The sequence below is a fragment of the Aythya ferina genome (assembly GCF_964211825.1).
Source record: "Aythya ferina genome assembly, chromosome: 1".
NCBI classification, from domain to species: domain Eukaryota; kingdom Metazoa; phylum Chordata; class Aves; order Anseriformes; family Anatidae; genus Aythya; species Aythya ferina.
The window spans coordinates 125,310,826-125,382,662 of NC_140296.1; the positions used below are offsets into that span (position 1 = coordinate 125,310,826).

Below are 71,837 nucleotides of genomic sequence, written 5' to 3' on the forward strand. Positions count from 1 at the left end.
AGAGGGAAAGGAATATATCTAAGTGATGTGAGGAGGAACAAGGTTTCAGAAATAGAGGTATAAGGGGATAAAAAGGGATAGTTGTGTATAAACAGGACTCGGCTACCAGAAGAACCAGGATAATTGGCTACTGGAATGACTTTATGTACTCTTGTGATAGTAGGTATAACCAGGGAGAAAGTAAACAGGTCCTTGTTTACTTGTGTACTTGGAGCTACATGTCCAGGTGGTTACATTCCCTTAGGAATTTTAACAAAAGGCTTAATCTTTGCCAAATTTGCCTTTCCTTTTTGGTTTCCTCTTCATTCCTTCCAGTCTAGCTCAGAAAGGATAAAGCTATGCAGATAGAAATATCCTAAATATTACTTAATAGTAGCAATACAGATTAACAGAACACTGTGCTCTCATGATATTCTATAGTGAAGCTCTACTTGGTGCTGAGAGGCAGACGTCCAGAGAAGCATAGATTTGCCAGGATCCTCAGTGAGTACAAAGAAATATTAAGTTAATTTCAGTGCAACTTCTTCTGCCTCAGTCCTTGGCACAAGGTTATAAGGTGTCCTGATGGTGAGCTAACAAGGTTAGTGAGATTGTTTGGGCAAGGATCTACTTGTCTGTTTGTCTTCCCTGCTGTTTTGGACAAACTCACACTTCGTTATGTACCATGCTAGCTAGAACAACTGTTGTTTTTATATATAAATGAGACTCTCATCTTCATTATGGCGACTCTTATGGATATATCATCTAGACACATCTTTACAGTGGCATCCTCTATGCAAATACAGCTTTGTTGGGTGGCATGGGAGTGGCTATTGGAAAGGTGGGGCTCAGATTTTCATAGAATCATTAAGGTTGGAAAAGACCTCCAAGATCATCTGGTCCAACCATCACTCTACCACCAGTATCACCGACTAAACCGTGTCCCTAAGCACGGGCAGTAACCGTGTCCCTAAGCATGGGCAGATGTTCAGCCATTTCCAGGAAAGCAAGGCCCATCACACATAATTGTTACTTGGAAAGACAAACACCATACCTCTGAACATTCCCTCTTCTTCCTTCTTTCCCCCCAGTTTTATTGCTGAGCATAACATCATACAGTATAAAAAGTCCCTTTGGTCAGTTTGAATCAGTTCTGGTTGTGTCCTCTCTCAGCTTCTTGTGCGTTCCCAGCCTCCTTGCTGGCAGGGCAGCATGAGATGCAAAGACATTAATGCTGTGTAAGCACTGCTCAGCAACAACTAAAACATCAGTGTGTTAGCAATACTGCTTTTCATGACAAATCCAAAACACCTCACCATGTTTGCTACAATGATGAAAACTAACTCTAGTCCAGCCAAAACCACTACACTGATATAGATAGATTTCAAGGGAAGCTTTTTCTTTCAAAACCTGAAAGAAATTTTATTATTTTTTTATTTTATTATTTTTAATTTAATTTTATTATTTTTATTGTTATTTTATTTATTATTAGGAGCCAAGACAACAGTACTTCTACTCCATCAACTTGTGGACTTTTGCAGTCTGCATTCACATGATGAAAATAAATGACATGATGGAAACCTATAGATATGACCACTATTTGTCCTACGTTGAAAGAAATTAAACTTTCTATTACTGTATAATTGATATGATTTTGGGAGACAATAATTCATCATGGTGTAGAGGGAGAAAAGAGGAGTTTTTCCGCCCAGTCCAAATTGTAATTCATTTGCATGTAGTTCAAATGACAGCCCTGCATTTAAAGTGAGGACAAGAATAACCTCTCGTTTAGTTTGTTATCTCATGTAGTGCTACCTAGCATTAATTCTGGCTCTCACATTCTATGTGACAAATAAGAATATCCAAAAGTTTAAACACTGCTTTGATGATCTTCTTGCAGTTCAGTCTCAATTCCTAATAATCAAAATTCGTCATACAGTGAAATGTATCCACGAGGAGTAACATACATTTGAGAAAAGATCTTTAAACAGTTTTAATAAGAAAATATCATGGTTGAAAAATTACCTCAGTTTAAAAAAAATAAAAATGAAAAAGAAGCAATGAAACTATTTAGAAATAATAATAATAAAAAAAAGCCTGGGTAGTTAGGAGAAGCTTGAAAAACTGTCTAAACAAGATAATGCTTGTATTTCTTCTAAATATGTAATCACTTCTCTGCAAATAAACCAAACTTATGAAAACTAATTCTAAATGCAGGTTGTTCTGGTTCTGATAGTACATGATTAGCATTTTATGAACAGGGGAGAATGTCCGAAAGTATTCAGTACTGCTCAGCGATCTTGATTAGGGTCCTGTCTCTTCAATGTCATCATAAACTGTGTCTTCAAGACCCGGGAATGAATCTCTTTGAGTCTCAGATGTCCTGTTTCTTGACACATTAGAGTCTGAAAACATGAAGGGAAGAACTCAGTCAAATGTACATTCTGTATGTTTTACCTTTACACAGTTGTGCAGCTGAAAGTGTGGGCTGGCGGTTGTCTCCTTCAGAAAAACTTGAGAACAGTTTTTACATTCTGCCTCCTGCTACATGTACACATATCCAAGGATCAAGCATACTTTTCTCAGATCTGATTTAATAATAAACATTTTTAATAAAGGCAATCTGTATTCAATAACACAAAATAACCCGATTCAGTGCTTTACCACCTCAAGGGTTAAAAAGCTTTTTTGCTATCTTTATCTGACACATAGCAAATTTTGAAGATTTACTCTTCCCATGAATATGCCCTGATTTGGATCCTCCCAAGGAAAACAAGGTATGGATATAGATTACCTGCAAGGGTTGTGAGAATATTGTTACTGAAAGACCAGATAAACATCTAATTGGAAGAGTGTAGGAAGGTAGTGTTCCTTCCTTACAGTGGTTAGATAAATCTAGGTGATCTCTTGTGGTATGCTCCACACTGATTTCCCCTGAGTTCAGTACAATAACTATAGATTATGAAAATTAGCAGCACTGCTCTTCTGGACTCACCTGTCCATGAATACCTGTTTCCGTCACTTTTGTCCAGAACTCCAATGATTTCTTGCTCATTCTTCCCTGGAAGGGAAGCATCTTTAGATCTAGGATCTTCTGTCACATCATCATAACCGTCTTCCAGGGTATTTCCAGGCAGTAGTGGGACCTCTGGAATGATACTGGTATTAACTGTAAAAGGGAGAGAACTTCCACTGGAGAGAACAGTAGCTGACAATCCAAAGATAAGGGTTTGCAATACTGATAGTACCGTGATGAAAAGGAATGATAAGAAATTAAGAATCCTCCTGAGAGCTCTAAAGTATTCCAGATGACAGTGATATAGCTCCAATAATTGTTATACATTGTTGTAACAAGTACAAAACAGAAGCTAATATGGAGGATGAACGTGAAAGGGGGAAAGGTCTGGAAGAATGCAGCTAGTGATAAGGTAAGCTTCCCTATTACATTTAATAATTAAAAAATAATAAGTTTTCCTTGTTTATCTCTATGTATCACTAGTTCTGTGAGTAGTGAGCGCTCTGATTTCTCAGGGGTAGGTAGCTCTGTGATCTGGACATACCTGGAAGTCATCCCTCAAAGAATCTTAGTTTTCACTGTCTTATGGTATATACATACACAAACACACATACATATAAAACATATATGAAATGAAAGCAAATCAAAGTGCTCGCATTTCTTTTTTTCTTTCTTTCTTTCTTTTTTTCTTTTTTTTTTTTTTTTTTTTTTACAATATTCAACATTCAATGTGAATTAGAAAAAAAGAGATCTTTTTTGGAATAATTATCTTCTTGGTGAAAACTTCAAAACAAGTAAGAAAAATAAAGGCTTTTAGTTTAAATAATTAAAACCCTAAATATAGCAAACACAATAAAATATAAAAAACCATAGCACAGCAGAGGGTTAGGGATGTGGGCAGCTGAAGTCCACAACTGGTTGGGCCTTTGACAATTGATATCTCTGAGGGCAATATTAAAATGAGGTTTTTGATCTGCACTAGGAAAATGTAGTAGTTCTCCAGATACTTCCTCTCGCTTTCAGGGAGCATTTTCCATTTTCCATTGTCAAATAGAAACAAGCAAACAAAGAAAAATACCACCAGCAAAACCATACCTGGAAGACTGCATTTTTCATTGGGTCACTGGGCTGAACATTTCCTGTTCAACTCCAGCAGTATGCCACCCACAGCATGTTTTTTCTCTGTCTTAATTCCCCACATTTATCTCAGAAATGAAACAATAGTTTGCAACTTATTACAGTTACCATTCCTGGGAGAAGCAGTTGCCAGATTAGAGGCAGACTGGGCTGCAGTAACCATGCTCTGGTTAAGTTTGTGATTTTGAGGAACACAGGTCTGGCAAAGAGCAAAGTCAGGATCTGAACTTCTGAAGAGTGAACTTCAAGCTATTTAAAGACCTAGTAGATGAGAACACCATTCCCCTGGAACACCATCCTTAGGGACAAAGGAGCTGAGCAGATCTGGCAACTCTTTAAGATGTTTTCCTTAGTGTGCAAGAACTCTCCATCCCCCTGCATAAAAAAGTGGGCAGGGAGGGAAGACAGCCCTCAGAAGTAGAAAAAAAAGAGAAGACTGGCACTTTTATACAAGATTGTATGACACATTTCCACCACAAAAATCAAAGAGAATTTTTTCACTTACTGTCTAACATTATTATTGAACATGAAGTTCAGGAAAAAAAAATTGTTTTAATAATCGATAATGCTTTGGAAATTAAAAGCTAGAAGTGTCTCTTTCATTGTAGGATCTCCATTACATTACCTTGAGTTGCTACAGGACCAATGAGAAAGTGTGCTATCAGAGTAAACTCTCCTGAGCTGCTAAACTGCATCATGAGGAAAACAGATCCAGGATCAATAAGGCTGCAGATCTAAGTCAAGTAACTTGAGGTTGAGTATGGCTGATTGTATGGATTATACATACATTCAGTTTATTGCTCTCCAATGTAGCTGTTTGCTAAGGCAGCTATGGTAATGTATAGGGATAGCAGGGGAGGTATCTAAATAGTTCTGAAGGATAGGCATGAAGTAACAAATTATATTACTTGTGATTGGAGGCTGAATGCATGCAGATAAAGTATAGCCAATGACAAAACAAAACAAAACAAAACAGCCAAATAACCCCAAATGTGCCAGTTCATAGAATGTATGAATCAGCCAGAAAAAACAAACAAACAAACAAACAAAACCAACCAACCAAAAACAAAAACAAAACAAAACAAAAAACACACACACAAACAAACAAACAAACAAAAAACAAACAAAAACAACTAAACAATGCATGATACAATGTACAGGAAAGTAACCAAACACATATAAGAGGACAGGTAGCCTGGGTCTGTAAATTCAGGAAGCCAGTCAAACCTGACTGCATTCTTTCCAATTGTAGCACATAGTCTATACTGCCATTTGGAAGAGTGCCTGCAGTCTTCAATAAAACCTGTAGCAAACATAACCAAGTGAGCTAAGGTGCTTCTTTGGAGGAGAAGCAGATTCTTGGGCGGTCAGTATTATTAGTCCTTAAGGGCTTACACTGAAATAGATAACAATTCTTCTGGAACTCATAGGGAAGGCAAGCCATAAAAGCAGAAAGCAATCAACAGAAGGAAGCCTATAGACACATGTGGCTACCAGAAGGGGGATACAGATTATTGGTTTATTTGTTCCTACTTTAAACAATTGCAACAAAAGCTTTTTTTCTTTTTCTTTTCTTTCTTTCTTTTTTTTTTTTTTGGGGGGGGTGGTGGGTGGGAGGAGGGCGTCGACTGGACAGACAGGAGGTGGAGGCATATTGTTCTGTGCTTTATAGCTGCAGTGGGGACAGCACAAAATGAATTGTCCCTTGAAGAGGAATTATTGCAGTCCACTGGTCAGAAAATACTTCTCTTCAATTCAAGGAACTGTTCAGTTTTCTGGTAGATTTGGGAACTGCAAAGTTTCAGACTGGGATTTGGGCCTCCAGAAGGAATTATCCTCAATTTATTTTCTCTTGATAAGAACAAGACACACAGACCTGAGAGGTGAGTCATCCCCTGCTTTTCTCTCATCAGATTATAGTCAATGTCCTCATAGACAGCCTCAGAGAAGGGGTCATATGATACTCTGGAGCCTGAAAGTAAAACACAAGATCACTCACACAGTCTCTGTTCACACTTGGGCTGGTGTCATGAAAATGAATGACATACATGTAAATGGGTCTACACAGCCTATTTACTACCCAGAAAGTCACAGGAAGGTGCTGTCTGAGAATAAACTTGGAGAAAAAGTTTATCTTGACAAAGGAACAGTAGATACTGGATGGGGAAGCAGGTGTGTTAACAAATCCATTCGATTTATTCTGTCTGTGCAGATCTGAGTTTCTTGGTTTAAATGTATGTTTTGATTTGTGTTCTAACAATTCCTCACTCAGGGTACTGAAAACTCTTCTGATGTTTTTGGCACTTTAGGGAAAGGTCTCGGTCAGAACTGGAGAACATAACTTCAACTTCCTGGAGATATGCTGGAAATTTAATATAGACCTGAGGAAGCATTCTAAGAGGTTTCTGGAATGTGTGGAAGACAGCTTCCTGACACAGCTGGTTAGTGAGCCTACCAGGGTGGTGCCCTGCTAGACCTGCCGTTCACAAACAGAGAAGGACTGGTAGGAGATGTGGTGGTCAGGAGTTGTCTTGGTCAGAGTTACCGCGACACGGTAGAATTCTCTATTCTTGGTGAAGTCAGGAGAGGGGTCAGTAAAACTGCTACGTTGGACTTTCAGAGGGCAGACTTTGAATTGTTCAGGACACTGGTAGGGAGGGTCCCTTTGGAGTCAGTCCTGAAGGGCAGAGGGGTCCAGGAACGTTAGACGCTTTTCAAGAAGGAAGCCTTAAGGGTGCAGGAGCAGGCTGTCCCTGTGTGCCATAAGATGAACTGGTGGGGGAGAAGACCGGTGTGGCTGAAGAGGGAACTTTTGCTGAGTCTCACAGAATCACAGAATGGCCAAGGTTGGAAGGGACCTCTGAAGGTCATCTGGCTCAAGCCTCTGCCAAGTAGGGTCACCTAGACCATGGATGCCCAGGATGGCATCCAGGTGGGTTTTGAATGTCTCCAGCAGAGAAGAAGGCTCCGCAACTTCTCTGGAAAACCCGTTCCAGTGCTCTGTCACCCTCACAGTAAAGAAGTGCCCCCTCATATTCAGCTGGAACTTCCCGTGCTTCAGTTTGTGCCCATTGCCTCTCATCCTGTTGCTGGGTACAACTGAAAAGAGACTGCCTCCATCCTCTCAACACCCTCCCCTCAGATATGTATACACATTGATGAGGTCTCCCCTCAGTCTTCTCTTTTCCAGGCTAAACAGGCCCAGTTCTTTCAGTGTCCTCGTATGACAGGTGCTCCAGTTCTCTAAGCATCTTTGTAGCTCTCCTCTGAACTCACTCCAGTAGTTCTATGTCCCTCTTGTTCTGGGGAGTGCAAAACTGGACTCAGTACTCCAGGTGTGGCCTCACCAGCACTGAGTAGAGGGGTTAGGATCACCTCCCTTGACCTGCTGGCAACACTCTTCTGAATGCACCCCAGGATTCTATTGGCCTTTTTTGCCATCAGGGGACATTGCTGGCTCATGGTCAGCCTGCTGTCCACCAGGACTCCCAGGTCCCTCTCTGCAGATCTGCACTCCAGCAGGTCACCCGCCAGCCTGTACTGGTGGTTGGGGTGATTCCTTCCTAGGTGCAGGACCCTGTGCTTGCCCTTGTTGAATTTCATGAGATTCCCCACTGCCCAACTCTCTAGCCTGTCCATGTCTGTCTGAATGGCAGCACAGCCCTCTGAGGTATCAGCCACTCCTCTGAGCTTTGTGTCATCAGTAAACTTGCTAAGAGTGCACTCTGTTCCATTGTCCAGGTCATTGATGAATAAGTTGGGCAACACTGGACCCAGCACAGACCCTTGGGGGACACCACTAGCTACAGGCCTTTAACTAGAACCTGCACCGCTAAGGACAACCCTCTGAGTTCTGCCATTAATTGTCGATTCACCTCACTGTCCACTTACCTAGGCCACACTTCCTGAGTATGTCTATGAGGATGTTATGCAGACAGTGTCAAAAGCCTTGCTGAGGTCAAGGTAGACCACATCCACCGCTCTTCCCTCATCTACCCAGCTAGTCATCTCATCATAGAAGGCTATCTAATTGGTTAAGCATGATTTCCCCTTTGTGAACCTATGCGGACTACTCCTGATCACCTTCTTTTTCTCCGTGTGCTTGGAGATGAGAGATTCCATCACTTTTCCAGGAACAGGTGAGGCTGACTGGTCTGTAGTTGCCTGAGTCCTCCTTCTTGCCCTTTTTGAAGTCTGGGGTGACATGGGCGTTCTTCCAGTCCTCAGGTACCACTCCTTTTCTCCATGACCTTTCAAAGATGATGGAGAGTGGCCTAGCAAACTGGTCTCTGGGAGAAAAAGGGAGTTTAGGTCCAGTGGAAGAAGGAACAGGCAACTTGGGGAGAGTACAGGGAAGTTGCTAGCATATGCAGGGAAAAAATCATAAAGGCTAAAGCCCAACATGAGCTCAACCTGGCCACTGTGGTAAAAGATACAAAAAATGTTTTTAAAAATGTATAAATGGTAAGACCAAGGAGAATCTCCATCCTTTACTGGACACAGTGGGAAACATGACTACTGAGGATAAAGAAAAGGCTGAGATTCTCAATGCCTTCTTTACATCTGTCTTTAATAGTCAGAGCAGTTATCCTTGGGGTACTCAGACTTCTGACCTGGAAGTCAGATGGGGAGCAGAATAACCCCCCCCAAGATTCAGGTGGAAACAGTTAGAGACCTGTTACCCTACCTGGACTGTCCCAAATCCATGGGACCAGATGGGATCCACCTGAGGGTGCTGAAGGAGCTGGAAGATGTGATTGTCAAGCCATTTTGCATCATCTATCAGTGGTCATGGTCAACTGGAAAAGTCCCAGATGACTGGAAACTTGCTAATATGATGCCCATCTATAAGAAGGGTCGTAAGGAAGACCCAGGGAACTACAGACCTGTCAGTCTGATCTTGGTATCAGGGAAGGTTGTGGAACAGATAATCTTGAGTGCAATCACACAACATGTACAAGACAAGTAGAGGGCCAGGCCCAGTGAACATGGGTTCATGAAAGGCAAGTCCTACCTGACCAACCTCATCTCCTCCTATGACCAGGTAACCCACCTGGAGTATGAGGGAAAGGCTGTTGACGTAGCCTTTCAGCAAGGCCTTTGATATGGTCTCCCATAGTATTCTTCTGGAGAACCTGGCAGCACATGGTTTGGACAGATATACCCTTTGCTGGGTTAAAAACCAGCTGGATGGCCAGGCCCAGAGAGTGGTGGTGAATGGAATGAAATCCAGCTGGTGACCGGTAACAACTGGTGTTCCCTAGGGGTCGATGTTGTGGCCCATGCTCTTTAATATCTTCGTTGATGATTTGGATGAGGAAATTTAGTGGTAGGGGGATGCTTGGACCAGATGATCTTGGAGGTCTTTTCCAACCTTAACGATTCTATGATTCTACGATTCTGTGATGCTATGGTTCTATGGTTCTATGATTCTATTTGTCTGAGATCTAATGTGTTGGCTGTAAATTTTCCAGTTGCTGCAGTCATCAAAATCTCCTGTCCTCTTGTCTCTATTTCTCTCTGCACAAACAGGTCACTGCAAGACCTGTACAGAACAAGACAGGGTCCAAGTGTCTTAGTGGCTGTTCTGGCTGCTGCCAGTTCCCAGTTGCACTGGTGGACTATTTCACTGCCAGAGGGTAAGTGAAAATTTCAGTGTGGCAGCAGGGATCAGTCACCTCAGCCACCCATCCTCCCAGCTGCCCCAGCCAATTAGCACTTGCCAGCTTCTTCAAGGAGGCATTTCATAACAGTACTGAGGGACACACCTCTCTTCTGTGCCCTGGCACTTCGGATCTGTCCAGCGAGAATGGCAAGGACCAGGCAGAGAAGAGCCCCCAGAATAACACAAACGATGACAGGTGCTGAAATTCTCACATTTTGTGTCTCTGGTTGGCGGGGAAGATCTGAATGGAAACAGAGAAGCAACAGGTGGAGAATCAGGTGATCCAGAAGCTGCTCCTCTGGAGCCTCCTGCTGTGCCCATGGTAGCAGGGTGAAGCAGGTCACCTGCTGCCTAGTTGTGGGTCCTGCTCAAGCAAAGAGCATTCAGCAGCTGGGGATGGTGCCATTCAACCATCCTTTACAAAAGACTAAGTGAGATGCTTTCTCATGAGCTGGAATATATTGCGGTTTTACCCACTATGCAGTATCAAGCACATTAAATTCTCATTTGTTGGGAGAAAGAAAGGGGGGAAGAGGAAATATTTTACCTGCTCTAGTGGATGATGTTGTTCCTGTCACACCTATGAAAGGAATACAAGTCTAGGTTAAGGAATAGGTAAGTGTGAAAAATAGGAAGAACATCTTCACATCATTTGTGAGGTTCCTGCAGTCAGAAGTATGAAGGGGCTAGTAACTTGGATGTACATCTACCTCCTCTCCTAGTCTGTGTAATGAACCAAAGGACCATTTACTAACCTGAGCAATCCACAGCAGCGTCCTCCTTATGATCACAGTTTTTGCCAAACAAGAGCTTGGAAGGACAGTCCCAGAGAGACAGTTCTGTTCCTTTACAGTGGATCTTCTCCAACCAGATGGGACCAGTCCCTTCTCCAAAGGCAGCTTCACTCAGAGCGGACACAGCAGACCCACAACCCAGTTGCCTGCATACCACATTAGCATCTGCTATATCCCAGGAATCATCACAGATCGTTCCCCAAGAACCCTGGTTCCAAATCTCCACTCTTCCTGAGCACACATCCTCTCCTCCTACAACACGTAACTTCTCCCTGTCTGCAAAACAAACATACTTCTGTATTGCTTGAACAGCAGGAAGGTCCACAGGGACCAATAAGGAAAAACAAAGTAGAGGTACCTGAGCAACTTGTAGAATTTGGACACTCAGCAGTAGCTGGAGTTGCTGTCCCTTTTCTTCCTGTAGAAATTAAATATTGTAAATAAATCATTAGATTATTCTAAAAAAGTGAAGTTACATAAAATGCCTGATCATTAACTCACCACTGTAAGGCTTGTGAGGCACTGGAGCAGGCTGCCCAGTGAATCTGTGGATGACCCATCCCTGAAGGTGTTCAAGGCCAGGTTGGGACCTTGGCCAACCTGGTCTAATGGGTATCATCCCTGCCTAAGGCAGGGGGCGTTGGAACTAGATGGTCTTTAAGGTCAAACCGTTCTATGTTTCTATGATTAATCATCAAGTTCATTTTTTCCTGTAATGTATGCATGGAGTATTTAATACTTGCTGGGTCACTGTTTGGCTATTGCTTTAAATAAAAAAATGTTCCTGAAACTCTCTGAGGACTTTGCTTTCTTTCCTCTTGAAGTGCCTTTCAAGAGATCTGAATGTTATCTAAAATCCGTTTATATTTCAGTGGGAACCCACAGATATGAAATACTATCATAAGAGCAGACACCAGAAATGGACCTTTAGAATTGAACTTAAGTACACTTGTACATGTTTCTGTGCATTCACGTGTCTACATGCTCTGTTATGCGTCCATACATGTATGCATACATGCCTCTAGACTTCTTGAGAAATCTGATCTTATCTCAGACCTCACAGACTAACTGCATATCACAGACTTTTAATTTACAGGTATGCAATGGCACCATGCTATCAGGGTCTTCCCTTGGATTTCAATACTCATATCATTTTAATTAACTAATTTACAACAGGAATTAGACAAAAATGTTTGTGCCATTTTCATGAAACTAAAAATTATATAAACTGGAAAACAATTGAACATGTTTTAAGTACTACAATGTCCACATATGCATGCACAGGTTTCTGTATGTTTGGGAGGTCCTGTACAGATACATTTGTAGTTACCAGTACAAGAAATATGGGTCTCTTCTGCTCGGTTATCACATGACTGAGGATCCCAGGGGTCTGACTGACAATGCCAGAGAGAGCTGTGTTGCTTATTGCAGTCAATGTGGTCCAACCACGTGGGCCCAGAACCTCTGCCGTATTTGAAATCTTTATCAATTTCCCCGCCATCTCCACAGTTCAGGTGTTTGCATGCAGTTATTGCAGTCAGTTGAGACATATGATTGGAACAAATGCTCCCCCATGTTCCATTGTAGAAAACTTCTAGCCGTCCAGCACAGTCATTGCCATTCACCAACCTCAGATCCAAGAACTCTAAAAATAAAGACATAAAATTTGAATTAGAGGGACATGATTCAGCACACATTTCATTGTTCTGTTTCCAAAGACCAAACAGTAAGTAAACCCTGCTCTTCAAACAATAAGGGCCACTTCCCTAGGGATTTTGACTGTTGTAGGCTTCGCAATCCAAGAATCCCCAGGGCTGGCTGGTACTTCATCATCCAACCGAGCTCAGCATATATGTTTTTCTTCAGTGCTCCTATGAGATAGTCCTGGTTATAAATAAGCTGGTCACACATTTTTCTGGAGGTGAGGAAGGTGAGGATGCCATAAATCCCAACAGACCCTTTTTCTGGTGTTTTTAGGACAGTTTTAAGGAAAAAGTTGAGGCAGCTAGTCAGCTTAGTTACTGTGTTCATCTTAAGTTGCCTTTGAATTTGGGATATGTATATTATTAGCCTGACATTAGGTCTTTCTTAAGTCTTTCTGCTCAAGCATCTGTTGTACTGCTTTCCATACTTCTGCTTGAAATATTTTTCCTAACTGCTGCCAATTACCACAATTTCACTTTTTAAGCCATTTCCATACAACATTACTCACTGCCCAGGATTCTGTATTTACATATACTCTAGCCCATTGATGCTCCTGAGTATATTCTAAGGCTATTTTTAAGGCCTTTCAAAGTTCTTCAAGCCTCCTCCCAGATGGCAGCTTCTCCTGTAGAAGTGTTCCAAGTATTTCCGTCTCCTGTTTCCTGCTATGCTGTTACAGAATCCATCAGTAAACAAACTTTGTTCTTTATTTTCAGTACTTATTTCATCATACACTAGAGCTTCAACAGCCAAAGGTGTTTGGCCTTCCTCACATTATTGATTTGATGGCCATTGACTTAATAAATTCAGCTAACCCTGATCTGGAGCTTGAAACAATATGTAAAGATTGGCTAAGGGCTAGGACACATTTTTGCCGTGTTATGGTGGTTGTTCTTCCCTCAGTTGTTTTGAATCCTTGAACATAAAATTCAGGATAGCTTATGGAGGGCATAATGATAGTGGCTGCTCTGCACTCCAACACTTCTGTGATGCTCACACACCCTCTACATATGCAGCTAGGAACTCTTGTTCCACTAGAGAGAATTTATTTTCTGCTCTTTTGTGGTTCAGATTCCAGGGTTCCAAGTGTCTCTCTCATCTCTTCAGAGGCTGGTTGCCACAAACTCTGTATGATATGCCTCTTTCCTGCAATTGTATTTAATTTTTCTATTTTTACATTACTACCTATGAAAATTAGTCCTAATTTGATGGCATGGGCTATCTCCTGTTGATTAGCTCCAAAGCTCACTGGTGTTCTTCTTCTTACTTTTAATATTTATTTATTTATTTTTTTTCAGATCACTTAATATGCATGTTTGGTCAATTGGCAGTAATTGGCAGCAACAACAGATGTGCATATTCCAATAGAGTAATGCCCAAGAAGGCTTGTGTTTCTTGTTTATTGTATCTGTGGTGCTTATCCAAGCAATTTGGTCAGCTGGGATGTATCTTTATTCATAGTGCATGTCTAAAACCTGCATTTTTTGAAAGTCCCTTTTTGCTTTGGAGACCCTAATGGTAAATCTAGCACCAAGAAAAGTAATGATTACCTATTGCCCTTTACTTAGTACTTCTAAAGTAGTTTATCCCATTGTCAGCAGAGAAAAAGTTCTTTGGAGATCTCTTGCTTTAAAGTCTGATGGATGATGCCATGGCATATAGTAAGGAATATTTGGACCCTTCAGACAGGTGGTTCCAGCTGTACTGCACACCATTCCAGGTGAAGGCAAACTAAGGTCTTTCTTTGATGACTGGGATTTTTTTTTTTTTTTATTTTTTTTAAAGCATTTGCAATACCAGTTATAGCATATCAGGTATATTTTAGGGTTTCTAGGTCATACAAGAGCTGCAATATGTCTGGAACTGTAACAGTTAATGATGGTGTGATCTCTTTCAAAGCTCTAAAGTCTACTGTAAACCAACATTTTCTAACAGGCCTCCATACAGGTCAAGCAGGACTGTTGTAATTTTACTGTTGTTTAAGACCATCACTTTTTCTTTTTTTTTTTTTTTTTTTTTTTTTTTGCCCAGGGAAATAATTAATTTTGGGATTTCATCAGTGGTTCCTTGGTCAGTTTGATGATCCTTTCAGCAAATTACTTGGGTTGCCAAGACACTGACACCTGAGTCTACCTACACAAATTCAGCAATACTGGGGTGAATAGAGAGTCCTGGGGAGTTTGGTAGCTAGTTCTTCCCTCTGCAAGCTACACTGCCTATTTCAAAATACCCTAGGCCTTCCTGCCCCATCCATCTAACTACAGTGGTCAAGAAAGACAATGCCAAATATGGCAGAGGCAGTAGGACCAGCTACTACAAGTAAGGTGTGCCAAATCCATTTATTCAAACTTAAGACTTCCTTCCTCTGGATATGGCCATGTCTCTCCTCCAGTCCCCTCCATGAATGACTGCTTGTTTAGCACCGCTACATCTTGACTCCAGAATGGTGTATATCACAGAATCACAGAATTGTCTAGGTTGGAAGAGACCTCAAGATCATCGAGTCCAACCTCTGACCTAACACTAACAAGTCCTCCACTAAACCATATTGCTAAGTTCAACATCTAAACATCTTTTAAAGACCTCCAGGGATGGTGACTCCACCGCTATCCTGGGCAGCCCATTCCAATGCCTCACAACCCTCTCAGTAAAGAAGTCCTTCCTAATATCCAACCTAAAACACCTGTGGCGCAACTTTAGCCCATTTCCCCTCATCCTATCACTGGGCACATGGAAGAAAAGACCAACCCCCACCTTGCTACAGCCTCATTTAATGTACTTATAAAAAGCAATAAGGTCGCCCCTGAGTCTCCTTTTCTCCAGGCTGAACAAACCAGGCTCCCTCAGCTGCTCCTCGTAGAACTTGTTCTCCAGACCCCTAACCAGCTTCGTCGCCCTTCTCTGGACTCTTTTGAGCACCTTGATGTCCTTCTTGTAGCGAGGGGCCCAAAACTGAACACAGTACTCGAGGTGTGGCCTCACCAGAGCCGAGTACAGGGGGACAATCGCTTCCCTAGACCTGCTGGTCACACTGCTTCTTATACAAGCCAGGATGCTGTTGGCCTTCTTGGCCACCTGAGCACACTGCTGGCTCATATTCAGCCAACTATCAATCAATACTCCCAGGTCCTTCTCTGCCTGGCAGCTCTCCAACCATTCCTCTCCCAGCCTGTAGCTCTGCTTGGGGTTATTGCGCCCCAGGTGCAGGACCCGGCACTTGGCCTTGTTGAACTTCATACAGTTGCCCTCAGCCCATCGGTTCAGCCTATCCAGATTCTCCTGCAGAGCCTTCCTACCTCAAGCAGATCAACACACGCACCTAACTTGGTATCATCTGCGAATTTACTGAGGGTACACTTGATCCTCTCATCCAGATCACTGATAAAGATATTAAAGAGGACTGGCCCCAGTACTGAGCCCTGGGGAACACCACTAGTGACTGGCCTCCAACTGGATTTGACTCCATTCACCACAACTCTTTGGGCCCGGCTATCCAGCCAGTTTATAACCCAATGAAGCGTACGTCAGTCCAAGCCACGAGCAGACAGTTTCTTGAGGAGAATTCTGTGGGAAACAGTGTCAGAAGTCTTACTGAAGTCAAGGTAGACCACATCCACAGCCTTTTCCTCATCCACCAAGTGCGTCACTTTGCCATAGAAGGAGATCAGGTTCGTCAAGCAGGACCTGCCTTTCATAAACCCATGCTGGCTGGGCCTGATCGCCTGCTTGCCCTGCAACTGCCACATGATGACTCTCAAGAGGATCTGCTCCATGAGCTTCCCTGGTACTGAGGTCAAACTAACAGGCCTATAGTTTTCCGGGTCTGCCCTCCAGTCCTTCTTGTAGATAGGCGTCATGTTTGCTAGCCACCAGTTGACTGGGATCTCCCCCGATAGCCAGGACTGTTGATAAATGATGGTAAGTGGCTTGGCCAGCTCCTCCGCCAGTTCTCTCAGTATCCTCGGGTGGATCCCATCTGGCCCCATTGACTTGCGTACATCCAAGTGCCGTAGCAGGTCGCCAACCATTTCCTCATGGATAGTGAGGGCCACATTCTACTCCCCATCCCCTTCCACCAGTTCAGGGTGCTGGGTATCCAGAGAGCAACCAACTGGTTTTGCCGAAAAAGACTGAGGCAAAGAAGGCATTAAGCACCTCTGCCTTTTCCTCATCTTTTGTAACTAAGTTCCCCCCCACATCCAGTAAAGGCTGGAGATTCTACTTAGTCCTCCATTTTGCACTGATGTATTTGTAAAAAAATTTTTGTTGTCTTTGACGGCAGTAGCCAGATTGAGCTCTAGATGAGCTTTGGCCTTTCTAATTTTTTCCCTGCACTGCCTCGCAACATCCTTATAGTCCTCCTCAGTGGCCCACCCTCTTTTCCAAAGATTGTAAACCCTCTCTTTCCTCCTAAGCTCAAGCCACAATTCTCTGTTCAGCCAGGCTGGTCTTCTTCCCCACCAGCTCGTCTTTGGGCACGTGGGGACAGACTGCTCCTGCGCCATTAAGATTTCCTTCTTGAAGAGCACCCAGCCTTCCTGGACTCCTCTGCCCTTCAGAACTGCCTCCCAAGGGACTCTACCAACCAGTGTCCTGAACAGTTCAAAGTCAGCCCTCCAGAAGTCCAATACTGGTCCCCTTCCTGGCTTCTCCAAAAATGGAGAACTCTACCATTTCATGGTCACTCTGCCCAGGACACTTTCCAACCACTACATCTCCCACCAGTCCTTCTCTGTTTGTGAACAGAAGGTCTAGCGGGGCATCTCCCTGGGTAGGCTCACTAACCATCTGTGTCAGGAAGCTATCTTCCATGCTCTCCAGAAACCTCCTAGTCTGCTTTCTCTGGGCTGTGTTATGCTTCCAGGATATATCTGGGAAGTTGAAGTCCCCCACGAGAACAAGCGCTGACAATTTCGCAACTTTTGTCAGCTGCCTGTAGAATTCCTCATCTGTCTCCTCTTCCTGGTTTGGCGGTCTATAACAGGCCCTTGCCAGGATGCTTGCCTTGTTGGCCTTCCCGCTGATCCTAACCCATAGGGACTCAACCTTATCATTCCCATCCTCAAGTTCCATGACATCAAAACTCTCTCTGATATAGAGAGCCACACCACCACCCCTTCTGTGCTTCCTGTCCCTTCTGAAGAGCCTATAGCCAGACATTGCAGCACTCCAGTCATGAGAGTGGTCCCACCACGTTTCTGTGATGGCAACCAAGTTGTAGCCTGCCTGCTGCATGATGGCTTCCAGCTCCTCCTGTTTGTTACCCATGCTGCGTGCATTAGTGTAGATGCACTTCAGTTGGGCCATTGCCTTCTCTCCCAGCCTTGCCATTGTTCCCTCCTGGCACAGCTCTAACAAGCCTTGTTTCATCCCCGTCCCCCTTCTTACCTAGTTTAAAGCCCTCTCAATGAGCCCTTCCAGCTCCTGGCCTAGGATCCGTTTTCCCCTTAGAGATAGGGACCCGTCTACCGCCATCAGGCTGCGTGCTGAGTAAAGCGCCCCATGGTCAAAAAAAACCCCAAAATTTCTGTGTTGGCACCAGCCTCTGAGCCATGTGTTTATCAGGTGGGCTTTCCATGTCCTCTCTGTACCCCTCCCTGCCACCGCAGGGATGGATGAAAACACCACCTGTACTCCTGCTCCATCCACTAACTGTCCCAGTCCCCTAAAGTCCTGTTTCATGGTCTTCAGGTTTCTCTCTTCAATGTCATCACTGCCAGCCTGGACTATTAAAAGAGGATAATAGTCAGAGGGGCAAACCAGGTTGGGAAAATTTCTGGCAATATCCCTTACCCTGGCCCCAGGGAGGCAGCAGACTTCCCTATGGGTAGGGTCAGGCAGACAAATAGGGCCCTCTGTTCCCCTGAGAAGGGAGTCACCCACAACAATCACCCTTCTTTCTGTCCTGGTGGAGGCAGTCCTGAGGCGTGGAGTCAACTTCCTCACCCTAGGCATCCTCCTGGGTAGACTTTCTACCTTTTTCTCAGCTACTGGTCTCTCAAGCTCCAAGGCCTCAAACCTGTTGCGTAAGGGCACCTGGGAAGGTGGGGCTGGTAGGGGGGGGCATCACCTGCGATGTTGAGCAGAGACCTGTCTCCATTCCTCCTCAACTCCTAGGTCCCCTGCCTCTGCCCGACAGCAACGGGGCAGGGGGTCCACCCCCATCTGGGGTGTCTCACCCTGGTACCTGTCCTTCAGGCTGCGCAGGGAGTTACTCCATAAGTCTATCTCCCACTCACACTCCCTGGTATCCCTCAACCTCTTGACCTCCTCGAGTTCTGCCATGAGGCGAACCAGGTCGTCCACCTGCTCGCACCTCACGCACACAGTCTCTCTGCCCCCTGCAGGTGGTAGCAACAGGCTCAGGCACTCCCTGTACCCCGAGACCTGAACTGCCACAGTTTTGAGCTGGCAGTCAGTCTGGGTAGACTTCCTAGAGAGCGCACTGTGCCTGGTGTACACCATTGCAGCTGAGCTACCGGTAGATCGCCGTTAGAAGAGGTGTTCGTATGGGTCCTGGCGGCTTCCTCGAGTGGGCTCGATGCTGGAAAAATTAGCCCTGCCTGTCCGATCCCCCACTCCCCCGGAGCCAATCGCCTCAGCAAATGGCTGAGGGGGTCACTTTTTGAACAACAGGGCATCCCAGCAGATAATATCAGCAGGGCATTACTGTGCCTTGCCTTTGGACTCTTCAAGCCATAACATCAGTGATCACAATCCTTTCAGTGTCCCTTTCCTCTTCCCTGTAAGCACATTCAAACAGCCCAAGAAACTGCAGTTGATTATCCCCTTCTTCACAGTCCCTTCTACATAATAAACAAAAGCGTGTTGTTTGTAGGACCATCAGAATTAGGCACTGCTCAACATAACTCTCCATAAACTGAGCCTAAAGTCATACTCCACTGTACAGGACAGTGTTGACAAATAGCTTAGGCCCTGAACACTCCAAATCCCTGCTCTCTTAAGCTTTCAGCTGTATCACATCAGATCTGGTTTTCCAGCAATGCTATATCCACTGCAGAGGCCTCTCCCTGGAGCAGTGTCAGTAAGTTTCCTCACATTTCTTTAATTTCACTCAAGAGTAAAGACCCACTGAGTGGTCACACTCTGGGGAGCAGCACTCCCTTTTCTGTAGATTTCCTTAGTTACTCTAACAAGAGCTACCTGAAAGAACAACTTGAGTTACTACAAGTTAGTCCAGTCCCAGGGCATGCCATTTTGTTGCTGGAGTGTCTCCTGCACTTACCATCTGCTATCACAGGCAAAACAGTTCCTACTTGGGAAATCTTACTTAATAGTATTTGTTGCCACTTACCACAATCTTAATGATTGTTTTGGGTTTTGAGGGGAAAAAAAAAAATCAATTAAACAGATACTTGGGCAGAGGCACCATGTACTCCTCTGACTGGTTGATGTTTTGGTGCACAGTGGGTTGTTTCTATCAGTTTCAGATCCAACTGTAACTGACTGTAAATGGCACATGACGTTTGATGACCTCCTTCCAAGAAGGCAGACACACATCCTATTGCTTGGGAACCCTCTCAAATTATCACAATTCCCCACCATACACTTTGGTGTGTGTGTCTGTTAATGAAAAATAAGGACTTCAGTACACCCTTTGTATTTTGATGGGATACAAGATGTGCTGTCCAGCCATGCTTGCAGTCAAGACAGAATAATAGGCTGTCCAAGAAAGACTGCCAAGTCTCGGCTTCCCTCTTCATATCCCTTCTCTTCCAACCCACATTTAAAAAAAAAAAAAAAAAAGAGTCTCTGAACACACCTGAGCACAGGACTCCAGCATCCTCCTTGTGTTGGCAGTTGTGCTGACCCCATGCCCTGGAGGGACATGCCCAGAGACCAGATTCAGCCCCAGTGCAGTTCACATCATCCAGCCAGATCTGTCCTGAGCCTTCACCATAATGAGCAGAGACAAATGCCTTGATGGCATATCCACATCCCAGCTGTTTGCAAACAACATTTGCATCTGATAGATCCCAGTTATCATCACAGATTGTGCCCCATATGCCATCATGATAGAGCTCCACTCTCCCAGCACAGCGTTGTGTCCCATTCACCAGCCTGATCTTCTTGCTCTCTGCAGGAAGAAAAACCTGATATAAACATGCAGTATAATAATAATGCACAAGTCAGTGTAATGGCGGTATATTTAAAGCACCTTTAAGGCATCATGTTCTTGTTACATTCCAGTACTTTTATTATGATTTCTTGGGCAGAACTCCTATGAAGCTAAAACCACGTGATAGAAAAGGACTAATCCTGCAAGAGGCAAATGTTTAAATAATTCCCATGGGATGCTGCAAAAGTGTAGGAGTATACCAAAGGGGTTGGAGTGTATCTCTCCAGATGTTTGTAGAGATCACCTTATCTTGTATGAGAAGCTGTTTTCTGCTTCTACACTCCTGAAGAAAGCTCATGGGCTGAGATAAGGACAGGGAGATCACTCACCAGTTACCATCATGGGCACAAGAGGTTTAACTTGGGGAAGATCAATTTAATTTATTGCCAACTAATAACAGATTAGAGCAGAGAGAAATAAAAGCAAACTAAAAATAAGAGAAACTGTTTTCTAACTAAACTCCTTTGTTTCAGGGATACTTTCTGCAACAGATAAGTTACTAAATAAGAAATGTACCAACAGTTCTATTTTAAATGCATGCTTAGAAAGGCTGCATGTGTCTATACATATAAAGAAAAGTCACAAAGCCAAACTTATTTAATTCCTGAGTGTCAGTCAGAATGCATGGTAGCCATGGACAAATTAGTATTCTTATGACTTCTGTATTATATTATTTCCTTTCAATTCTGTGCTCTAAGTTACTTAAGAAATTTGGGTGAAGAAAGCATTAGGTAAATTACACTTGGTTCCTTGACCATGTTTTGTCCCTTAGAGTATACACACAGGTGGGTCACCAGATCCATGCCTGTTTAAGATCTGGTGAGACCACAGCAAAAAGCTGGTCAGAGGTAACCCTGGAAAGCATTCTGATTCTTTTGTATTGCAGTAACTCACCTGAACAAATCACGCCGACATCTTCAGCAACTCCTGTTGGCAGTGCCTGAGAATGGGAGGTCTTGCAGAGCACCAGTTGAGTCTCATTTCCATCACACTGGACACTTCTTAAGCCCACAAGACCGATGCCTCTCTCAGACCTTGGAAGGTAATAGGCTTTCTTGGCTATTCCACACTGGAGTTGTCTGCACACCACAGTAGCATCCTTAATGTTCCAGTCATCATCCAGGACTCTACCCCACATACCATGGAGGGAGATCTCAACTCGCCCATCACAGCGGCTCTCACCATCTGAGAGTCTGAGTGAATCAGGAAGGCCTGGGCTCAAGAGATTTGGAAAATGTATTGAATAATATATACTGCTCTTACCACAGTAGACATAACATGTGAGAGAGATGGAAGTCAAATTTCTATGTCAGTAAAAAGTATTTCTCACCACTGGTTAAGGATGAAGCCTGTGTTAAGGCTTTACTTGCCTCCATGCACACAAGATTTTGCTACAGCAAGACTTGCCCAGCTCAAAGGCTAGATCCTATGAGGAATCAGGAACATCTAAATAATGTGAATCCCTCCAGAACAGAATTCTACTAAATGAAGTTCTTATGCTGAAACTGTGGGTGAGAGGGTGGTGGTTTGGTGGTGAGGGAAGGGAAAGGACATTAAACATGGTCTGAGATACTTGACTTAGCAGAGTGAGATCAAGACTGCTTTGGTCCAAAGTTACAGAACCTGTAAAAAGCCATTCCTGACTTACCTGAGCAAACAACAGTGGCTGTTTCTCTGGCTGAACAGGTTGGATTGCCCAAAGCCACTCGAGCACAGTCCCACAGGCAGGACTCCGACCCTTCACAGTGAAAAACATCTCTCCATACAAACCCATTCCCATCCACAAAAAGGTCTCCTGTCTCGATTGACTTTGCATAGCCACAGTTCAGCTGACGACAGAGAACGCTAGCATCTTGCAAATTCCATTGGGAGCGGCAGATTCTTCCCCATGTATCCCCATGACGGATCTCCACTCTGCCAGAACATGTGGTGCCATTCACTAATCTGCTCCTTGGACACCCTGAATACAAGAGAAAATCTGAATGTGACTGTGAATTGGGACTGAGTTTTTCTTAGCACTGAGGGGTAGCAAAAATATCTCCAATAGGCCACTAGAACTTTTGTACTTACAACTAGAATTCAGTCTCCCCTATGTTGCCAAGAAAAATGACTAGAAATCAGGATCTGGTCCCCTTTGCAATTTTTAGATTCGGGGCACTAGATTTCAAATCTCTAAGTGAACCTTGATTGCACTGACCATCCTCATTTCTGTCCCCCAGCTATACACCCTCAGGCCATTGTTCCAAGGGCTCATTGTTCCAAGTGCTTGCTTTAACTATGTGACTGGTGTAACTGTCTCCAGCCCTGTCTCCTGCTGCTCCTGACTCTACTCTCCAGTTAGACCTTAAAGCTGATTGATTACTTTGCCTTGTCTGGCACAGACCTTGTTTTCAGTACTTCTCTCTGTCCTCTATGTTCAGAAGCTTTGGACTGTGCCCTGGTGGAATGTGCCTGTGCTATCCACACCCTCTGCACCCAGCTGAACCACTCCTGTGGAGCACCCCTTCTCTTGCTGTTGCCTGGCACTAGGAGCATTTCACAGAGACCAGGCTCATGGTGCAAGTGAAGTGCAGCCTCAGCTTCTGGAAATGCCTGTGGCAGCAGGCAAAAGATGGAACTTGACTCTGCAGACTCTCTAGATTTTGGGTCCATATCTATCTCAAAGAAGGAGTTTTTCATTTATCCTCTTAACCTTTACTAGTGCTCACCTGAACACACCACACGAGCCTCATTTCCAGCAGGGCATTCATTCTGACTTAGCACATTCACATGACATTCTCTCAAGTGTGAGCCTTCCTTATTGCAGCTGAATGTGCCATTCCAGATAGACCCATTTCCTTTTCCAAAGGACTGTCCAGCTGGTATTGATAGGGCAATTCCACAGTCCAGATGCTGGCAGAGGGCATTGGCAGCTGGTAAATTCCACAGGTAGTCACAGAATGTTCCCCACAAGCCTCCATGAAGAAGCTCTACTCTCCCTGAACATGTGGTACTGCCATTTGCCAGCCTGTATCCACCATAGCCTGCAGGAAGAATAAAGGACCTTAGCATTTACATTTTTCTTTTCATGCTATTGCACTGAAAATTGTGAGAGATATCTACCAGAATGGAACTAGTACTTTCTGTGTCCAAGGTGACTGGGGAGAATGTTAGACCAGGATTTGCATAAGCCAGCTCTGAAACAAGTCTTTATCATCAATGTTATAGCCTGTACTACACGACTAAAAGACATGCAAATTCTTGTAGTTCAGTCTCTCTTCTTCTGATGTGTCCTCCCCCACAATGCTGCTGCTACTTTGTCAAATCTTTTCTTGCAGAGGGAGTCCCAGCATTATCTTGCTTTTGGCACATGTAAGAAACAGAGTACGAGCTACCAGTAGCACTTTCTTAGTAGGGGGTCCTCTCATGTTGCACAGTAAGCAGCAGCCGCTCTATGAAAATCTCAGCTTTCACCTGTGCCACAGCATAAGCACAAGCAACAGGCCATGCCCATCAGCACATTCACAATAATTTAAGTGTGATATGGGTAGGACTGGGGTGTCCTACTGCCAGCCCTACATTGTACCTCTATCTTCTCACACTGTTATTACTTACTGTTGCCTCCCCCTTGCATCATACACCTTCTAATGAGAAATGGATTTCCTCTCAGAGCTATAAATCTTGTAGGACAGAGACAGGAGCCAAGGTATGGAGATGTTCCTCCTCCAATTTTATAATTAACTGAAGTGCCAGGGTTTAGCACACACATTGAACAGAAAATTATTTTTTCCATGTTCCCGGCTGTCTGCTCTGGCCACCTCTCCTTTTATGCATATAAGAAAGACAAAGAAGGAAATCTTATAGAATGCACAAGCCATTCAGAAAAAGGCCTCTAGTAGTATAAGAGAAATTATAGTCCTTTTGTGACCCTCCATCCCTGGTGACAAAGTGAAATGGTTAGAAAAGGATATGTTAAAGGCAGACTCTTAGTAGGGTGAAAGAGAGACTGTGGGGATGCTCTCCTTTACTTCTGGGCCTTCCCTAAACAGCTCAGGCATGATAGAGAAGGAATCCTTAGGACCCCAGAGATATGCAGAGACTCTAAAAGTGGGTTGACAAGAAGACATATAGGATACATGTAAACTGCGTACAAAGTCTCACCTGAACATAGAACATAGGCATCATGAGAGCATGTCTTGATACGGTCCGACGTTCTGGGACAGTGTGCAAGGTGATTCTCATTCCCCACACAGTGGAACTCTTCTTGCCAGATCAACTCATGACTGTTTCCAAAGTGAAATCCTCTCATGATATCCACAGCGTGGCCACACTTTAGCTCATTACATATAACAGAGGCAGCACTGAAATCAATATGTGAATAACAGACTGTAGACCAGGTTTCTGCTTGCTTTACTTTCAGGTGTCCTGAGCAGGCAGTGTCCCCTCCATCCAGACGCAGCCTAGAGAAACCTGGGGGGGGAGGTGGGGGGGGAGAAACGGGAATAGAAAACAAACAAACAAAAACCCAAAGAAATACATCAGAGAAAACAAACAAACAAACAAACAAAGCAAAGAAATACATCCAGCATTAATTGTTCATTACACTGACCTACTTTAATCACTCTTATACATTCATAGGCAAGGCACATGGTATTCACATCTCAGAAGACCAGTGACACTTTTAAATAGCCATTGTGGCAATTCCTGTATGCTACTGACAAGAGAAAAAGTGTGTCTCAAGATCATCTTTTCCAACCTAGATGATTCTATAAATCTATACTTATGGGGATCTTTAGCCTCCATGGCACCTGACTGAAAGGCAACATGGTGGAATGGAAGCAGTCCAAGAGATTTCTGGAGGGTGTCAAGGGTGACTTCTTGATTAGGCACTGCATGGGCCAACAAAGAACCACATAGCTATTCAGTAACAGGGAAGAAATAGTTGGGGTTATAGTGATCTTTGACAGCCTTGGCTATAGGTGAAACTGAAATGTGGATTTCCAGATCCTGAAGGCAGTGAGGAAGAAGAGAAGCACAGTGCAAACAGAGCATATTTCAGCCTATACAGGAAACTGGCTAGTGAAATCCCAAGATAAACAACTCAGAAGGGCAGAAGAGCTCATGAAATCTACAAAGTCTTTAAGGACATCATTTTCCAAGTGTGAGGACAGTCTACTATGGTATGAGGAAAAAAAGTAGATGGCCTAATAGACTGACTTGGCTAAGCTGGGAGCTTAAAACAATACTCAAATGAAAAAAAAAAAAAAAAAAAAAAAAAAAAAAAGAAGGAACTGTGTAAACTGTGTAGGAGGTAGAAGCAGGCAAGACACAAAGCATGAATTCAGAAACACTGACTGGTCATGTAGCTATGACATTCAGAGAGCCAAAGCTCAAACTGAGTTGATACCACAAGAGACATCAAGGAGAAAGAAAAGAGATTCTCTTTCTGCCTTTGTAATAAAAGGCTGAAAAAGGAAAATACAGGCCTGCTACTGGATGGGGTGAGTGATTTATTGATGGAGAACATAGAAAAAAAAAGAGGTACTCTGTGCTTTCACAAGCAAGATTTCTCAGTCTATTCTGATTAGAGGCTCAGATCAATGAGGAGATGGACTACCATCAGATAACTTGAGATAATTTGACCTTCCAGATCCATGGGATGCAATGGGGTGCATTCAAGCTAGTCAGTGTTCTTGCAAGGATGCTCTCTAACATCTTGGAATGGTTGTGTGAATTATGTCTATAACAAGAGTAAAAAAGGTAAATGTTGCACTTATCTTCAGAAAGGTTGAAAAGACAATCTGGAGAACTACAGTCAGTCTCAGTTTGGTACCTTAGAAAAACATGGAGAGAGCCATCCTGGAACATATATCTGGGCACAAGAAGATGAAGCTGAAAGAGGAGAACCAGGGGATTCACCAAGATAAACCATGGATAAAACATGCCTGTATAACCTGATTATTTTGTCTGATAAAAATGATTTTGGATGACAGTGAGAGCAGTGCATGATATTTACCTGAAAATTAGAACAAGGCCTTTGACACTATCTTGAACAATATTCTTGTGTCCAAAATAGGATGTGACAGTCTTGATGGGTGGACAAATAGATTGGCAAAAAGCTGATTGGATGGTCAGGCTCAGACTGTGTGGGTTGCACTCTACCTGGAGGCTGGCAACAAGTGGAGTACAACAGAGGGTTTTTTGGGGACCTGTTCCATTCAGTATCTTTATCAACAACCTGGAGGTGAAGAAGTACACTATTACTAAGTTGAGATAACCCCAAGAGCAAAGCTGCCATTCAGAGGAACCTAGACAGATAGAGAAATGGGCTGACAAGAACCTTATAAAAATAAGAAAGGCCAAATGTGAAGTCCTGAAGTCAGTAAGGAAGAACCCTTTACAATGGTTCTTTATCCAAGGAGCAAAACCAAACATATCTTGCAGGGAAAGGCAGCCAGGAGACATTGAGTTTCTTTGCCATTGCAGAATTCCCTGACTTAGTTTACAGGAAGATCTGAAGGAGGAGAAGGAGGTTGGATGTATGGCATAACAGCATTTTATTGCTTCTCCATCTCCCTGTTTGTTAGCTTCCTTTTCCAGCCAAAGGCAAATCTAGTCCTGCTCTCAAATTGCCTGGAGGGGTGTTAAAAAGAAATAGTGTTTCTATTTCTATTCTATGTAATTTTCTGTCTATTTCTATTCTGTATCATTGTTGTGCCCAGGCAAAGCAGGCATACACTTGTGGTCAGCACAAGTCTTAATGATAGTGACTTGCTTGGGTTGAGAGACCATGGAGAAAATGTTACTTCTGTTCTGTTCACAATACTTGACTATTCAGCTAGGACTAAGGTTGACATCAGTTCCTTTGCCTCGTGGAATTTTTCTGTTATAAAAGGTTGTATAACTTCTTACCTGAGCATATCACTCCAACATCAAAATAATGAGGGCAGGTAAAGGCATCCCATCCTGTATGTGGGCAGTCCCAGAGAGCAGATTCATCACCACGGCAGTCAACTCGATACAACCATGTTTTTCCAGATCCCTCTCCAAAAGGAGCTCGATTAAGGGCCTGAACAGCAGATCCACATCCTACTTGCTTACAAACAACCTCAGCATCTTTTATGTTCCAGTCACCATCACACACAGTTCCCCACTCCTCTTTATGTTTTATTTCCACTCTCCCAGAGCAGGGGCCAGTTCCATTTGTCAGTCTCAACTCATCATCCCCTTCATACACAGAGAAAGAACAAGGTTATAGAAAGGACAGAAACTTATCACTATTATCTCTTGCAGATGGTTAATGAGATTTTTATTACTTTTAAATTACACTTAAATCAGACTTATTAGGATCACATTTCTAAATAGTCCTATTTAATTTTGTTTGTTTGTTTGTTTTTAGTGAGTTTACAAGTCTGAGCCAGCCAAACTGCTAAAATTTAAGTTATTCCTAATGACAGGCAAGATTTCTCTCCTCCTGACCTGTCAGAAATGGGAAATGCTAAGCAATGCCCTGCTGTGTGACTCCCAAAGGCTTCAGTAGCAGCTTCTAATTTCTTTTTGTTGTTCTACCATGATGATATCCAATTGAAAATGCTCACTGGGCACTGTTTTCTTTATTCCCATGTTCAATATGTTGTGAAGAAGCAATTTCTATCATCCGTCTCAACTTCTTCCTCTCAGACAAACTATTATTTGCCAATAGGTTTCACAAAACTCTTTCGTCTTCCCCTCCTCCCCTGCCATAGCCATTGGGTCCCCTACTCAAGGGTATGTGACAAGAGAAGAAGATGTCTCATAATGTCCCATGAGTATATCATCAAGGGCTGATGATCTATCTTAGGAGATGAAGCGGGATAAGCAGAGATGGATAGGTAGGTCTTCATCTTGTTCCTCATACCCCACCATCTCTTGGGGTGGGACTGATTGCCCCCCAGTCTTCTCTGTTCTGCTGTATTCCCACTGTCTGCTGCTCTATGGACCTCTGCTTCCAGGCCCATCTCTTTCCACTAATATGGTAATTCCACTAATATGCCACTGTCCTTTTAAAAGTGGAACCACAAAATAACACTACCTCTGTGATGATATTGCTGGATTCCCCCAGTTTTCTGCTTATCATTTAGATTCAGAAACACAAAAAGTTTAAGGGAGATTATTCAAGTGACTGACAAATAGTAACATCGAAGAACTATTTTTATGCTGTCATCTTTTCTCAGATTTCCTGAGTAAAATCTCTCAAATACATAACACATGCACCTAAGAACTACAAAAAACCTTTGTACTTGTGACATATTGTCTCAGAGGTAGTATTTTTTTGTAGGTAAGCTTTAAAGAGCCTCATGAAATATGTTCTGGAGATCAACTTACAATTTATTTAAAGAATATAGTCCCCCAGATGCTTTGTACACATTTTATAGAGAAGTCATTTCTAAGATAAGTTAAACTCATAATATATTATTAAAGGAACCAGATAACCTATTTCCTTTAGCCACATATGGGACTAAAACAGACAGCTCCTCACTTGACTGATCTTCTCTTGAATTTTTAAATAATCCAACATTTTGTGTTTTCAACACATGACAGAATGCAAGGCTGTATGCAGAGGAAAAGCTAGGCATAAAGTAGCCAACAGATTTTATTCTTCCCTAATTAAAACTGCCATTTACTGTAATCAATCTCATGTGATTTTCTGATACCTACAGACATACTCTTTTGTGTTTCCTCACACTCCATAGCATATCCCACAAAGATCTTCATTAAATTCAGTGGTACTAGTCACAGGATGGGGTTCTGCTTGGAAAAGAAGGCATCACATTTGTGCTTACTTCATCTGAATACCTGGGTACCTTCATCAGCCAGGGATGAGGAAGAGGCGTGTGCCCCTGTATTCAGACCCTATGTGGAGGCTGCCTTGATCTCAGGATGCCATCTCACTCCTTGATGTCTGTGCCTCTCGCTCTATATCCTTTCTGGGGACCAGCAGAGGGCTGTGATAGCACGGAGAGTGTAAGTACAGCCAGAGCCAGACCAAATCATGGATCGTAGATGTTGATGGTGATGTCAAGGTAAAGCTACTCTTGTCTGCATTGCTAGTGAGTCACTCTGCTACTGTTCCCTGTTACTAAAAAACAAACTGGCAGAAAACTCACTCTCCTTTGTACAGTACTGCTGAGTTCACACTCAAACACTGCTACAGAGATGACTAAATATAAATATTTAATATTTTTGTTTCTACTCCTTTACACAGAAAGTCTCATGCCTCTTCTTCCCATCCATTTGCATTCATACAACTGGAGGGAACCTAACAGACTAGGGGCCTGCAATGGTAAATGAAGTATCAACTATGAAGTCTTATTTTCATTATACAGGGATGCAACCCTCAATCACAATGCCACAATACCACCTCCATGTGTACAGAAACAAAAATGGGAACCCCAAAATCTGGTTCTCATTGTCAGTTTCAAACATCTGCACATAGCTCTACAACAGCAGAGAGACAAATAGTGGTAAACTTCAGATACACAGGAACAACTGAGAGGATAGTACCTCACCCAGTCAAACTCTACAGGACCCACAGAGCACAGCAACATCATTTTAAATGGGATTGAATAAAGACTCAGAGTTATTCACTCCATCTACACAGAGCTCAGCAGGGAAGGCAGGACAGTAGTAAAAATACACATCTGGTTTCCATTACAGCTAGACTTTTCACTGAATATGGACTCAAAGTCTGGCGAGAATGTCTGGTCATCGATATCTCAGTAAAATACTGAGACCGGCTTATCCTTCTTTCTCCCAGGATCAGGAAAGAGATTGAATCAAAGAGAACTTCATTTAAACACCTTCTTGACACTTTAGCTTATAGGCAAATGGAGTAACAACCCATTTATACTGAATATACATCCTCTTCTTAGCTCAGTGACTAGTGAAAAATAAAGTACATACTTACCCAGGGAAACCTGAATGGAGAGGAGAAGGAGCCACAACACTGGAGTAGAAAGATGCCCCATTGTCGCCATCCTTATTGCAGCCAGATGAAGCTTCACTCTCTGTTAGGCACTGCAAAGACGAAAACCTCTTCATGGGTTTCTCTGCCTCACAAATGACTGCAAAGGAGGAAATATATAGATTCACATCCTAGCATGCGCTATAAGAAGGAACCAATAGAAATATTGTTCACCTTTTTAGACATTATCAACAGATTAATCTCAAATCTGAAAGAACCAAAACCTCCAATAAAATTTGAAAATTGTACCTGTGACCATATTTGAGGGATGTTTGCGCTTCTGATGTCATCATCGATGCCGTATTTTTTTAACTATGGGTTTGACATTCATGGTACAGGCAGAGCAATAAGTAAAACCGTTATTTCTCACCCAATAAAGCATTGTGAAAATGCAGAACATTGGTCACTTTGTGAATCATTTTGGAAGGTAAAAAGGGAAAGAAAATTCGTAAATTTGCAACTCATCAATCTCATTGGGAGCAATTATACTCTCATGATATAATCCCCAACTGGAGTTTATCACTGGCGGTAGTTTTGTAAGTAACAAATGACATCCACTCTGTCTTTGAGGCAAGGGCCCTTCAAGTGTTGAAAGAACATCTTCCTTAGTATTAAAATTGTAGGACTTCCTGTATTTTCTGCTGAGTTTCTTTTTGTTATGTACGACCATTTCTGGTAGTTCCGCCTACTCTCTCTTTCACTCTATTTATAACACATATATATATATGTATATAAGTAAAAATAAACAATGAATTTAGGGAATAAAAGCTGCTTCTAATTTTAACTCTGGCTACTTGGCATGTTCTTGGAAACTGGAACAAGTTGCAACGTTCTGTCTGTTTGCACCAATGTGAACACACAGTTTATGACACTGATATACCTGTGGTTGTTACCTGATGGAATCTATCTGATGTTCATCCCAAATCTCAGGTTTAGTGAGATTTAGTTTCATTGGCTGCTCTTAGAACTCTTTTCCTTACTGATTAGTGGCCATGAACAGAATTCTTATTAACATTTGAAACCCTCTAAGAGTGAGATCTGTTCTTCGTCATGCAGGCCCTTGATGACCAGAGTATGGCTCCTGGGCATTACAACCAATTAACCAGGTACATGGATGCTATCTACTGACACCAGGATGTTTTTATAGTTAAATGACCAAGAGAAGGCATTTATTTAAGGACAAGATCAACGGCAACATGACAGCATGTCTGCCATCCAGCCTTATGTACCTAGCAGCATTTATGAAGGACCTCAAGGGTATCTTCTCACTTGACCTGGACATGACATATTTCTTTATGGAGAAGTAATCCATAGGTTACCTTTGCACAACTCATCATTACTGTTGGTGTTCTCTGTCTGGATGGAGTGACATTCTGCAATAGCACTGATGGCAGTAGTTACAGGGCCAGCCTGAATATACTGAGAAAATACTGATATAAAATGGCTGCTAAACAATGACAGAAGAAAATAACTGCCAGTTTGGGAACTCAGCCTGGGAACTTGGCCTTTGACTTCAAAACTTGGCCTGGGAACCAGGGACATCTTTGTGGCACTTTAAGAACTGGAGACATTTTGAAGATACCATCAATAAAACAAGAAGTTGAGGAACAACTGAAAAAGTGGGTGGTTCAGAAAAACTTATCATCTGTTTTGTTGCGGATGGGCAGTGAGACAGAGGCTGTATGATGTTTAGGTAACCATTGCTGTTAAACCATCACACTGTCAAGTAGATGCTTCAATATATACTGATGCCCATGCAGCACTCTTGGCTGTGTCATAGTTTAATGACAAAAAGAGCTGCCAGTTCATCATGTATGCTTCCTACACTGGCACAGTATACTTGAAGCTAGGCCAGCTCCATAATTAAAGCCCTCTACTGTATCTCAGCTGTTAAGTTATGCACCAGGAATGCTTGTCATCTACATTCCTTATATCACAGCTTCTGTGGCCAGATGTGCACCTTCATGGTAAATACGGTAAAGTAGGCAAGGAAATAACCAGGAATGAAGACTGCTTCACAGCATATGGAATTTTTGTTGTTTTCATAATGGCAAAATCAGGTGGCTTATCTCATGTCGAGGAAAGCAACTTCTGGAGGACCTTAAGCCAGGTGAGAGAGATCAGCTCTGCTATTATCCTATTCATGAGACATGTAAAAATAGTAGCACGAATGAGTGTTCTTTCTAAGAGCACAGCACTTACAACACAAACTTCACTACATGGCATCATGGTGCAAGCAGAAGGAAAGAGTGGAATTAGCAATATTGTTGCTAAAGTGCAGTTGGAAAATATCTCCAGGCACAGCAGAAAATCCTTCACTTTAAAGGAAAATCTAGAACTTTGTTAGAAGAAAGACTTTTTTGTCTATTCTCTTAAAGAGTACAAACAAACAAACAATCACAATGATTGCTAAGCATCCATTAAAATTTTCTAAGAACACATAAGAACCTCTGAACCTTCATTTGGTGGTCACAAAACATAAAACATCACTGCTAAGAATGTCTAAGAATTTTCTGTCTTCTGTGCATAGCTCACTTCTGTGGACAAACACCTCTTGTCTCTGACAGATGGTTGATATACAACTGAGAGCCAACATCAAGGTAGCAATACAGGAAGTCCTAGGGAGCAGCTCTGAAAGTGTGTGTGTGTTACAAGATATGTGTAAGTCAAACTTGAGACATTTGTATTATTACATTTATTTGATGTGATTATCTCAGAGCTTGTCCCTAAAAATGTTTGCTATAATCAATAGAAAAAAAAAGAAATAATGTATACTTTCAGGAAATCAGCAAACACACAAACATGTAGCTCCAGAAAGACTTTTCTCAGGTAGCTACTTAAAACATTATCAGTCCTATACAAGATTTAATCTTCTAAAAGACAGCACTTCACTGTAGAGACACAGTAAATACCTCTTACTCTGACTTGCTTTCTTACTCACAAATACATCCAGCAAGACAGAGAAAGGAAAAAGTGGTTTCCCCTAGCTGCTTTCCTCTGGCCCCAGCTGATCACTGGTTTCCCCTAGCTGCTTTCCTCTGGCCCCAACTGATCACTTCCCCTCAGGAAATGCAATTCTCATTCTCACTACCAACTTTGCAGCTACGTTTGCAACCTCAGTTGAAATTAAACAGGGACTTCAAAAAAGCATTTACAGAGAACTTTGAAAGCTCTGTAATTCTTTTCCTAATCGTTTCTATGGAATATATAGCTGGTTTCACAATTGACATCATATTACCATAGGTAGTGACTGATGACCAATATTCATTAATAGGAAGAGAAAGCATTCATGGCTGGAAGGAAGGGAGACACTGTCAAACCTTCCCTAAAACCCCACTGCAATGCCAGCCTAGGAAGGGAACAGGATCTGTGATGCTATACAAGACATTTTAAAAGCTGTAATGATGTAAATTACTCAGATACCACAGCCTTATTGTTAGATATCCAAACACATGTTGTAAATTCACAGTAGAAATTAGTCAATCAGTTCAAGAGGTCTCTATCATCAATGTAAAAATACATGACCACAGAAATCTGGTCACTTGGCACACTCCTGGCCATCCCCATTAACAGCTTTGCTCAAATTGTTTTCAGTGACTTAGATTACTAAATCATGCTTCTGAGAGATGTGATTTGGGTCACTACCATGCCTAATACAGTCCTCAACATCTTCTGGGAGGTTGTGTGGGACAGCTTCACCCATCACAGTTTTTGTCACAGCCTGCTACATGAAATCCCTGAAAGATGTGATTTCCCTCACAGTTGTCTGCAAAATAGCCTCTTAAATTCTCTTGGAGTTATCTTGGGGTAGCCTGATCAATGTGTATTTTTTTGACAACCAGTTCTGAAACAGTATACTTTAGGGTCACCTGTGACAAAAAATAGGGTCACAGAAGATCATTGACAACAGCCCACATGAATACCTTGCATTTTGTGCCAGTTGTGTTGAAAATCCTTTCAACCAAGGACATGGCTGGTAGCTTCCCCATTGATTCTGCAGGTCCTTTAAGGCTGGCAGGGTTAAAACAGTCTCAGCTACACAGAATTACTATGTTATTGTGTTGAATGTGTTGTCCTGGCACTCAGTGGTCTGTGAACGTGATAGGAATTTATTTACCTACGTACTATAAACAATGAAGCTCCTACGCCAGCTTGCATAACCAAAACATAACTCAGCAGCACCACTGACCATACTAAGACAAGACAAAAGGTGCATAATGTCCATGGGTCCAAGCAAGACTACGTGGAGGTACTGCAGTAACTCTGACCCTGCAACCGCTCTTCATTAGGAATGATACTGTAAGACACAGGTCACCAGATACGCATAAATCACCAGATACACATAAATCTTAAGAAGATTTATGGTGGTTTTACTTAGGCGGGCATCTGAGCTTCACCACAACTGCTCTCTCACTCCTCATTCTCAAAGGGAAAGAGGGAGAAAATACGATGCAAAGGGCTTAACGGTTGAGATAAGGACAGGCAGCTTGCTGAACAATTATTGTGACTGGCAAAACAGACTCAGATTAGTTTTAGATTTAGGGAGATTAGTAAAATTGATTGCCTATTACTAACAAGATAAAGAAGTGAGAATCAAATGAAAGAAATCCAAAACACCTTCACTCCATCTACCCTCTTCCACCCCCTCCCCCCGAGTGGCGCAGGAGAACAGGGGGATAGGGATTGTGGTCAGTGTATAGCACTTTGCTGCCACTCCTTCACAGTCTCTTCCCCTGCTCCATGTGGTGTCCCTCCCATGGGATGTTGTCCTTTCCGAGCTGATCCCATGTGGACTTCCCACAGGCAGCAGCTCTTCAAGAACTGCTCCAGATATCAGTTCGTACCACAGGGTCCATCCATCAGGGGCAAACTGCTCCAACATAAGTCCCCCATGGGTGGCAACTCCCCCCAGAACCCCTGCTCCTGCGTGGGCTCCTCTCCACGGGCTGCAGCATGAAAGCATGAAACCCTGCTCTACCATGGTACACCACAGGCTGCAGGGGGACAGCCTGCTCCACCATGGTCCTCTCCACAGGCTGCAGGAGAGGCTGCACTTCTATTCCGGCAGAAGTCCTGGAGCACCTCCTCTCTTTCCTTCTTCACCGATCTTGGTGTCTGCAGGGCTGGTTCTCACTCCTCACTCTCCCAACTGCTGTTGTTGCAGTAGTTTTTTTTTTTTTTTTTTTTTTCTTTTTTTTTTTTTTTTTTTTTTCTCTTTTCGTTCTTATGCTCTTGCAGAGGCACAAACAACATCATTTTTTGGCTCGGCTCTGGCCAGTGGTGAGCCCCATATCTATCATGGGGCAGCTTCTGGATTTTTCTCACAGAAGCCACCTTGCCACATAAACCCACTACAAACTCATATGCTCAGATGTCAGCAGCTGGGGGGAATTGGGAATTCAAGGACTAGCAATTGAATAGATAGCACATCTATGTCCAGCTACTGGAGGTACGTATACTGTATGTATACATTTCACAGTCTTCAACCTGGTAAGCCAAAGAGGGGCACAGAATGAGGCCACTGGTGCTGTTCATGCTTGCATAAGTGTTGGATGTTTCTGTCTGTGATATTCTGTGGCCAGCTGTGTGTATGTATGTATGTGTATTGTATACATGTGTTTGTTTTTGTGACTACTGGAACACATGCTCAGCCTCACTACTAGTTGGACCCACAGTACTGTTCTGTCTGTCTTGCTGCTGTTAGGGTCCCAGATTTGGAAACACCCTAATTTCAGGAACAGCACACAACTGTATTTCAAGATATACTCTACTGAGTTTTCCTTTTAGGTCATGATTATATCTTTACTTTTGTTTTTATTCTTAGAATCTTCCTGTCACCTCAGTCTTCTGAAGTCAATTTCTGAAGAAATTTCAGATTTTTTCATTATTTCTAGGTTTTTGCTTGTTCTCCATATATTTCCCCTTCCATCCTTCATTTCTTCTTTCCTGCTCTAATACTGTTGTGTAGCATCATTCAGATCTGATTCAAATGTCCACATTTTTGTGATCCCCAGACCTGGTCTTCTTTACCTAACATTAAATTCTGATCTGTTTTATTTATTTATTTATTTATTTATTTTCATTGTTATTTTTATTTTTATTTTTATTTTCTTTTTCTTTTTCTTTTTCTTTTTCTTTTTCTTTTTCTTTTTCTTTTTCTTTTTCTTTTTCTTTTTCTTTTTATTTATTTATTTATTTATTTTTACCTTGTGCTCTTCTACCTTTCCCTGTATATCAGACTTCATCTGTACATCTGTGCTATTTTCCAATACTTCCAGTTTCTCAGTTTCTCAGAATTAGCATGTGTCTTCTCTCTTTCTCTCTCTTTTTTTTTTTTCTTTTAAATTTTATAACTTTTTTTTTCTTCCCTTTTTTCTTTTTGATGGTAAAAGTACATTTGAATGGAAATTTCCACATCTATCTAGATAGTCTACAGAAACAAGTATGCTGTTCCTTTAAGAAAGTGGGAAAACTGTCTTGGGCTGGTGGAGCAAAGTTAGCATGCATTAACTGTGCAAAGGAGGATCCTATTGGAAGTGGCTAATCTGAGGATGACAGTGAATTGGCTGTAGGAAATATATCACAGAACAGGATGGTTTCATTAGTAGAATTATATTTTTTCCTCATTAATGGTTCAAGCCAGGAGAGAAAAATATAATCAATGTATGTTAGATCACATTTTGCTAGTTAAACTGCTATCCATAGGATTAAGCTGTTATTATAATAGCAGATAACAATTCACACAGTATGTTCAATTATTGCCTCACACACAGACATTCAATAACAGTTAGCTGTTTACAGCAGGATCCAAGAAACTCATCCCAGAAGCAGAGGGATGCTGTACCAGAAGGTTCTGACTGATGCTCAGAAAGGCTTCTGAGGGTATATTTTTCAACAGGATAAACCAATCTTTATCTTTGTACGTAGCAGTCACTGCATCCTAGGACTAAGATGCACAACACACTGTTGAGATTATTGTGTGCTGGGTGACTCTGTCTAATCTGTCTGACTCTTGATGTTCTGACTTAGTCTGTTCTTGCGGATCCACAAGACTGCTAGTCTCCACATCTTATATATTCTTGGGAGGATAGGCAAGAATACTCATCTTACGTATTTTGGGAGACCATTACGTGCTGCCTTTCAGCACCTACATCTCCTTTCTTTGACGTCCTTATTTCTGATTACTGTTTCTCCCTTCACACGCATAGGCACAGCTCACTCACACAAATTTGCCTAGTAGGATCTTTTATGACATTATGACAGAAATGCAGTATCTAAGCAGAGGCATAAACCAGCATGTGTCCCATAAGGTGCCCCTTATCCCAGGATTTCAGCTTGCAAAAATAATCTTTAGCTTTGACTCCTCTGGACACAATTCTCTTCTATTTACGTGAAATGTATACCAGTGATATGGTACAGTAAAACTTAGAATCGCAACTTACTGCAACATAACTAGGAAGTAAATAGCTCCTGTCTGATTTTTTTGATACCCTCTACTACATGCTGACACAGTCTTCTCCACAAATAACATGAACTGTATCACTCTACAGCTATTTTCCACACTTTGGACTCCAGGCGTGCACAGCTTTCCAATTAAAATTGACAGAGCATGGCAGATCTTTGTAATTTTTCAGTCTCCATCCAGAAAAGTTAGGCAGCATTCCTGTGACTGTCGTCTTGCAGCTGCTTTTGTTGCCCCTTGGCTGCCTACCCTCACCAGCCTATACAGCATGCTATAAGTAGGCAGGTGAAGGGGCTACTGCCCCAACAATGTGGCAATTTCTGCTCTATAGTGTTCAGAAAAAGCCACTGTACTCTCTGCTTACTAGACAATGGCTTCTGGTAAGATTTCAAATCATCAGGCTTACAGGTGAAAACCAAAACCAAAACCAAAAACTCTTAGGTATTTGTCCTATAGTGCTATTAAATGGATTTAATCAGAATGCAGAACCTTTTTGTACAAATTTATAAAAACCTCCAGGTATTAAGACCTTCAGGCCCATACATCTGTGAAAAGTGAGTGAGGAGGATAAACATATATAAAGTCATATCTTGTGGTTCAAAATTTATACAGGGTGTTACAAATCTTGTTTTGGGGCTATAAAAGTACACACATCTTTGAACTGCTGTTATCTTTAAACTAAAGATATATATATATATATATTTTATAAGAGATGGAGCTAATATATGTAATGATAAGGTAAAGATGGGGAGGGAGTGGATCTGAAGGAAAATGAGCAGTTAGGAAGGAAACCACCTTCTTCCTTGCTCAGGTTGTGCTGGATGAATTTAGAATTTCAGAGAAATTAAATGTATTCTGTGGTTAAGTTAAACCTGAACTTTGAGAGGATTTCTGTATTTCAAACTGACAATGGTTTAAACAAACATCTAAAATGAGGTTATCTGGAATCACTTGCCTTTGTAAATTCTTATGACTGTATTTTTCAGAAACTTCCAAAAGTTAGTCACACATTTGCTGCTGTCTAGTGGACCCAAATTCTTTTGGAGGAACGACAATTAAATTTTATAATAAAAGTATGTATCTAAAAACAATGATTTAAGGAAAGCATATTTTAAAGAAACACATAGATTTGACACAATTTGTTTTTAGAGACTGCACAAGTACAAGCCAATTTGCTATGTTTTTTAAGCCATGTTATAATGTCATTCAGTTTAAGAATAAACCACATCTTGATTCGATAATATATGAAGCATTTGTCCCCAAGAGTTAAAAAACAAATTGAAATTAAAGTTTTATTTATTTTATTTTATTTTATTTTATTTTATTTTATTTTATTTTATTTTATTTTATTTTATTTTATTTTATTTTATTTTATTATTCTGTTTTGGATTATGGTCTAAGGCAGACATTTTCTGTGAACTTTCTCTGAGATATTTTATTTTATACATAGAAACTTTGGTAGTTTCTTTTTGTAGCTGTTATTAAATGTCAGGATCTCAGTTCTTAAGACCAAATGATTCCAGTTCCAAAAGGAAGGAGATGATATATGCATGCTTGTGCTTGTCTCTCTTTATAAGTTAAGTTTTTCTTTTATCTGAATATTTAAACCTTTCATTCCTGATTTTGAAGGCACAGATAAAAAACAGTGGATAAGGCATCTCTGGTAGCTGCCTTCCAGACCTTCAGATTCATCCAAAATTTCTTGTGTTACTGACAAGCTAGTCCAGCTTGAATTTTGCTGACAAACCACACACAAGAGGAAATAGAGAACATACTTACATGAAAATAGGTAGAGTTTAATAAGGAAACAAGACAGCCTGTAGTGATCAGGTGCAAGGATTGGCCAGACTAATTCTATACTAATGTACAACTGCTTTTTTATACTCCACTTCCCCCATTTTTCTATTTCCCTCCATGATCCACCCCTATCCCTGTAAGCAACCCATAATTTCTCCTGTGCCCCTCAAAATTGCATTGTTCAATCCCCAAATTCTCCTCTTCCCCCAAACACCCCATTTTAACTGCTTTACATTTTTATGCAATAGTCTGCCTTAGTTTTTACAGCATTCCAAACAGAATTGAATCACCAATGAGTATTTTAGAACGGGAGCAATTACTAAATTTTTCAGTGGTTTTAGGAGTAGCTGATTCAGAGTGATTAGTTTGTCTGAGTTCCTAATTTGTCACTGTTTTTCCTATTGATTTATGCTTATTTGCATAGCTGCTAGCCAGATTTCCTTAAACAGATTTTTGTTTAGTAATCTGAAGTATATATATCCTATGAACTTAATTGTCTCAGGAATCTTGATGACTGAAAAGTGTTTTTTGTTGTTGTTGTTGTTTGTTTGTTTGTTTGTTTTTAATAGTCCTGAAATTTGCTATTTATAGTATGGGAACTCGGAATATGTATTGAAGCATACACTTCTGAACTTCTAGAATGTTATTAGGAAAAGTATCAACAAATCCTCAAAAGAAACGTTCACTTCTTGGGTAGATCTCAGTTTGACTTATGACCCTCCATAAAGGAGCAAAGAGATCGAGAGGAGAAAGAAACCATGGCCACCTCAATCAGCATCTGTGTGGTGCCACACTAAAAAAAAAAAAAAAAAAAAAAAAAAAAAGGGCTACAAAACACCCCTAAATGTGAGAAACTATCTGTAAAGGCACAACAACTGCTGAAGCCAAAATAGTACAGTGTACCTCCTGGAGATCCAATATAGTTGGTTGTGTCCTAAAATGTCAGGGAAAGGGTGATGCCTCATATATGCAAATTTCCTTCTGAAGGATCAGTGATACTAGCTGTGGTGGTTTTACCTTGCTAGGCAGCTGAACTCCACCACAATAATAAAAATACACAAGTGACAAACATTAAATAAGGGTCATAAACAATGATTTGCCATGTATTCATCATGGATCTTAAGGGAAACTCTAGAAAACACCTTTTAAAAATGAGTCTTGGGATTAAAATTCATTATTGTTTAAGATTTTTAAAATCTTGGACTTTATGACTTTATGACCCCTTACAAATATACTGATTTTCCACTTCCTGCTAGCCTCTGTCATTTCTACAGAGTCTCTCTGAGCTTTCATATTTGTATCCCAACTACCTCTCTTCTGGTTTCTTCAGAGATACTAACAAATCTTTTCTTTCAAATTATCTAACTGACTGACATAATACGGTTAAAGCAATTATTACTAGCTCTTACTGATGTGATATTTGAGTTTTCATTTCTACCTCTGTAAAGCACTTTATTTATTTACTTCAGTTATATTTTTTGCCATAAGGAATATATGTCATAATCTAGAAGGATATTTTATCTGCTTAATGAGGTAAGTTTCATGAAGCCCACTTCAGGCTAAAAAAAAAAAAAAAAAAAAAAAAAGTGAAAATATACATAGAAAGATGTCAAGAAGCAGAAGTTGTTGAATTTAGTTGTCTTTGTGGAAGTAATCACTTCAAGAGAGACACTGAAAAATATGAGCTATTTTTATATTTTATACCACATATATATACTACATATATTTATACATTTTCTACACACTCTTAAAATTATTTTCCAGTTTTTACATATTTACTATAAGTGTACAGGCATTAAGGGAATTAAAATCAGGATAATACCGCTTTTAAGATAAAGTGCCCAGAACTCTGTGAAAGCCTCAGAGATACAAGAGGATTTTCTACTTCTCTTCACTCAATAAATAGTACTTTGATTTTAAAAGTCCAATCAGTAATCACAAAGATGCAAACTACAGTGCATGCCTGTTTGCATATCCTCTTTTCATAATTTAACTCTTTCTATGGTCAATCTGTGTATCACCTTTCTGTAACATGCACCCAGAAAGAACAGGCAATTAAAAAATTTCAAGCTGTGCCAGTTAATTTGTATCTTTTATGTAGCTGGTGGCTAGACAGTCTGCAAAGAATTGAGTATTTTACACCTAGAGTAGAATAGACCTTGCTCATATCAACATCAAGGCTCTTGGCAGTTGTAAGAAATTGATTTGGTAATGCAAAATGATAGGATTCCCACAAGGAAGCAGTAATCCATATACAAACAAGGAATACTTCGGGTTGTTTTGTTGAAAAATATAGGCCAAAATGTATAACTAAAACATGAATATGACATCACATTCCCAGGAAGACATTTAATTGTCTACATGTTGTATTGTCTTTTTTTTTTTTTTTTTTCTTTTTTTTTTTTTTTTTTCCCCCAAATACTACTGGATATTAATTCCATAAACATTTCGTGTAAAACTGATAATCTATCAATAGGAAGGGTCTGGAAACAAGGACTCTTTTCTCCTAGACCCAGACACTTTATGTTAAATGGTAGTCATGTTCTCTGTCCAATTAGTATTACACCATGAAACATCATTAAATGAATGGAAAGAACTTCCTTTGCAGCCAACCCCCTCAATGCATAGCAAGCATCCTGAAGTTAAGAATGCTTGTTTGCCTGTTATCAGGTTGAAGAGAACATTAAATGCTGCTCCTCTTCCTTGAAGAAATACTCTAGACAGTAGACTAAGAAAGGGAGGAGAAGCACATTCCTCTCCTACCAACTTTTAATGAAAGTAAGTCAGTTGTGATTCAGTCTTTGGATCTGCTAGCTATGGACAGGACAAACATAATGCATGAAGAAGGTATATGCTGCCTTACCTAGGTTTTATTTTATCTTCTCCAGAATTAAAATGAGAAATAGGATAGACTATTTCTCAGTTCTTACACAACTGAAATTCAAAATTCACAGATTCACAAATAAGCAGACAATATGGAATCTAGCAAATTTTATAAGTTTCTTCCAGTGCTTTTTGTACCTCTCTTTAGTATTTGGCTTTCATACAACATGCTATATCAAGGAAATAATGAGGGTTTTAAGTCCTCTTCTGGCTTGCAGAAACAGTGTGGTTGTTGATTCTAAAAGAGTGACAATGACTTATATGTGACAATACCAATGTTCAAGCTGAGTTATTGCTGGCAAACCTCAAAAACATAAAAAAGTGCAACAATAACTAGAGGAAGAGACCACTATCACACCATTTTTATGTATGAGCAGGTAGCCTGTGGCCCTACAACTTCCTATCAGGAACATGGGCACCTGGGAGTTTTTACAAACTCATGTCAGTGAAAGGAGAAAAATGATTCCTTGAGAATAGCAGACCTGTAAATGTAATGTTGTTCATACATGAGACAAGCACATATCACAGTTCATGAATGTTTTGATTAACCCATTAGTAAAGATAAACTACACTATTTAACAGCAACTACAGTACACCTTTTTGATTTCAAATTCTCAGTCAGTGTTCTCAGGCAAACTTGTACAAATAGTCTGTGAAAAACCCACACAGATACCATATGCCTGTACATTTGTATATGAGATATAGAACACTTTAATCTATAGCACAGTGTTATTTGATGAAAGAAGTTACAGGACTAAAAACAGCTTTAGCATTAGAAAGTTTTCCCTACAAATACAAAACCTAAAATTATTCAAGCTATGAAGTATCTGAAACTGTATGTAAATACAGTATGAAACTACAATGCCAGTTACAGGAAGAACTCATATTCAAAGCAAATAATTATACAATTATATGATACATGTACAAAGGAGTTTCAAAACAGTTTGAAAGATTATCTTGTATTAATTTATTTTAAAAATATTTGGTACATTAAAAAGTGTGTATAGAGTTTCAAGTCACCCATTTAACTGTTAAGACTCATTTGTATTTAACAAGCAGAAGAATGTACAAAATCCCGCCTCATTTATGGCATGACTCTAAGACTAAGCTACTCTCCTAAAAAAAGTTAAACAAAGAACCTTTGATTTTCTCAGAAGTACATTCCTTCAATCATTTTTCAAATGGTCAGGGAAGATCCACATGTCTGAATTTTTTCTATAATACAATGTCTTTCTTGCTTCCTAAGAGACACTATATTGTTCTTCTAAAATTGGAACATGCGTGAACTTGTTACCCTCACTGTTTCTTTTCCAGACAATGACCCCATTTTGCCATAAGAGAACCAATCTATTGAGAAATGACATAGGCCATTCTTATAATGTGTCCTTATTCTCCTGCATTTGGTTAGAAGAAAAGTGCCAGACAGTGAAGACTTTGATGATACTGACTGTCAAGGAGTTGAAAAATTATTTTACCTCCAACACAAATGGGGAAGAAGTACTCATCCAAATGCTGAGAAAAAAAATAAATTAAAGGTTAATATTAGTCACTCTGACCCTTTTGCTGGCTCTGTCTCCTGCACATGGTATGTGTCTTGCTTGTGTTCTTTTCCAACTGTCTCCAAGTTAGAGTGTGTGAGTTACTTCATGCCTTACTCTTATGCAGTGGGATCTTATTAAGCTTTGTTCAAACCATGTTGAAAAGAATTTGGTACCTAATTCTTCTTGTACTATTAAGTATGATGTCTGTCACTCCATTTTTTCAAAGCTGAGTGCCTGGGTATGAATGGGAGAATTTAAATTTAGAAGTTTTAGAAAAGTGATTTCTGCAGACAATGGATTTGACAAAATATGTACTTTCAGGAACATTTTACACACACACACTGTACAGATGCTGAGTTGTCTTTAAATGAACATTTTTAGTGGGAAAGGGCATGTTTTCCAGCATTTCAGTCATGAAAACTCCAGCTGTGTTTATAAACATGCAAATTTAAAGAGGATGCTGCAGTGAGCTGTCAATTTCATTGCATATCTTTGCATTTCTTGTCCTGAGCTACTTAATACAATCAAATTACTGTTTCATTACTTGAAAAAGAGGCCAGACTGTCAGACTGTGATTTAGAAAACAAATGAGTGTTGATGTTCCTTTTTCTCTGAATGGCTCTTTGATTTTATTTATTTATTTTTATTTTTTAATCATTATGAAGGATTTTGTGATTTATCAGGGATCTATAGGTTAGTTTAGTACAATATGTGGATATTGTCACAAAACTGAAGTTCTGACTGTGACTCCTTCCATTAATCATTTTTTTTCAGTGCCTTTACTGCAAATAGTTCATTAGTATCCAATAGTCCATAGTCCCATGTAGTATAACATACAGTGATTTTCTGTCTTCTACAAAGGAATCTCAAGGCTTCTCATAGACATTGTTAAAATACAGTCATAATGTTGTAGTTGTATAGTACTTTTTCAGGGAACTGAAATCACATCACACAGCAGTTTACAAGGAAGTTGTTCTTTTGGCAAAAACAAAGGTTTTGCTGAGTGTCCAGGAGAAAAAGAGAGTTTATGTCTGGTAGAGGGAGAAAAAGAGTTTATGTCCAGTGGAAGAAGGGGCAGGCAACTTGGGGAGAGCACAAGGAAGTTGTCAGCATATGCAGAGAAAAAAATCAGGAGGGCCGAAACCCAGTACAAGCTTAACCTGGCCGCTATGGTTAAGGATAACAAAAAATGTTTTATAAATAAATTAAATTCAAGACAAGGGCAAAGGAGAATCTCCATCCATTACTGGATGCAGGGGAGAACTTGACTATAGAGTATACATGTAAGGAAAAGGCTGAGGTTCTTAATGCCTTTATCTTTATAATGCCTTTAATGCCTCTATCTTTACTAGACAGAGCACTTATCCTTGGGGTACTCAGCCTCCTGACCTGGAAGTCTGTGACAGAGGAGAAAAAAACCCCATAGTTCAGGTGGAAAGAGAGACCAGCTGCTCCACCTGGGCTGCCACAAGTCCATGGGGCCAGATGGGATCCACCTGAGGGTGCTGAGGGAGCTGGTGGATGGGCTTCTTTCCATCATCTATAAGAGACTGTGGTTGTCTGGAGATGTCCTGGATGACTGGAGACTTGCTAGGGTAAAGCCTGTCTAGGAAGGGTTGTAAGGAAGAAACAGGGAACTACAGGCCTGTCAGTCTGATCTTGGTGTCAGGGAAGGTTATGGAACAAATCATCTTGAGTGCCATCATAAAGCATGTACAAAACAGCCAGGGGATCAGACCCAGTCAGCATGGTTTCATGAAAGGCAAGTCCTGCCTCACCAACCTCATCTCCTTCTATGACCAGGTAACCCACCTGGAGAATGAAGAAAAGGCTGTTGACATAGTCAACAGATTTCAGCAAAGCCTTTGACACAGTCTTCTCCTGGAGAAGCTGGCAGCCCATGGTTTGGACAGGTATACTCTTTGCTGGGTTAAAAACTGACTGGATGGCTGGGCCCAGAGAGTAGTGGTGAATGGAGTGAAATCCAGCTGGTGACTGGCCACAAGTTGTGTTCCCCAGGGGTCAGTGTTGGGCTCATCCTCTTTAATATCTTCATTGATGATTTGGATGAGGGAATTGAGTGCACCCTCAGTAAGTTTGCAGATGACACCAAATTGGGGGGAAGTGTCAATCTGCTGGAGGATAGGAAGGCCCTGCAGAGGGATCTGGACAGGTTGGGTTGATGGGCAGAGGCCAGTGGGATGAGGTTCAATGTGGCTAAGTGCTGGGTCCTGCATTTGGAGCACAACAGCTCCATGCGATGCTACAGGCCTGGGGCAGAGTGGCTTGAAAGTTGTGCAGGGGAAAAGGATCTGGGGGTGCTGATTGATGCTCACCTGAACATGAGCCGACAGTGTGCCCAGGTGGCCAAAGGCATCCTGGCTTGTATCAGGAATAGTGTAGCCAGCCAGGCCAGGGAGGTGATCGTCCCCCTGTACTTGGCTCTGGTGAGGCCACACCTTGAGTACTGTGTTCAGTTTTGGGCTCTTCAGTACAAGAAGGACATAAAGGCCCTGGAGCATGTCCAGAGAAGGGCTATGAAGCTGGTAAAGGGTCTGGAACACAAGTCCTGTGAGGATTGGCTGAGGGAACTGGGGTTGTTTAATATGGAGAAGAGGAGGCTCAGGGGAGACCTTGTTGCTCTCTAAAGCTACCTGAAAAGCAGCTGTGGGGAGCTGGGGGTCAGCTTCTTCTTGCATATAACTAGTGATGGGACTAGAGAGAGTGGCATCAAATTGTGCCAGGGGACGTTTGGGATAGAAATTAGGAGACATTTCTTTTCAAAAAGAGTGGTCAGGCATTGGAAAGGGGTTGCCCAGGGAGGTGGTGAAGTCACCATCCCTGGGGGTGTTTAAGGAAAGGTTGGATGTGGTACTTAGGAACATAGTTTAGAGGCTGACATTGGTAGTAAGGGGATGGTTGGACCAGATGATTTTATAGGTCTTTTCCAACCTTAATGAATTTTCTATGGTTCTAGGATTAAACCAGCAACTTATAGAAACCCAGAAAAATCTACTTAATGGAAAAGGGTTTGGTTCCAAAAGCTGGCATCTGTTTTATGCTCCATCGTAACAATAGCTTAGAAAATATTGTAGTTTTTCTGGAATCCCAATGAAAACAGTTACAGGATTACATGATTTTTATCATCTCTAGATTTCTAGATTACAAAACTTCTATGAAAGAGAAAAATGCCTCCTATGAGATAAGATACTTGACTTGAAAGAATCATAGACTCTGTTAACTATATTTTTTTCCTACTAACAAGAGTGTTATTTTTTTTCCCTAGGAAAAAAAAAAAAAAAAAGCTCATCAATCTTATTTAATCTTTTGTCAAAAAGAGCAAAACAGATTTGGTAAACAGTTTAGAAAACATATATTAAATAGATTTTATTAATATGACAATTTAGTTAACTGGGCAATGGAAGAAAAATAATAATAATAATAATAAATGTTTAGCAGAAGGTAGACCTTAGAAGTTGCCTTCCAGTATTTCTGTCTACTTTCCCTCTTAGATTCCAGAATCCTCCCTCTAAAGAAATTTGTGGAGGAAAGCCTTTAAAACAATATAACAATCTCTTTCAAATTTCAAGTCCACTAAAAAATGTAAGTTGTTTGCAAAGAAAGAATATGAAGTAAAACACATGATGTGATAGATATTGTTCAGGGTGCCTCTGTTGAGTAGCCACATACCTGATAACACCCTGGAGCAGGACAAAATACCTGTTTAATGGGTTGACCATAAACCCGTATGCCTTGTTTGTTCTTGTGCTCAGGGAGATATGAGATGCTTTTGCTATGGCAGCAAGAAAGGAGAGAGAAGACTAAACCTCCAAAAATGTTTCATGGTGCTAAGCTGGGAACCACTGCTATTCATGGATGCTTCCCTAACAATGGTGTCATTGTTTTCATTCTAAATTTTCATCAGCTATGTTAAATGCCAAAAAAAAAAAATTTAAAAAAAAAACAAAACCATCACCCGTGCAACAGTTTATGTTGTAAGGGAAAGAAAGACTCCAAGAGAAATAATTCTCTAATCTGGCATTTTAAAAATTAAAAAACAGATAACAAAAGCACATTCCAGCACAAAACAAGATTAAATACACATAAATTGCTTTTAACAGATTGGCTGTAACTACATATTATACATGAGAATGGGCTTAGTCCAATGCTAATCACAACAGAAGGCTCAAACCATATATAAAAGTTTTAGTGATGATCACTTTAAGAGAATGTAAACTTTGCATACCACTGCAACTGAAAGGGATCATAAAATTCCACTTCTAGTGTAACAATAATGTGCTGAGTTTCAGATTCACAAATATATGATTTGTACAGGAAGTAGCAGTATATTTCTAAAGGTGAAGGAATCCCTCTGTAGAAGAATTTTACAGGACACACCATTATCAGAAGCAAGACACTTTATGGAGATGGGCCTGTTTCAAGAAACATTTAAAGAGTTTCAAACCATATATTTAATTTTTTTTTGTTTAACACTGAAAATGGTGAATTAATTTCTCAACAATGATGATTAATTTCAATATTAAAATAGTAAGTATTTTAATACATTTTGACAATATTTATATGGTACACATATGCAGTGATTCTAAATTTGAGGAATTTATTTTCCATAGCAAAATCTGAAATATTAATCTTTATGTTCATTCTTCAGAGAAGTCTGTTATTAAGAAAAAAAATATTTATGTTTTTTATATTAGCCTTAATCATATGTTTTTAGACAATTTTCTGATACATCTTTTTCTTGGGGACACAGACACTGATTATTAATTCAACAATTCCGAGAAGCTCAAAACCTGCTACTTTTTACTGACTCAATTTGAATCTTCCAGTTTCAGAATCAACAAGCAGTCAAAAATGATCTGTAAGAAATTTCCAGATTCTTGGGTCTCAGCATCCTCATTACATGCGTGTACTCACCAAAAACAGCCTTCAAGCCTCAAATTCACATATGATGTTTGAGCATGTCTATGCTTAAGCAGGTCTGTTCTATTAGCATCGTGAGAATCTGATTTGTAACCCAGAATATAAATAATTCTGTAGAATCATAAAATTATAGAATGATTTGGGTTGAAAAGGACCTTAAAGATCACCTAATTCCAACCCCGTGCCATGGGCAGGGACACCTCCCACCACACCAGGTTGCCCAAAGCCCCATCCAACCTGGCCCTGAACACTTCAAGGGATGGGCATTCACAACTCTGGGCAAGAGAGAAGAATTAAGAGAGAATTTCATGAGATTACATTATTGTTTGCATCTTTTTTTTTTTATTTATTATTATTATTATTATCATTATTTTTTTCCCTGCTGTCTTTCAGAAACAATAGAGATTTCCAAACAAAAATACAGCAGGTACAGTACTTACATGCTGCAGGCAATCATCTTTTAAAACAGGAGAGAGTTTAAGAAGTTCTTCATTGCAAGGGTCACATTCAAACAAAGCAAAATCCCATTTCATAATTCCAGATTAGGACTATAGACTACTCTTTTGTGTTTCTATAATTTTACAACTACAGTGACTTCAATTTAATTTATTTGAATCTAAATAGAAAGTCCTACACAGCTCATGGTCTTTTACATGGATCTAGTTCTAACATGACAGTTTATGTGTTGCAAAATCCTAGCTGGCATCTCTCGAAATTTGGGGTTGCTCCAGATTAAGACCATAGAGTGTCCTGCAGGACAGGCAGCCATTACAACTATACATATGGCTTCTCCAATGCTGAAAGGTAAGAAAGCATCGGATAAAATGAGAACCAAAGCAATAAAATTTGTAATGTACAGGATGAGGAAGGAAAAGACTGACTTGATAGCACCAATATGGGCCTCTTGGCTAGGATCCCTGAAACCAGTTGCATTATTTTGCATCTGCCTGGTGTGTCTCCAGAGAGACTTAATCAACAGGATACTTGAAACAACAAACATTATTAAAGGTAAAGCTATACCAGCATTACAGAGAAGGATCAATATTAACAAACTAGTTTTCATTGTGCCTCTCCTTTCTGAAGAGTTTCTCATGGTTAAAGGAGTAGTCAAGTTGTTGTGCACATCATAGATATCCCAGGAAAAAGGCAGAGAGATTACAAAGGAGAAAAGAGATGATGTTATCAGCATCCAGGGCATGAAACTGGAAAACCGTTGCTTCAGCCAGATGAAGAATGATTGAGTAAAACTGGCAACCTTGATACAATAGAAGACACTAAGCCAGGCAGCAAACCAGAGGCTGGAGTAGTTCAGAAACACAAAAACTGTCTTGAAAGTTACATACAAGTTTTCTTCATAATAGGAGGCTTCACAAAACAGACTTAGGAAGAAATCCAGCATCATCCAGGACTGCAAAAATAATCTGGATAAACTCAGAAAAATCATAATCATATCATAGGAGGACGATAGTTTGCTCCTGATGCAGCTAGTTGAACTGACAGCCAAAATAGTCGCATTTCCAAGAAGTCCCATCATTGATTCAATTATAGCAATTATTAGGCATATAGCAGAAAATAAATCAGACATATTGGACATATCAAGAACTCAGAATTTTTACTCAGCTTTTCATAGGCTTTTGAAAGATCTAGACATACAGAGCAATGCTACACCCAACTTAGCACTTGTCCATCTATTTATCTCAGAGGAAGAACTCTTATAACAAGTCATTAAATATTTATGCTATTTTACATTTGTTTGATGATAAATAGCTCAGCTGCTATTTCTAAACATGCAAATTGGATAAGTATTCAATTTCTGTCTTTTCAGTTTAGAGAAAGGATTTGCATTTAAAGGGCTCAGATGGATTTTTAAGATTGTGTTGTAATCTGGTTGTTACAGAGACCTCTGAAATTATTTATGTAAAGATGGAGAAAAGTTTCAAATGTCTGCGTTCTCCCATATGACCGTGTTGGGGTAGAAAAAAAGATCATTTCAATATTAGAAAGTGCAAGAAATGTAAGACATTTTCAAAAAGTATACAGTGAACTCTGTGTAGGAGAGTATCTATTATCTCTTTCACTTCCTTGAGAGAGATTTGGCCATTTTCTTTCCTTTTCTTCCTTTGTGTCTGTCTTCAGTGATCACTGGGAAACTGTGTGATTTCTCTTGCACTGGCAGAGGAAGAGGAGACACAACAACATATCCCAAGATCCTAACACTATGAAATACAGAAGTTTAGGATTATGCAGTAGCCAAGCTGTTGGTTTTTGTGTTTTTGTTTTTTAACTACAGTTTTGAAATCAGGTAACTGAAGTGCCACTTTATAGACCTATATTCGTATTTTATATCTGATGCCTTAACTTCTCCCTGAATTGCATAATTTCTTGATGTATCACTTCTGAGTTTATAAGAAATATTTACCATGGGCTCTTTTACATTAAGAAATAAAATGGATGTCCTTATACTATAGCATCAGATCAGCTCTTTGTATTTATCAGATACATTAAAATGGTTATTACAAAGTGGATTATCATGTTTTTCTCATGTGCGTAGACATTTTTAAACATTATAATTATCATTACATGCTTGTTCTGAGTGCCGCAAATTATAACCATTAATTTGTAGGAAGATATGAACAGGGAAAATAAAAATTATTGGAAGTACTGCACTTGACCATTTTGTTCTTCTGTCCTGTGAAAAAATATCAAATTCACCTTTGGAATGTGAAGTCTGGACATGTACAAAATTATGTTTGGGGAAATGGCATGAGTGTTAATAGAGTCAGTGTCTTGCTCCAATATGGAATCACAGAATCACAGAATTTCTAGGTTGGAAGAGACCTCAAGATCATCAAGTCCAACCTCTGACCTAATGCTAGCAGTCGCCACTAAACCAGATCCCTAAGCTCTACATCTAAACTTCTTTTAAAGACTTCCAGGGATGGTGACTCCACCACTTCCCTGGCCAGCCTGTTCCAATGTCTAACAACCCTTTCGGTAAAGAAGTTCTTCCTAACATCCAGCCTAAAACTCCCCTGGCTCAACTTAAGCCCATTCCCCCTCGTCCTGTCACCAGGCACGTGGGAGAACAGACCAACCCCCACCTTGCTACAGCCTCCTTTAAGGTATCTGTAAAGAGCAATAAGGTCACCCCTGAGCCTCCTTTTCTCCAGGCTGAACAAGCCCAGCTCCCTCAGCCGCTCCTCGTAGGACTTGTTCTCCAGGCCCCTCACCAGCTTCGTCGCCCTTCTCTGCACCCGCTCAAGCACCTCGATGTCCTTCTTGTAGCGAGGGGCCCAAAACTGAACACAGTACTCAAGGTGCGGCCTCACCAGAGCCGAGTACAGGGGGACGATCACCTCTCTAGCCCTGCTGGTCACACTGTTTCTTATGCAAGCCAGGATGCTGTTGGCCTTTTTGGCCACCTGAGCACACTGCTGGCCCCTATTCAGCCGACTGTCAACCATCATTCACAGGTCCTTCTCTGCCTGGCAGCTCTCCAACCACTCATCTCCCAGCCTGTAGCTCTGCTTGGGGTTATTGCGCCCCAGGTGCAGGACCTGGCACTTGGCCTTGTTAAACTTCATGCAGTTGCCCTCAGCCCATCGGTGCAGCCTATCCAGATCCTCCCTGAGAGCCTTCCTACCCTCAAGCAGATCGACACACGCGCATAGCTTTGTGTCATCTGCAAACTTGCTGAGGGTGCACTCAATGCCCTCGTCCAGATCATCGATGAAGATATTAAAGAGGACTGGCCCCAGCACTGAGCCCAGGGGAACGCCACAGGTAACTGGCCTCCAACTGGACTTGACTCCATTTACCACGACTCTTTGGGCCCGGCTATCCAGCCAGTTTCTAACCCAACGACGCGTACGCCAGTCCAAGCCAAGAGCAGCCAGTTTCTTGAGGAGAATGCTGGGGAGACGGTGTCAAAAGCCTTGCTGAAGTCAAGGTAGACCACATCCACAGCCTTTCCCTCATCCACCCAGCGCGCCACTTTGTCATAGAAGGAGATCAGGTTCGTCAAGCAGGACCTGCCTTTCATAAACCCATGCTGACTGGGCCTGATCGCCTGCTTGCTCTGCAAGTGCTGCGTGATGACTCTCAAGAGGATCTGCTCCATGAGCTTCCCTGGTACTGAGGTCAAACTGACAGGCCTGTAGTTCCCTGGGTCTGCCCTCCAGTCCTTCTTGTAGATGGGTGTCACGTTTGCTAGCTGCCAAGTCAACTGGGACCTCCCCAGATAGCCAGGACTGCTGAAATTGCATACTTTCGAAAATCTGTTGTGCTTGATAAAAGAAGTGAATTTAAACACTTTCCAGATATAACAAGAAAAATATTAAATGTTCTTCTGAATGGACAGGTTGGGGTTTAGTGAAAAAGCTGGGGAGGGATGTTTCATATGTAGGATAGAACACAGGAAAGAGCACAAAGCCTTTTTAGAAATGAAGTCACAGAAATTTCTGTCAGTAATATGGTAGATATGGACAGTTATGAACGGAAGTTTTTTTGAAATATTTTCTTCAAAACAGTTTCTTTATGTAATGTGAATTTAAAAATATTTTAATGTAATCTATGTTTGCCTAGGACAGTGGTCTCCAAACTTTTTTGATTGTGCACCTCTACTGGTAAAAAATTTTTGAGCATGCAATCCCTGATATATGCATATTTATTGTTAAAGAATTTAAATGTACTATTGTGCATGTGTACATGTACGTATTATGTACGTATTATGTACATATTATACCCATTTGCATAATAAAACATACAAAAAATAGAAAAAATCAATAAAAATATTTTATTTTTATTTTACTTGACTTCTTAATGGTACAAGACTTTTTTTTTTTTTTTGTGCTAAAATATTAACAAATTTTATTAGTTAGAATAGTGTGATTGAATATGGTTCATACAGTGACTCAGGGTCTGGCTGTAAGTTTAATTTGTTTCACAACTTGGCTTTAATGGCTGTCAGCTGAAAAGATACCTCACAAATATTGAAATGGGAGAAATGCATCTTTGGCTGCAGTTACTAAAAAATGATACTGATTTTTCAGTTCCACTCAAAATTTATGTAGTTGTTTTTGCTGTAATTTAGCTAATAGATTTCCATCTTCCCTGAAGTCAGTCGGTTGATCTTGCAAATTAATTGAATTTTTATATCTTTAACAAATGGGTTCAAAATCCACTGAAACTTTCCTCTGGAAGGAAACAGGTTAGAAAATTGTTTTCAAGTTTGTAGAGATATGAGAATTTTTATAGGTAGCCCAAATAATTTTCAACAAGAAAATCTTAAAATCTCCACAGCAAAAGATTCTTTTGAAAAACACTTACTTTCTCACTCATTGTTAAAATGTCACTTTAACCTTGAAGGGACAGATTAGATATGTTTATTTCTCTGAAAATATCTGCTGGGTAGCATACTATTGACAGCCACTTGTCATCACAAAAAGGTCAGTAGATTCAGAACACTTTTTTTGTAAAAGAAATACGTGTAAAAATGTTGTCTTTAAATTTGACATCTCTTTTAAGCCCTTTGCCATGAAATGATGAATGAAACTCTTCGTGGTACAAAACATCTTTATGGTTGTGGTGTAAATGCCTGAAGTAACTAGGAAAATAAAACTAACATTCAAATTTTTAAGGAAAAGGTACAGCATTGAAGAGGCTTTCAGGGTAGGGCATAACTGCATTATCTGAGCGTTCCCTAGGCTCCCAACCTTAGATGCTATCGCGCTGGGGAAACTTGGTGTGTTAGCTCTAAGGAACAGCACAGAGCGTAGAGTGGAGTGGAGACACCACGGCTAGGCTCTATAATCAGGTGGGGCCTCGACTGTTCTTGTGCACAAAGCTGCACTTTTTGCCACCCTGAGCCAAAGACCTGTCATGTTTTGACAAATGCTGTACCCCAGTGTACTTTTTGCTCATTATAATATCATTATAATACCAAAACACACCTCCATCCCAAAAGCTACCCGCCTCCAAGGTGCGACCACCCCTCACTGAGCATGCGCTCTGAATTTCTCGGAGCCTATTACTTTAAACGGAGACGGGAAAACTTTACACCAATCATAACTAAGATATGCTTGACTAGAGCCACTCAAGCTCCACCTAAAAGATAGAAAATAATATAAATCGGCCCAAGAGAAAGGGGATGTTAGGGAAGATACTACCGTCAGGGGAGATACCATCCCGAGGAAATACAACATCCTTAGGACCTCCTGACTCCTGGGATCAGTTGATGGGCTGAGCCTCTCTTCCCCCCCCATTGGGACGCCTTTGGGTGAGATCTGAATACTTGCTTATAAATCTCTCTAGAGTCTTTGATCCTTTTAATGCGTTTATTTCTAGGCTGCGCACCTGTGACATCTGTAACACCTGTAAACACCTGTAACATCTGTAACATCTATAACATCTATAACACCTGTAACATCTGTAACACCTACAACACCTATAACACCTGTAACATCTGTAACACCTATAACACCTGTGTATTTCATGCATACTAGCTTGCTTTTGCAGACAGCCCCTATCACCGGCAATCCAAAAGAACCTGATTATCTGTTGCTGTAATAAACCATACTTGATTGCATTGTGATAACTCTCATTAAGTGCAACGAGGGTGAGGGTGGTTATCCGTGATAGTTTAGTGTTCTGAATCTAACCAGACCCCCAGACGGTTAATGCATTTTTGGTGAATGTCTGAACGGACCCCTAGATGGTTAATGTGTTGATGGTGAATGTCTGACGGGACCCCCAGACGGTTAAGGTGTTTTTGGTGAATGTCCAACTGGTTCAGTACTCTGAATCCGACCGGGCCCGTAATGGTTAATCAGCTACACCCCTTAACGCGACAATGGTCATCCCTATCCTGAATACAAAGCATTGTAAAGTTTCTACTGTTTTAAGGTTTGTTTTTATAAAATTAGCCACATTGATGACATCCTGTGTACTTCTGGCTCCCATTTCCTTGCTGCAATAGTTTAGCTCTGAACCATGTAAGGAGCACACCCAAGATCATAAAACCTGAAACCCTGAACATAGTACCAACTATGAAGCCAATCATTCATGTGATGTGCATGCTGCCTCCTCCTTGGGTCCCAGTCTCCAGCTGGGAGGATTGAGGAGAACAGTACTTGTGCTCCTGATCCCTACACCATCTTTCCAAGGGACATAAAGTCCCTTCCGATGTTTTGGAGTCTCCTTGATGTGGCCTCAGCTGTGCCTACATCAAAGAGCGGGAACAAGTCCGGTTTGACCAAGTTCAGTAGCCTTTTTGTGATGTCACAAATGCAGGCCCCAGGCAGGCAGCAAACCTCCCTCTAGAGATTGCCCGGGGGGCAAATGGGTGCCTCTCAGAGAGGAGTATTCAATTACCAACACACTCCATCCTTTTTTTTTTTTTTTTTTTTTTGTGGCACTGGCTCTTGTACAAGTGGTTTGCTGGTCCACTTTTTCTGAGTTGTCCTTTCCTGGGTCTTGTACATTACCATTGCTGTTATTGACACTATCTCATTTTTTTGAGCCCCAGAGAATCATATCTGTTGTGTAGGGACACTTCAAGGATGTAGGGGATGCTTCTCACTCTGCTCTGAGCAGAGATGAGGATCCAGCCTCTTGTGTCTTGCGAGTCCATGAATTCTGATGGTTTTGGGTCAGAATCCACTTTACCACTCCCTTTTGAGGACTTATGGTAAGGCTATTGCTCAGCGTGTGCCAGTGCATAATACCACATGCTAATCTCCTGCTTGGATTCCTGGATGCATTGCAGCCTGCCAAGCTCGTCTCGCGACCTCGCAACTTGCTCAGAGCTCATCTGCCTGGTCACACTTGCACCCATGACACCCAACTCTGCCTTCAGGCCCTATGGGGACCTTAAGATACTGACATTCCCTGCAACAGATAGTCTGAGCAGCTCTTTTGGTCCTTGGGAGGTCTGTCTGGATATAGATGTCTGCCCGGGTGGGTCATGGCTCCTCCATCTGGGTTTCAGTCTCAACCCAGCAGGTGAGGCAGGTGGACAACATTTATGCCTCACTGGAAAGCCACTTCTTGATACTTCCAGAGGAATAGGGTAGAGATCTGCCTGCCTACAGCCCTCCCTGCTTGCCCTGATGTGAAAATTACTGTGCCAAAAAAAAAAAAAAAAAAAAAAAAAGAAACATTTGAACATTTATGTTAAAGTTAGCACTGGTCATATACTCTGTCTTCTCACTTATCTACTGGAAAATCACTCATGGGACTAGTGACAGAATACTAACAGTGGCCCCAGTCATCTAATGAGTTTGTTCCCAGGGGCATTCTCACCTCTTCCATATCCCTTTCTTTTCCAGCAACAGCTGTTCCACAGTGTTATTAAATACACATCTAAACACCGGCTTGCCATGAGGTGGCCTACCCTCCCATAGTTTCTTTTGTTTTATGGAATCATCTTGCATATGACTCTTGAAAGTAACAAAGCCCCTAAAGCTAAAAACAGGATGGCTAGGTGTGGTGGTTTGACCCAGCTGGGCAGCCGAACTCCATCCCAACCTCTCTCTCACTCCCCCTCTTCAAAAGGGAAGGGGGAGAAAATATGATGTAAAGGGATCAAGGGTTGAGATGAGGACAGGGAGGTCGCTCAACAATTGTCATCACAGGCAAAACAAACTCAGCATAGAGAGATTAATATAATGTATTGCCTGTTACTAACAGACTAGAACAGAGAGAAACTAAAAGCAAGCTGAAAACACCTTCCCCCCATCCACCGTCTTCTACAACCTCCCCCCAAACAGTGCAGGGGAAGGCATAATGGGGGCTGCAGTCAGTCCATAATGCTTTGTCCCCACTACTCCTTCATGCTCAATCTCTGCCCCTGCTCCAGCATGGAGTCCCTCCCATGGGATGCAGTCTTTCCTGAACTGATCTTGCATGGGCTTCCTACAAGCAGCAGCTCTTCAAGAACTGCTCCAATATGGGTCTGTACCATGGGGTCCATCCTTCAGGAGCAAACTGCTCCAACATGGGTCCCCCACAGTCAGTAGCTCCTGCCAGACCATCTGCTCATGTGTGGGCTCCTCTCAATGGGCTGCAGCTCAGGCTCAGACTCTGCTCTGGCAGGGGTTCTCCTTAGGCTCTCCTTCACGTCAAATCCATGTACCCCAGAGGAGGGCAACAATTTTGATTTCTCCTTCTTTTGCCAGGAGGCCTGTGTGGATGAACAAGGAGCTCCTATTTGAATTCAAACACAAAAAGGAGGCTTATAGAGTGTGGAAGCAAGGACAGGTAGCTTGGTAGGAATACAGAGACATTGTCCAAGCATGCAGGAATGAAGTTAGGAAAGCCAAAGCCCTACTGGAATTGAATTTCGCCGGGGATTGAAGAGAACAAGAAGGGTTTCTGTAAGTGTATCAGTGACAAAAAAAAAGACTAGGGGTGATGTGAATGTGTTACTAAATGAGATGAGGGACCATCCATACTGTATTTGTCAAGATCAGTTTGTCTGTGTTTTGTTTTTTTTTTTTTTTTGTTCGTATGAGAACTGTGTTTATATGTATGCTGGTAAGATAATTATTTTCTATGTGTGGTGATCTGTGTGACTGTGTGTGTGACTGTGTGTGCTTGTGTGTGTTTCTGTAGATGTGTAAGGAGTATGTGCTCTGCTTTATGACCAGACCAACCTCAGGAAAACAGACACAGTTCCATGCCTCTGCTGGGATAATGGATTCATCAAGCTGTAGCAGTACAGTTATTAAGAAAAATAGTAGGCTTAAATACAGCTTTTATCAAGTATTATAAATACCATCTATGCTGGTGATGTTTCAACATTCAATGAAATTATGTAACACTTTATAATCTGTTAATACAGTTATTAACATACTACAGTGCCATCTTAATGCTTTAAATTACTCGTACATTTGTAGAACTGGACACAGTTCATGTCACCAAATTGCTGAGAGAAATAGTCTTTGTTTTTTGTTGACTGTTAGTATATTATAATTCATCCCCTATGCAACAAGCAAATTAAAGATCTTGTAACTATTTCATCAACTTTCTCTTGCCCTGGTGATCTGCTACAGAACTTTCCATATGCAAATACTCACTACACACCTCAAAAGCCAGACTATGATTACCATGTCTGGCAACTGAGTAACAAGCTGACTGATCCTGCTGCCATTCTCACTGCTGCTTTTGATTCTACTGCTGCTGTATTCTCAATTACATTCATGCTCAGGAAGCATCTAGAAAGAACTGAACCAGTCTTTTCCTCCAGGAAGTGAGATGCTGTAGGGCAGATATTTTCTTCACTCTGCAGAAAATGAACCTCCATTACTTGGGGTCATATTGTGTTGAGCATCTGGATGGACCAACAGAAAATATAGAATTTTGACATAAGGAAGGTCACCTTCAAGGTTCTATGCAATGTTCTAGTGCCTGCTGTCACGTGTCACCATACCACATTCTGGGTGCTAACACCTGTGGAGAAAGTCCTCCACTGCATTTTTAAGCCTCACTATCTTGGTGCTTATTGGTAGGCAGCCATACTGAAGTCCATAGTGCATAAGGCTGATATATCCCGGAGATCTCCCATGCTTCCCTTCAGTCTATCTACCCATGAGTAAACAACAACACAGAGGTCATATGTACATTAGCCCAACCTGAACTCCCCATCTGTGCGGAGGCAATTAACAAATTAGGTGTCCTCCCACTGTTTATAGAGAAAATACTAGCAGGTCATCTATTTCAAAAGCTACTGAACATTCTTCAAGTCCTGATGAGTCACAGAAGGATAATTATGGATGAAGCATGTATTTGCATCAGGGAACAGCAGGACAGGCTGTTCCATAATGCAAGGTGAGCCAGGAAGTTAGTGTCACCACAAGGTATGCAAGAACAGTAACAGCACTGTAAGGTATACAAGAGTGTAAGGTCCAAGAGTGTATGAGCAAGAATAACAGCTAAGTTCTGTGATAGTACCTAGGGTCAGCCAGCAGTCCAGTGATTGCCAGACAAGTCCATAGAGCACCAGACAGGGCAGAGCCAAGATCAGACCAAAAAGTCAAGTCCACAGGTCAGGATCAAGTACCCGGATCAGCTAAACACATATAAAAACATAGGCATATCTGTAACATAGCTTAAGTAAAGACCAAGGGTGAGATCCCTGCTTAGAAGCAAAGTAAGGGGACAGGCCCAACTGAGGCTTCTCACAGTGATTTGATTTAAGGTCCAACAGCTGAACTATGAAAATTGGACCTGAACCTAGGGAGCTAAAACCCAGGCAGCCAAAACCCCAGGAGCAGTGCAAAAGGAATGAAAATCTGCATTACTGGGAACTTCACCAATGAGTCCATACCAGTACTATCATCCTACATCTGATGGTGAAAAGAATAATAACAGTGCTGTTCTAAAAAAGTATATTCCAAAGGTTGACCAAGAAAACAGTTTGCGTAAACAAATTTAACTACCACAGCAGTTAAACATTAAGGTACTTAAAGAAATTCAGTAAATGTACAGAGACTATATGCACAGTATACAGTATTCTGTGCTGTTTTAACACCAACATAACTAGTACATCTATGGAAGTGATAATCTCCCTCTTTTCAGCACTTTTTTAGACAACATCTTAAATACTGCATTCAATATTCAAGTCCCTGATAGAAGAAAGACATTGAAAAATTGCCATAAGTAAGTAGAGGAGCACCAAGATAGGGGGCTGGAGCACTCACCCTAAGAAGAGAGGCTGGGGGAACTGAGCTTGTTCAGCCTTGAGAAGAGAAAATGTAAGGGATACCTAATTAATTGTCTTTCAGTACCTACAAGGAGGTAATCAAGAAAATGGGCCCAGGCTTTCCATAATGGTGTGTGGTGGGAAAATGGATATAAACTGATACTGGAAAGGTTCCAACCAGGTAAGAACAACCTTTTCTACTGTGAGGACCTCCAACACTGGAACAGTTTTCTTAGAGACGTTGTGCAGTCTCCATCCTTGTAGATATTCAAGACCAGGTGTTGTGGTTTAACCTCAGTAGGCAGTTAAGCACCATACATCTACTTGCATACTCCCACCCCAGCAGGATGGAGGAGAAAATCACAATGGTAAAAGTGTGAGAATTCATGGGTTAAGAAAAAGACAGTTGGCTAGATAAAGGAAAAGCAGCATGTGCAACAAAGCAAATTAAGGAGTTCATTGCCATCAGCAGGTGTATGTTCAGCCATTTCCAGGAAAGCAGGGCTCTATCACATGTAATGGTTACTTTGGAAGACAGATGCCATTATTTACAACACTCCCTCTTCTTCCTTCTTTTCCCCCAGTTTTTGTTGCTGAACATGACATCATTTGATATGGAATATCTCAGTTTGAATCAGTTGAGTCAGTTTGAGTCAGTTTGAGTCAGCTGTCCTGGCTCTGTTCCCTCACAGCTTCTTTTGCAGTTCCAGGTATCTCACTGACATGGCAGCATGAGAAGCAGAAAAGTTCTTGACTTAGTGTAAGCACCGCTTACACTGCAACAGTCAAACATTGGTGTGTTAACAACTTTATTTTCATCACAAATCCAAAACACCACACCATACAAGCCTTTGAAAAAAATTAACGCTATCCCAGACAAAACCAGGACACTAGGATGCATAAAGCCCTGAGTGACTTGGTCTGACCTAAGACCTTATCCTGTTCTGAGGAAGTCAGGCTAGAGACCCCCTGAGGTTCCTGCTGAACTTAATTGTTCTCCATTTCCACTGTCGGTAGTTTTGTCTTTCCTAAACCATAGCAGTTTATGCAGTTGTTTAGAAAAGACATGTATATAGAGAAATTATTCTTCCTCATTTACTCAAATGAATTACTTTTACTATTTGGATGTGCAAAGACAGAAAGGATTCTTATTTACATTAATGTATATATATATTAATGTTGTGTTACTGGGAATCCTCTGAATTTGAATTTTTACTATGAGAAATTTAATCTCATTTCATTATCATTGCAGGATAAGATACACTTTTCAGAATGAAAAAAAAAAACCTGAGGACAATTTTAAAAAAACATTTTTTGATTGCTAATTTTGTAAAGTCTCCTTTTGTTTAGATTCTTTAGAAAAGGCAAGTACCTCATTACGGAGTCTCATATGGTAATATATATCCTTGTTAGAAATCTAAGAGTCCTATTCTTTTCTCTGTGACTATCTGTAATAGTATAGTCCTTCAAATTCCAAAGACAAAGAACATAGCAAAAAGCTGGAAGAAACTTTTGATTTGTTTCCTTAAGTGGTCAGCTGATATCAGATAGCTAGTATCATTTGCATCAGCAACATAAAAAAAAAAAAAGGTGCTGGGTTGTAATAGGAAAATAATGTGTTACAAAATACTTAGAAGTGTAGACGTTCTTAATTCAGCTGATCCTGATAGAATTTAACCAGGGTATTTTACTAAAGGTTGAAGAGATGTCAGAAGCATTCCAGTAATCCCTGAGACCACCTGAAGAAAAAATCCTTAATAGCATGTAGAAGGAAATGAATAAATGAATAATAGCTGACTATATCAATAAGGAATCATGTTAAACTTCTCTAATTTTTCTCTTGACAAAGTGGGAGGCTGTGGATTAGGGAGTAAATTTGAAAGTGATACAGCTTCACTCTTGTTTTTTTTTTTTTTTTTTTTTTTTTTAACATTCAAATGATATTCCCATAGGCAAACTGGGAAACCTATCTTGTAAACTGAATGAAACACTCATTGAAAAATTCAGACCTAAAGAGTCATATAAATACTTCACTATCAGAACTGGAGAAGAGAATGGGGAAAATTCCTCAGGGATTGAACAAAGGATTCTGATAGCTTGCCAATTTATTAATAACTTTGAGTAGTATTTTTATTTTTCTGGTCACTGGAGACTATTAATTCTGCAAATAACACCAGGTTGGGACTGGTTGGAAAATTTTTTGGAAAACATATTCAGAACAAAACTTTGGAAGACATGTTCAGTGGACAAACTGGAGAAGCAGACCGAAAAAATATGAACAAATGAACAGACATCTACAAATGTACCAGATGGGGAAGACGCTGTCATTTAGCAGAAGAATCTGGTGGATACAATGGATCAGAAGAAAAAAAGAAACAGTTGTGAAGACAATTGAAAAAAAGACAAATGACGTGCTGGAATATAAACAGCACATTTGTTTATTGCACAGATTAAGACATTACCTTTTTCTATATGGCTTTATTAAAACTGTGCAACAGAACTGTAAAAAATGGAAAAAAATGCAAAAATTGAAAGGAATGGCCTTATTTAGTTTAAAGAAATCTACAAAAGAGCTTAAATAATGAAAAGATAACTCTGAAAATACAGGAATAAACTTTTCTCCATGTATATTATGGATAGAGCAAGGAGTGGCAGGCTTCATAATGACAAAGTTGGATCTTTCTTATGACTAGAGGCAAAAAACATGGGGAAAAAAATCATATATAGTCTCTTTGCAAGCTTTTTAGAAGAGTTTGAACAAGAATGTCACAGGAGTTTCACAGGGAAAGTTGATCCTGCTTTTGAGAAATTAGTGAAAGTACAACTTACTCATTTAACTATATAAGAGTCTACTGAAAAAGATTCATTTCATCAGTCTGGGACATAATCCATTTTAGAAATGCACTGGTAAGTTAGCAGATCATTCATGATCACACATTATGAATCAATGATAAGAGTGGAATTTGAAATCTCCATAATCCTAAATTTAGACCTTAATCTCTAAAGGACAGTGCAATACCTGGATATACCAAAGAGGATGAAAAGATGTCCTGGTTTTGGGTGGGAGAGTCAATGTTCCTCATAGCAGCATGTATGGTGCTATGTTTTGAATTTGTGTTTAAAACAATGCTAATACCACACCAGTATTTTAGCTATTTCTAGACAGTGCTTACATAACATCAAAGGCTTTTTTGCTTCTTACACTGCCCTGCAAGTGAGAAGACTGGGAATGCACAAGGAGCTTGGAGGGGACACATCAAGACAACTGATCCCAAATGTGCAAAGGGATATTCTGGATATTCTGTACCATATGATGTAGTATTCAATAAATAAATAAATAAATAAATAAAATAAATAAAACAAAACTGTTTGGAGGGGGGAGGGAGTTGCCTGGTCTGTCATTGCGCATTAATTAGCTGGTGGTGAGTGACTACATCACTTGTTTTGATTTGTGCAGTGTTTTTTATATTTTATTTTTATTTTTATTTTTTCCTTTTTGACTTACTAAACTCTTACCCTGACCCCACAAGTTTTCTTTAGCCCTTGTGAGTTTCTCTTGGATCCTGCTGTTAACTTAAAACAAAAGAGTATGAACATAAAATGACAAATTTGTGGAACCAGGGGAAATTGAGGGTTCTGCTCAGGAAAGATAAGGTCATTTTCTTTTCTTTTTCTTTTTTTTTCTTTCTTTTCTTTTCTTTTCTTGTTTCTTTTTTTTTTTTTTTTTTTTTTTTTTTTTTAATGTCTATCTTCTTTGTATTTCACAAACATTATTTGTGACATTGCAAAGTAATGTTAAATATGATCTAAAATGCAAATGGAGACAGCAGATTTGGGGACTGGATAGAAAGAATAATTTCTATGACTGAAGACCGTTAGATACCCAGTTCACAGCTGTAACTATTGGTAAATAATATGGATATACTTCTGTCCAAAACAATTCTGAAAAAGTGTTCTTACTGACACCTGCTAAAGCATAGCCAATAGCTATGGAATTTTTATGTTACCTAACTAAACTGTAAATATTGTGGTTTTGCATAATCTATTTTTGTGACAATACAGTTAAAACAAAATGTTGATATGCATGCTTCTCAGTTGTAATTGTCTACTGCACTGTAACAGCCATGTCTCGAGTGAAATTAATTAGTAAATAATGGAATAGCTAAAGATTGCATGTACTCAAGTTCAAACACTTGCAAAAAGTACACATACATGCAATCTGAATGCGTTTATCACTCATTTCCTTTTAACTGCCTTGTCTTCAGACAGTGCTAAATACCTATGTGCTTCTATTCTGCTACTCAGAGTTAGCAGTTTGTTTTAAAAATGGATTAATTTATGCTTAGTACTTACTCTAGGTCAATTACACATTTTTAAGTCATCATTTTTCTTGCAAAATTCTTCTGGGCTTGCTTCTTTTTCCTGGATACTGTCCTGCTCAACTTTCATCCTTTGAGTAGTACAGCCCCCAAAAGATTCCTAAGGATTTGCAGTACTTCCTAAGAAACTAAACTAATTGCTTTATTATTTACATTCACAAACTTTTTCTGGAACACAAGCATACTGTGGCAGTATTTGACAGTGGTTAACATGAGACCATTGCAATTTCTGTTGTTCATTCCTGCACATTCAGTTCTCAAATCCCTTTTTTCCTTCCAATATGACTCTCCTTATGTTCATTTTCATCAGAGTTTAGCATGGATTTTCCAGGGAACAACTGATTTAAGAAAGCCAGCTTGAAGTCTTGTAACTGAAATTGATTCTTCTTAGAGGAATAGCGATTGCAAATTATAGTTTTTTAGTGATTCATCATCAAAATAACATAATCTACACTTGAAATTTAATTGTTTCTGCTTATTAGACCAATAATCTCTGAAATTCAAGGCCCTTTTCACCTCACACATTAGCATCCAGAGTTTAGGTTCTAAGGCTTAGTTTAAATTTACTCTCATGAGCACAGATCTTATCCTGAATTTGCCACAGGTAAAAATTAGTCCGCTTCTCCAGTTCAATGTCCCTTTGGGACAGATAATGAGAAAATACTTTTTTGTAATATTCCTAGATTAACAGCCATCCTGAATGTATTGTAACAATATCTGCTAAATACATACTAATGCACTTAATTCCACATTTTTATGAACCAGAATCAAGGAGATATCTGGAAGATAATTGCCATTTTTGTGTGACAGCTGAAAGATATATCCAACACTTTATTCTTGTGCTGATCAGTGATACACTTGGAAAACCTAACACACTGTATAGAGAAGCGAAAGAAGTTGGAGATTCTGTCACAAAGAAAAAAGCTAGAGGTCCTCTCACGAACTTGTGGACTTCGGAGAGCACAGCAGTCATCTGCGCCTTAAAGATAAGAAGGGAATCAATTGATAAGGATTACTTATGACGTCTCCCTCCACACACACTGCCAACCACTCTTTCTACCTCTCAGTAATTAGAAAACAAGGAAACTTTTTGTCTTTACTTTCAGAAGTTGATAAGCGTGTCTTCAAATAAATTTACATGCTAACAGGAAAAAACTTTACTTAAACAATACTGTATTCATGTATATGTGGATAATTCATGTATTCACCTCACAAGTTTTCCAGACCTGTACAGGCTGTATACGCAATAAAGACATTATTGCACACTAACAATATGCAGATTCCTCCATGGTAGACCTTTCTCAAGGCTTAAATGTATATACAGATATTCCACTGACTGGTGGCACCTGACAAGAAAAAGACTTGCATATCCAGTTGGTAGTTTTGGACATATAAGATATGCTTGCTTCCTTGGATTATTGCTGCCAGATGAAAATGTGTTTTGTCCTTACCCTGAGTTAGCCAGATGCAGGAGGGTCTGCTTGAAAAGGCACATAACTACAGTGTCTGAGTTACACAGCTTCAGTTAAATGACCACAGGCAAGCAGATTTTTATGATGTGTGAGTCACATAATTTTGGATAAAATACTTGGATATCTCAGAACACAGGCACAGAGAGTGCACCTATGTGAAATGAATCCACATTCTCTCCAAAGGAAGACAGGAATTTTGGAGTAAATGAAAGTTTTAGCATCTTGATTCTCTCCATAACATTGTCACTTTCCTGTTTAACTATTCAACAAACTCTGTTGCAGCAGAATGCTACTCAAGAACACGCTCTCCAAAGGAAATCATAAGAAGAGCAATTATGCAGTGCTATTATGGTCTGTAATGACTGAAGAGAGGAAACCTTACCTCCTGCATCTTTTCTACTAGGATGAAGAAACAGCTGAAGTATTTAATGTCTTTTTTTTTTTTTTTTTTCCCAATTTTTAATATTTATGATAGATCTTGGGCTGCCTGGTCCTTTGAGTTGGACAAACATGACTGGGAAGTAGTGACTTTCCATTTGTGGCAAATAAAATTGTAAGGGAATGGTTTTATCAGCTGAATGTTTGTATCACCTGATGCAACTCACCATAGAGTACTGAAGGAGTTAGCAGATCCTAACTAGAGCTCTCTCAACAATCTACCAAAGGACCTGGGAGTATGAGAAGGTCCAATCTGAATGGAAGTAAGCCAATGTTATACAACATTACTATGATGCATCTTCTCATGCTACAAAAAGGGTGTGTGAGAAGACACAGAAAAATACAGACCTGTTAGTCTAACCTCATTGCCTGGAAACATTATGGGAAAGATTATTCTGTGTGCTACTGAAAGGCATCCAAATAATAAAGCTGTTATTTGGCATAGTCAAAATGAGTTCATGAAGGGAAAGTCCTGTCTTAGTAATTCAATTTTCTACAACAATATTACTCACTTAGTGGCTGAAGGGAAGGTGTTGCATAAAGTTTTTCTGGATTTTAGTAAGGCCTTTGATACCATCCCTCACAGTGTCCTTAAGGAGAATTCTCCAACTCTGAGATGAATGGGTTCATAATATGATGAATGACTAACTGGCTGAACAGCAGAGCTCACAGTGTGGCAGCCTGTAATCTGGCTGATGGCCAGTCACCTGTGGTGTTCCCCAGGGCCCAATTCTAGGGCCAGTCCTGTTCAACATTTTTGTCAATGATCTGGATGCAAAAGTTGAATGCAGCAAGTTTGCTGATGACATTAGACTGGGAGAGGCTGTTGACTCTCTGGAAGGGTGAGAGGCCTTGCAGAGAGATCTAGACAAATTGGAGCATTGGGCAATTGGCAACGGCATGAAGGTCAACAAAGGAAAATGTTGGGTTCTGCACCTGGGACAGAGTAATATCAGATGCAGGTACAGGCTGGAAGAAGAGTGTCTAGAGAGCAGCTCATCAGGAAGGGATCTGGGAGTGCTGGTTGACAGTAGGCTTAACATGAGGCATCACTGCACCCTGGCAGCCAAGAGAACAAACTGCATTTTGGGGTGCCTTAAACACAGCATAGCCCGCAAGTCAAAAGAGATGATTCTTACACTGTGTTTAGCATTGGTGTGGACTCAATTTGAACATTTTGTACAGTTCTGGTCTCCACAATATAAAAATGATAGTAAGATACTTGAATGAGGAGGGCAACAAAACTGGTAAAGGGTCTGGAAGGCACATCCTATGGGGAGAGGCTGAGGACACTTGATTTGTCTAGTCTGGAGAAAAGAAGGCTAACAGGTCACTTCATTGCTCTCTACAGCTTCCTGAGCAGGGGAATCACAGAGGGAGGTGCTGGTCTCTTCTCCCTGTTAACCAACATTAGGACACAAGGGAACTGAAGTTGTCAGGCAGTTGGAACTCAACTATATTTCTAGGTGCCTTCCAGCTCCTGTCCTGTCCTGTCCTGTCCTGTCCTGTCCTGTCCTGTCCTGTCCTGTCCTGTCCTGTCCTGTCCTCTCCTCTCCTCTCCTCTCCTCTCCTCTCCTCTCCTCTCCTCTGTCCCTCTTCTTCTTCTTGCAAGATAGCTTTCTCAGCATCTCATGACCAATGAAATTCACCCAGAGATTCAAAGACCAATACTGTTCTCTGAAATAGTAGCACCACTTCCTGAAACATTCTATCTGAACTGAAAATGAGGTTTTAATCTAACTGCTTTTTCAGACGTGTCTCGATTGGTTTACAAGGTGCGGAAAGTTCATACACATATATACATTCAAAGTATTTTTAGATAGTATATGTGGGAGGATCCATATGGTGTGGCAATACCAATGTAGAATTTTCTTAATTTATATGTTAAATCGCATTTAACCACAAAGAAACAGAGGATCTGTGTAAAAGATACCAGCTTATGAAACCAGGAAACTGCAGTCACATTGCATTAGCATATTGACAAACAGGCTTTTTTGGTCTTCTTACATTATGTTTTAAAACTTAATACTTCAGCCAAGATTTTACCTGTTTTAATTGAAATCATATTGTGTTCTACATGATCATAGCCATTGTATACTAAAAAGGCAATAAATTCCTTGCCTAGAGAGTTTATAAAGCTTAGATAGTTATCATTAGAGAAAGTACAAGTTAAGATACAAAAATATCTCCACTGTAAGATCACTTGTAGTTAAAACTAATCAGGTCCCTACACACATATTCATAACATTTCTTTGTACACAGTTCAACTACTGAAAAACGTTTGTGAAAGACTACTAGAACTATAGCTATTGTGAGAGAAGATTTAAAGTAGAGAAGAGTAAAAAAGGCACAAAGGCAAAAGTGGCAGAAAATACAAAAACATACAAAAGACTTAAAGATGTATTGAAAAAAAGGATTACAATATCATATATATATTTTTAAGACATATTCACATTTTTCAGTTTGCATAAAGATTTGGGATCTGACTAGCTGCAAATTACTTTAGGCCATCATGAACAAAGCACCTTTGCATCTATTGGATGGTTTGAATCACGGTAATGCTCATTCCAGTGATGTAGGAATTGTGACTACAAAAAATGATGTCTTACAGCTTCCCGTAAGACAAATCTCAATCACTTATGCAAGAAGTATTTCAAATTGGAGTCTGAAGTTAAGCTGAAGGGAGGTGACCTATTGCAAGGAAAGAAAGGTCAGTAAGGATCTTTTTTGCTGTATGCAATAATTTTTACAATATTTAGAGATGTTAATTAAATATAGAAATACATAACTACCAGTGACCTCAGAAGTAGAAAAAACTGGGTCTATGTAACTGGTCTCAGACATATAACAAGTGTTTTTGTCACAGTATACCAAAAGTTTCAGCACTACTCGAACACAGATTAAAATTTGATTGGTGGTGGGAAGAAGATTTGGATTTTAGGAAAGCTTCCCAAAATTTTTCCCAGAGCTTTTTTGGGAAGCTCTGAACAACTGAACTGATATCTGTTTATTTCCAAACTAGTGAACCAAGACACTGTGCTCCTCTGAGATACTCACAAGGTAGGGAGGTAAACTGTCCTGTCCCAGTGTTCTGCTTGCTTCAGTCATTTTGGAAACTGACACCAAACTCGTGTCTACCATCCCTCTCAAATCCCGGCACCCACTTGATCAGGTCTCAGCTCCCAACTTCCATTACTCTGTTTTTAATGTCTCAGGGAAGTGATGCTTGTTCTCATTACTCAAAGTAAATTAACTGTGTGCCTTAATCTCTCCAATATACATTCTTAAGGAAGCAAATACACACAGGCTGCTATCACCTGAGAAGCAACATTCAATTGCAAATAGAGTCAGTAACAATTTATTTATTTATTTATCTATTTATTTATTTATTATGCCTCTTAATCCAAAAGAAAAAGAACCAGAAATGGATTTCTGTTCATGCCTTTGAATTAATTTAGATGCAGATGAGACAGAGAAAAAAAAAAAAGGCAGCATGTCAACCTTCCTTTTGGGGGGAGGAGGAACAACAGGATCCATATCCTGCAGAATCTTGCAGTAGACAGAGGCCTCTAGGCCACAGAGCATCAGGTTGGAACAGCCTAGTAGCAGTGAAAATATCAGACCAAAACAGGCTTGTTGGGTGGACAGGATAGTAAGGCTGTCGGAGAGAAAAGAAGAAGCAAATAATTGAGAAGAGGCTGGAGGAGACAGAATCACATACTTCTTTTCAAATAGATTTCAGTATAGAGCCAAAAGAGAGAAAGACCTTGAGCTGCAGAGAGATGCAGAAGGGAACAATAAAGCTAGTTTTATGAGAAACAGGGGTGTTAGGAAGAGAAGGTGGGTGGAGAGTTGCAGAAATATATCCATTTCCCTCCCTCCCATTTTCTTTAAGGGTGTTTTTCTCAGAGCTTTTCCTTGCTTTTCCCCTCCCCACAGCAATCAGCCAAGCTGGGAAGAAGAGATTGTCTCTGAACTCAGTAGTGTGCCATGAGCACAGAAGACTGATAGTAAACAAGTAAACAGAGCTGACAACTGCGGTAACTATAGAGGCAAAGCCAGCTCAGTGACAAAAATGAAGACTGTTCCAGAGGTAAGGAAGGTTTGTCTTATTTTCTTTCCCTGTCACAGCAGCTCTTCTTCTTATTACTGCCCTAGGGTACTGAAGTAATTGAAATTTGAGACTTTGCATCCAGAAGGACCTTGCCGAGGTCTCAGAATTACTGATGTGGTGGGGTATGTTGTGAGGATTTAGGGATTCTTGCTCTTCCTGTTAGTCATCCTAACAGCCATTCCAAGGCTCTATTCAGACTTGTTTGAAGCCCTGGCAATAAGTAATAATAAGCTTAATAAGCTGATTATTTGCTTCTTATTTTGTATCCTCATTTTTCAACAAACAAATTATTCAAATTATTTTCAGAAAGCACTTATGCAGAAATGTGCTTTTTTTTTTTTTTTTTTTTTTTTTTTTTTTCCTCTCAAAAAATTGTGGGTAAATGTGGCATAGCTTTCTGAACATGAAAATGGCTATTTGCTCTCCATGCAGCATGGTGTCCTTTTCCTGGTTTTACATCTCACAGATGATTAGTAGATGATTAGTAGAGTGTTAATTGGATATTTATAGACAAATTACTAACTAAACTGTTAGCTGAAGGTTGCTAAAAGGTACAAAACATTCATATATAATAACAACAGTAATATTTTCAATATAACTAGATTATATTAAAAAGAAACATATTTTGTTATGTTGAAAACTGTTCAGTGTTGCAAGAGCTATGTTTTTATTGCAAATGGTCATTCACTTTA

At 40.5% G+C, this 71,837-nt stretch overlaps 3 protein-coding genes and 2 long non-coding RNA genes across 9 annotated transcripts in view; 2 read left to right on the top strand and 3 right to left on the bottom strand.

The window, feature by feature from the left end:
- Window positions 1-1,479: 1,479 nt before the first annotated feature.
- On the bottom strand, window positions 1,480-30,495 carry LOC311425981 (antigen WC1.1-like). 2 transcript variants are annotated; one of them, XM_084502063.1, is made up of 15 exons: window positions 30,361-30,495; window positions 27,327-27,641; window positions 24,576-24,884; window positions 23,144-23,458; window positions 22,084-22,395; window positions 21,330-21,647; window positions 20,079-20,393; window positions 11,922-12,236; window positions 10,950-11,009; window positions 10,553-10,867; window positions 10,345-10,377; window positions 9,901-10,038; window positions 6,009-6,104; window positions 2,975-3,127; window positions 1,480-2,384 (listed from the first exon to the last, which is right to left on the bottom strand). In XM_084502063.1, exons 1-15 carry the CDS (start codon window positions 30,428-30,430, stop codon window positions 2,284-2,286), a joined length of 3,165 nt encoding a protein of 1,054 aa, XP_084358189.1. In that variant the 5' UTR covers window positions 30,431-30,495; the 3' UTR covers window positions 1,480-2,283. The 2 variants fall into 2 exon arrangements, with proteins under 2 accessions (XP_084358189.1, XP_084358188.1); XM_084502062.1 differs by having other exon boundaries at window positions 2,975-3,148.
- A 19,090-nt stretch (window positions 30,496-49,585) lies between these two features.
- On the bottom strand, window positions 49,586-50,850 carry LOC311430067 (taste receptor type 2 member 40-like). The gene has a single exon (XM_084506448.1). It carries the CDS (start codon window positions 50,633-50,635, stop codon window positions 49,691-49,693), a length of 945 nt encoding a protein of 314 aa, XP_084362574.1. The 5' UTR covers window positions 50,636-50,850; the 3' UTR covers window positions 49,586-49,690.
- A 13,661-nt stretch (window positions 50,851-64,511) lies between these two features.
- The window catches only part of LOC311426023, an 8,961-nt gene continuing 1,635 nt past the window's right edge, over window positions 64,512-71,837 (bottom strand). Inside the window, exons 1-2 of one of the 2 annotated variants that reach the window (XR_014686488.1) lie at window positions 66,573-66,748; window positions 64,512-66,100 (exon numbers count right to left, since the gene is read on the bottom strand). This is a non-coding gene — a long non-coding RNA (uncharacterized lncRNA). Of the gene's footprint in view, window positions 66,101-66,572; window positions 66,749-71,837 lie in introns of those variants that run through there. The other variant, XR_014686487.1, reaches the window with a different exon arrangement.
- Window positions 66,884-71,837, top strand: part of KEL (Kell metallo-endopeptidase (Kell blood group)) — a 37,026-nt gene continuing 32,072 nt past the window's right edge. The window contains exons 1-2 of one of the 3 annotated variants that reach the window (XM_084502082.1): window positions 66,884-67,014; window positions 70,971-71,124. In XM_084502082.1, the coding sequence (XP_084358208.1) occupies window positions 71,107-71,124 (18 nt within the window). In that variant the 5' untranslated portion in view covers window positions 66,884-67,014; window positions 70,971-71,106. Of the gene's footprint in view, window positions 67,015-70,611; window positions 70,872-70,970; window positions 71,125-71,837 lie in introns of those variants that run through there. The other 2 variants (XM_084502083.1, XM_084502084.1) reach the window with 2 other exon arrangements.
- The window catches only part of LOC311426033, a 1,402-nt gene continuing 1,044 nt past the window's right edge, over window positions 71,480-71,837 (top strand). The window contains exon 1 of the long non-coding RNA XR_014686496.1: window positions 71,480-71,696. This is a non-coding gene — a long non-coding RNA (uncharacterized lncRNA). The remainder of the gene's footprint in view (window positions 71,697-71,837) is intronic.

Excerpts from the sequence above, each read along its gene's own strand:
- LOC311425981 (XM_084502062.1), bottom strand. The coding sequence starts at position 30,430 with ATGGCGACAATGGGGCATCTTTCTACTCCAGTGTTGTGGCTCCTTCTC. Across the intron at positions 27,642-30,360 it reads CTCCATTCAGGTTTCCCTGG|GGGATGATGAGTTGAGACTG; the intron begins GTAAGTATGTAC and ends CTGTGTATGAAG. Across the intron at positions 10,868-10,949 it reads AAATTCTACAAGTTGCTCAG|ACAGGGAGAAGTTACGTGTT; the intron begins GTACCTCTACTT and ends TTTGTTTTGCAG.
- LOC311430067 (XM_084506448.1), bottom strand. The coding sequence starts at position 50,635 with ATGTCCAATATGTCTGATTTATTTTCTGCTATATGCCTAATAATTGCT.